The 56,091-nt window shown below is 45.6% G+C and overlaps 1 protein-coding gene across 1 annotated transcript; it reads left to right on the top strand.

The window, feature by feature from the left end:
- Positions 1-4,307: 4,307 nt before the first annotated feature.
- On the top strand, positions 4,308-44,570 carry LOC138358402 (uncharacterized). Its single transcript, XM_069316246.1, has 2 exons — positions 4,308-4,714; positions 42,622-44,570. Exon 2 carries the CDS (start codon positions 42,655-42,657, stop codon positions 43,570-43,572), a length of 918 nt encoding a protein of 305 aa, XP_069172347.1. The 5' UTR covers positions 4,308-4,714; positions 42,622-42,654; the 3' UTR covers positions 43,573-44,570.
- Positions 44,571-56,091: the final 11,521 nt, after the last annotated feature.

Here is a 56,091-nt window from a genome sequence, read left to right as displayed (position 1 = left end):
GTGACCCCATACCCCAACCCGTGACAGTAGTTGACCCCCATACCAAAACCCATGAGCTGTAGTTGACCCCATAACCCAACCCGTGAGCTGAAGTTGACCCCATACCCCAAGCCATGAGCTGTAGTGGACCACATACCCCAGCCTATAAGCTGTATCTGACCCCATACCCCAACCCGTGAGCTGTAGTTGACCCCATACCCCAACCCGTGAGCTAAAGTTCACCCTATACCCCAATCTGTGAGCTGTAGTTGACCCCATACCCCAACTTGTGAGCTGTACTTGACCCCATACCCCAACCCATGACCTGTAGTTGACCCCATACCCCAACCCGTGAGCTGTAGTGGAGCCCATACCCCAACCCGTTAGCTGTAATTGACCCCATACACCAACCCTTGACCTGTAGTTGACCCCATACCCCAACCCGTGAGCTATGGTTCACCCCATACCCCAAACCTTGAGCTGTAGTTGACCCCATACACCAACCCATGAGCTGCAGTTGACCCCATACCCCGATTCCAAAAGCTGTAGTTGACCCCATACCCAAACCCGTGAGCTAAGGTTTACCCCATACCCCAATCTGTGAGCTATAGTTGACACCATACCCCAACCCGTGAGCTGTAGTTGAGCAAAACCCCATCCCATGAGCTGTAGTTGACACCATACCCCAACCCGTGAGCTGTAGTTGACCCCATACCCCAACCCGTGAGCTATAGTTGACCCCATACCCCAACCCGTGAGCTGTAGTTGACCCCATACCCCAACCCGTGAGCTGTAGTTGACCCCATACCCCAACCCGTGAGCTATAGTTGACCCCATACCCCAACCCGTGAGCTGTAGTTGACCCCATACCCCAACCCGTGAGCTGTAGTTGACCCCATTCCCCAACCCGTGAGCTGTAGTGGACCCCATACCCCAACCCGTGAGCTGAAGTGGACCCCATACCTAAATATGTGACTGTAGTTGACCCCATACCCCAACCAATGAGCTTGATTTGACCCCATACCCCAACCCGTGAACTGCAGTGGACCCCATACCCCAACCAATGAGCTGTAGAGGACCCCATACCCCAACCAGTGAGCTGTACTTGACCCCATACCCCAACCCATGAGCTGTAGTTGACCCCATACCCCAACCCATGAGCAATAGTGGACCCATACCCCAACTCGTGAGCGGAAGTTGACCCCATATTCCAACCTGTTACAGTAGTTAACCCCATACCCCAACCCGTGAGCTGTAGAGGACCCCATACCCCAACCAGTGAGCTGTAGTTAATCCCATACATCAACCCTTTGCTGTACTTGACCCCATACCCCAACCCGTGAGCTGTAATTGACCCCATACTCCTACCCGTGAGCTGAAGTTGACCCCATATCCCAACCCATGAGCAGTAGTAGACCCCATACCCCAACTCGTGAGCTGTAGTTGACCCCATACCCCAACCCGTGAGCTGTAGTTGACCCCATACCCCAACTCATGAGCTGTAGTTGACCCCATACCCCAACCCATGAGCTGTAGTTGGCCCCATGCACCAACCCGTGAGCTGTAGTTGACCCAGTACCCATCCTGTGTGCAGTAGTTGACCCAGTACCCATCCTGTGTGCAGTAGTTGACCCAGTACCCATCCTGTGTGCAGTAGTTGACCCAGTACCCATCCTGTGTGCAGTAGTTGACCCAGTACCCATCCTGTGTGCAGTAGTTGACCCAGTACCCATTCTGTGGAGGGTAGAGGACGCCATACCCATCCTGTACTCACCTAATTGTGCTTTCATGTGTTGAGCTTTGGCTCTTTGGTCCCACCTAGAGCACCAGATCCCATAGGCACTACCGGATGGGTATGGGGCAGTACTTGATCCTGTAGGCAGTAGCGGACTCCATAACCATCTTCAGGTAGTAGTGGACACCTGGGGGTCCCATCCCGGGGCGGTAGAGGACCCATACCCATTCTGTGGGCAGAAGTGAACTATTCACCCATTTTCCGGGCGGTAGTGCTCCCCCCATACCTATCATGTGGGCAGTAGTATAACCCATACTTCTCCTGAGGGTCTTAGGGGACCCCATACTCATCCTGTGGGCGGTACTGGGCCACATACCCATCTGTTACGGACCCGGATCCAGCGTCCGAGCCTGGAGCAGTGACGACCACGCCATCTGTGGGTCAGCTCCCGAAACCCTCTCCAAATGGACGACGACACCTGGTGAGGACGACGTGTACTGGCCACACGGGCCAGTTTCCAGTCCTGTTCAGCTCACAACACAGCCGCTGCTGACCTCTGGTGAGGTGGTGCTCAGACGACAACGCCATCTATGGAGTGGATAGGTGGGCGTTTGTGTCTGAGCCTGTAAGTGAGGTGCTTTTGTGTGTCCCTGGTACTGATGACGTGTCTGATTACAGAGTCGACCTGGGACTGCTGTAATGGAAGTTGAGTCAGTCTACCCAAGGCAGCCGTCTCGACACCAAGTGTTTTGCTGCAGCAGTTGTGAGTCGCCTCCCGGATGAACACTGTGGTGTTACCCTGCCTGTGAAGCGGCAGTTGAAGGATTGTCGTACCCGGGACTGACTGGTGGAGACGATTAACCACTGGGGTATTGTGGACAGGAGAGTGATCTGTGGTATCACGCGAGGCTCCTGACTAGGGCGCTACCCTAGTATCGCTCGTGGAGTGGCCTGACCAGCGTTGCTGATCCGGAACCTGCCAGCCATCTGCTGGACTTGTGGTTGACGGCCTCCACGGCGGTGCCCCCAGTGGAACTGTGTTTTGGCTGGCCTGTGGCCGGGGTAGACTCAGCTTCTCGAAGGATTCGTCGTGAGGCCACGAGAGCACCGAGAACTTGGCATCGAGAGGATCCAGAGTCTTCAGAAGAAGACAACAGTGTAGTATAGTGTTTATACCCCCCCCCCCCCCCCGTGTAATCGTTTATATATATTTATTGGTGAAGGTGATCATTATATAATATTAAGTTTTTGCCTTTCTTTCCCTTCCCCTTTTATTTTACTTGCGTTACGGATCTCATCCCTTGAAAGCCACTACTGGCTTGGGGCCGGATACCCTTCCTCTAACAACATCAGAGTAAGAACCCAGTTACGACCCGAGAGGGCCGTAACACCATCATAAAGGAGGAAGTGGACCATACATTCATCCTCTGGGCGGTAGTGGACCCCATACCCATGCTTTGGGGTAGTGGACCTCATAACCATCCAGTGGATGGAAGTGAACCCCATAGTCTTCCTGTTGGCGGTAGTGGACTCCATGCTGTGGGCAGTAATTCACCCCATGCCAATCATGAGGCTGTAATGGACCATCCTATACCCATCCTATAGGTGGTAGTGGACCCCATACCCATCCAACAGGTGATAGTGGACCCCATACCTATCCTTTTAGGTGGTAGTGGACTCATCGTGAGATTTGTTGTGGACCATAGATCTATCCTGTTTTCAGTAGTGTACCCCATTTCAACTTAACTTCGGGTTGTTTTGTCCGAAACGCTATGTGTACTAGTGGCTTTAGGTATTGTATGTACTAGCTCTATCTATAAATCAATCAAAATGTTTGTAACTCTGCATGTATGTACTTTTCCTAAATAAAATATTAATATTATTATTATTATCATTTTCTGTTGACGTTCCTGCAATTCACTCTCTTTAGATTTCAAATCACACACAATTGTATATTAAATTCACTTAGAGCCCCATAATAATATGTAATAATTTTTAATGCTTATTATAATTTATTTAAAACTACCATGATTTCTCAAAACAAAACTACGAGCCTTCAATTGGATGTAGCTTATCCATGATACTCGAATAACATAGAAAATAGTACGTAAATTTCACATCAGAAGTTTTACTGGAAAAATACAAGCATCCATTAAAATTTGAGCAAACGGACCCTTATGCTCTTTACAGTAATGTGACGGGTACTAGGAGACTATGGTACTTGAGGAAGGGTTGGTGCCTGGTGATAGGAAATAGCTGGAAATCTACCACAGATAAACTATGAACATTAGCATATAAGCCTTTGGCCACATAGGTACTACGTTATAGCCAGAGCGGGTTGCAGTAACACAGAGGAAGCACAGAGTACACACAGACCGGTAGTGTGTGATAAATATCACCAGTAACATAGCAGATACCAGAGAGTTGTCTCATTAGTGTGGAAGATAATCTAGAAAGGAACCCATATTTTTCTCACTGGTGTCGCTTTTTGTCGCTCAACGTTCCGTCCACCTCGTTATAGATAAGCGTAGCGGTGACTTGTGTCTCTTATCTGGTGTTACTGTTGACGCCAGTGTAGTTGTGAGTAGTGTACTGTTAACAGTTCTCGTGTGTTACCGTTGATGGCAGTGTAGTTGTGAGTAGTGTACTGTTAACAGTTCTCGTGTGTGTGAAGTGTCTTGCTTTTGGTTTTACCAGGATGTATTGATATTATCTGTTGTGAACACTGTTCATGGTGTCCCGGAGGTCCTGACCATTGAGTGACCACAAGGCCTTGACCTGTGTGTGACACTTGGCCACATTCACAGTGTGTCCTGGTGTGATGTGATACGTGATTGAAGACAAACTTTCCTCAACAACTCTCCAGCCTACAGCTTTTGGTAAACCAGCGAGCGTTAAGCTTTTGTTAAAGCAAGCAGCAAAAAGCGCTCGGTTAAAGAGGGAGTTTAGAGCTGGTGGCACTTCAGACATCCTCAGGTTATCATCGTCTACCAAAAAGAGGTTTGTGGTAATCTTAATTTTTGTTATTTCATAAAAGTATTTGTTTTAAAGTTCAACAAAAGATTAATAGTATTTCATTAATCAAGAAATAATAGAATGTAAACAATCAATACCATATCAAGTAGGTGGGAGATCCGCTAGCGTCTAAAATGTTCATGTCTTGGGCCAATCGTTCACCCTTCTCAAACAAACTATTTTTTTTATTGAGGAAAAACATGTAAAGTTGATGGTGACAGGCACCGAAGTCCTCAAAGTTTAAGTCTCCCATCGAATGTTAAGATCGTTTTCTTTTGAAAAAGATGGAATCACTGACTGTGGGAATATTTCTTGAAGATCAGGAGATGCAGGAGAGGTTATGTTGTGAGCTCTTATGCTGCTTCTTGCTGGGCAGCTGAGTGTGATGCTGTTTAGAATTTACTTGTGGAAGTTTACAAATAATGTCTGTATTAAGTAATGAGTAAGTCTCATGGGACAAACGTGTCTCTACACTCATCTGAAGACGTCGGCCACAGATACATAGTCTCCACAGTAGTGTCAAGTGTGTTAAATATTGTACACACTAATGGTGCTCTCTGTGAGTGATGTTGAAGATCCACACTACAAACAATTATAACCACATGTCTACCTCTACCTTGGCGTTGTAAGAACTACATCCACTACGCTAGCGTTCACGACCACCAGGTTCACCACACTACCATACATGACCACAAGGTTCACCACACCATACATGACCACAAGGTTCACCACACCAGTATACATGACCACAAGGTTCACCACGCCATACATGACCACAAGGTTCACCACACCACCATTCATGACCACAAGGTTCACCACACCAGTATACATGACCACAAGGTTCACCACACCAGCATACATGACCACAAGGTTCAACACACCACCCATACATGACCACAAGGTTCACCACACCATACATGACCACAAGGTTCACCACACCACCATACATGACCACAAGGTTCACCACACCATACATGACAACAAGGTTCACCACACCAGCATACATGACCACAAGGTTCACCACACCACCATACATGACCACAAGGTTTACCACACCATCATACATGACCACAAGGTTCACCACACCACCATACATGACCACAAGGTTCACCACACCAGTATACATGACCACAAGGTTCACCACACCACCATACATGACCACAAGGTTTACCACACCACCATACATGACCACAAGGTTCACCACCCATACATGACCACAAGGTTCACCACGCCACCATACATGACCACAAGGTTTACCACACCACCATACATGACCACAAGGTTCACCACACCACCATACATGACCACAAGGTTCACCACACCAGTATACATGACCACAAGGTTCACCACACCACCATACATGACCACAAGGTTCACCACACCACCATACATGACCACAAGGTTTACCACACCATCATACATGACCACAAGGTTTTCCACACCAGCATACATGACCACAAGGTTTACCACACCACCATACATGACCACAAGGTTCACCACACCACCATACATGACCACAAGGTTCACCACACCACCATACATGACCACAAGGTTTACCACACCATCATACATGACCACAAGGTTCACCACACCAGCATACATGACCACAAGGTTTACCACACCACCATACATGACCACAAGGTTTACCAAACCACCATACATGACCACAAGGTTCACCACACCACCATACATGACTACAAGGTTTACCACACCACCATACATGACCACAAGGTTCACCACACCACCATACATGAACACAAGGTTTACCACACCACCATACATGACCACAAGGTTCACCACCCATACATGACCACAAGGTTCACCACGCCACCATACATGACCACAAGGTTTACCACCCATACATGACCACAAGGTTCACCACACCAGCATACATGACCACAAGGTTTACCACACCACCATACATGACCACAAGGTTTACCACCCATACATGACCACAAGGTTCACCACGCCACCATACATGACCACAAGGTTCACCACCCATACATGACCACAAGGTTCACCACACCACCATACATGACCACAAGGTTCACCACACCAGCATACATGACCACAAGGTTCACCACACCACCATACATGACCCCAAGGTTCACCACACCACCATACATGACCACAAGGTTCACCACACCACCATACATGACCACAAGGTTCACCACACCACAATACATGACCACAAGGTTCACCACCCATACATGACCACAAGGTTCACCACGCCACCATACATGACCACAAGGTTCACCACACCAGCAAACATGACCACAAGGTTCACCACACCATACATGACCACAAGGTTCAGCACACCATACATGACCACAAGGTTCACCACGCCACCATACATGACTACAAGGTTCACCACACCACCATACATGACCACAAGGTTCACCACACCAGCATACATGACCACAAGGTTCACCACACCAGCAAACATGACCACAAGGTTCACCACACCACCATACATGACCACAAAGTTCACCACACCACCGTACATGACCACAAGGTTCACCACACCAGCATACATGACCACAAGGTTCACCACACCACCATACATGACCACAAGGTTCACCACACCAGCATACATGACCACAAGGTTCACCACACCACCATACATGACCACAGGGTTCACCACACCAGCATACATGACCACAAGGTTCACCACACCACCATACATGACCACATGGTTCACCAAACCACCATACATGACCACAAGGTTCACCACACCAGCATACATGACCACAAGGTTCACCACACCACCATACATGACCACAAGGTTCACCACACCACCATACATGACCACAAGGTTCACCACACCACCATACATGACCACAAGGTTCACCACGCCACCATACATAACCACAAGGTTCACCACACCACCATACATGACCATAAGGTTCACCACACCAGCGTACATGACCACAAGGTTCACCACACCACCATACATGACCACAAGGTTCACCACACCACCATACATGACCATAAGGTTCACCACACCATACATGACCACAAGGTTCACCACACCATACATGACCATAAGGTTCACCACGCCACCATACATGACCACAAGGTTCACCACACCATACATGACAATAAGGTTCACCCCACCACCATATATGACCACAAGGTTCACCACACCATCATACATGACCACAAGGTTCACCACACCAGCATACATGACCACAAGGTTCACCACACCATATATGACCACAAGGTTCACCACGCCACCATACATGACCACAAGGTTCACCACACCATACATGACCACAAGGTTCACCACACCATACATGACCATAAGATTCACCACGCCACCATACATGACCACAAGGTTCACCACACCATACATGTCCACAAGGTTCACCACACCATACATGACCATAAGGTTCACCACGCCACCATACATGACCACAAGGTTCACCACACCATACATGACCACAAGGTTCACCACACCATACATGACCACTAGGTTCACCACGCCACCATACATGACCACAAGGTTCACCACACCACCATACATGACCACAAGGTTTACCACACCACCATACATGACCACAAGGTTCACCACACCACCATACATGATCACAAGGTTCACCACACCACCATACATGACCATAAGGTTCACCACGCCACCATACATGACCACAAGGTTCACCACACCACCATACATGACCACAAGGTTCACCACACCACCATACATGACCACAAGGTTCACCACACCACCATACATGACCACAAGGTTCACCAAACCATCATACATGACCACAAGGCTCACCACATCAGCATACATGACCACAAGGTTCACCACACCACCATACATGACCACAAGGTTCACCACACCACCATACATGACCACAAGGTTCACCACACCACCATACATGACCACAAGGTTCACCACGCCACCATACATGACCACAAGGTTCACCACACCACCATACATGACCACAAGGTTCACCACACCACCATACATGACCACAAGGTTCACCACACCAGCATACATGACCACAAGGTTCACCACATCAGCATACATGACCACAGGGTTCACCACACCAGCATACATGACCAAAAGGTTCACCACGCCACCATACATGACCACAGGGTTCACCACACCAGCATACATGACCACAAGGTTCACCACACCATACATGACCACAAGGTTCACCACATCACCATACATGACCATAAGGTTCACCACACCATACATGACCACAAGGTTCACCACACCAGCATACATGACCACAAGGTTCACCACACCACCATACATGACCACAAGGTTCACCACACCATACATGACCACAAGGTTCACCACACCAGCATACGTGACCAAAAGGTTCACCACACCATACATGACCACAAGGTTCACCACACCACCATACATGACCACAAGGTTCACCACACCACCATACATGACCACAAGGTTCACCACACCAGCATACATGACCACAAGGTTCACCACACCACCATACATGACCACAAGGTTCACCACACCACCATAAATGACCACAAGGTTCACCACACCAGCATACATGACCACAAGGTTCACCACACCACCATACATGACCACAAGGTTCACCACACCACCATACATGACCACAAGGTTCACCACATCAGCATACATGACCACAAGGTTCACCACTTCAGCATACATGACCACAAGGTTCACCACACCATACATGACCACAAGGTTCACCAAACCATCATACATGACCACAAGTCTCACCACTTCAGCATACATGACCACAAGGTTCACCACATCAGCATACATGACCACAAGGCTCACCACTTCAGCATACATGACCACAGGGTTCACCACACCAGCATACATGACCACAAGATTCACCACGCCACCATACATGACCACAAGGTTCATCACATCAGCATACATGACCACAATGTTCACCACATCAGCATACATGACCACAAGGCTCACCACGCCACCATACATGACCACAAGGTTCACAACACCACCATACATGACCCCATGGTTCACCACACCAGCATACATGACCACAAGGTTCACCACACCAGCATACATGACCACAAGGTTCACCACACCACCATACATGACCACAAGGTTCACCACACCACCATACATGACCACAAGTTTACCACACCACCATACATGACCACAAGGTTCACCACACCACCATACATGACCACAAGTTTACTACAACACCATACATGACCACAAGGTTCACCACACCATACATGACCACAAGGTTCACCACACCAGCATACACGACCACAAGGTTCACCACACCACCATACATGACCACAAGGTTCACCACACCAGCATACATGTCCACAAGGTTCACCACACCAGCATACATGACCACAAGGTTCATCACGCCACCATACATGACCACAAGGTTTACCACACCACCATACATGACCACAAGGTTCACCACACCACCATACATGACCACAAGGTTCACCACACCTTACATGACCACAAGGTTCACCACACCATACATGACCACAAGGTTCACCACACCAGCATACATGACCACAAGGTTCACCACACCATACATGACCCCAAGGTTCACCACACCACCATACATGACCACAAGGTTCACCACACCAGCATACATGACCACAAGGATCACCAGGCCAGCATACATGACCACAAGGTTCACCACACCACCATACATAACCACAAGGTTCACCACACCAGCATACATGACCATAAGGTTCACCACACCATACATGAGCACAAGGTTCACCACACCAGCATACATGACCATAAGGTTCACCACACCAGCATACATGATCACATGGTTCACCACACCAGCATACATGACCACAAGGTTCACCACACCACCATACATGACCACAGAGTTCACCACACCACCATACATGATCACAAGGTTCATAACACCAGCATACATGACCACAAGGTTCACCACACCAGCATAAATGACCACAATGTTCACCACACCAGCATACATGACCACAAGGTTCACCACACCATACATGACCACAAGGTTCACCACACCATACATGACCACAAGGTTCACCACACCACCATACATGACCACAAGGTTCACCACACCACCATACATGACCACAAGGTTCACCACACCAGCATACATGACCAAAAGGTTCACCACACCAGCATACATGACCACAAGGTTCACCACACCACCATACATGACCACAAGGTTCACCACACCAGCATACATGACCACAAGGTTCACCACACCAGCTTACATGACCACAATGTTCACCACACCAGCATACATGATCACAAGGTTCACCACACCATACATGACCACAAGGTTCACCACACCATACATGACCACAAGGTTCACCACACCACCATACATGACCACAAGGTTCACCACACCAGCATACGTGACCACAAGGTTCACCACATCAGCATACATGACCACAAGGTTCACCACACCACCATACATGACCACAAGGTTCACCACATCACCATTCATGACCACAAGGTTCACCACACCAGCATACATGACCACAACGTTCACCACACCCCCATACATGACCACAAGGTTCACCACACCAGCATACGTGACCACAATGTTCACCACACCATACATGACCACAAGGTTCACCACACCACCATTCATGACCACAAGGTTCACCACACCAGCATACATGACCACAAGGTTCACCACACCCCCATACATGACCACAAGGTTCACCACACCAGCATACATGACCACAAGGTTCACCACACCATACATGACCACAAGGTTCACCACACCACCATTAATGACCACAAGGTTCACCACACCAGCATACATGACCACAAGGTTCACCACACCCCCATACATGACCACAAGGTTCACCACACCAGCATACATGACCACAAGGTTCACCACACCAGCATACGTGACCACAAGGTTCACCACATCAGCATACATGACCACAAGGTTCACCACACCACCATACATGACCACAAGGTTCACCACACCACCATTCATGACCACAAGGTTCACCACACCCCCATACATGACCACAAGGTTCACCACACCAGCATACATGACCACAAGGTTCACCACACCATACATGACCACAAGGTTCACCACACCACCATTCATGACCACAAGGTTCACCACACCAACATACATGACCACAAGGTTCACCACACCCCCATACATGACCACAAGGTTCACCACACCAGCATACATGACCACAAGGTTCACCACACCAGCATACGTGACCACAAGGTTCACCACATCAGCATACATGACCACAAGGTTCACCACACCATACATGACCACAAGGTTCACCACACCACCATACATGACCACAAGGTTCACCACACAAGCATACATGACCACAAGGTTCACCACTCCATACATGACCACAAGGTTCACCACACCACCATACATGACCACAAGGTTCACCACACAAGCATACATGACCACAAGGTTCACCACACCACCATACATGACCACAAGGTTCACCACGCTAGCATACATGACCACAAGGTTCACCACATCAGCATACATGACCACAAGGTTCACCACACCAGCATACATGACCACAGGGTTCACCACACCAGCATACATGACCACAAGGTTCAGCACACCATACATGACCACAGGGTTCACCACACACACATACATGACCACAAGGTTTACCACACCATACATGACCACAAGGTTCACTACAACACCATACATGACCACAGGGTTCACCACACCACCATACATGACCATAAGGTTCACCACACCATATATGACCACAAGGTTCACCACTCCACCATACATGACCACAAGGTTCACCACACCACCATACATGACCACAAAGTTCACCACACCATCATACATGACCAAAGGGATCACCACACCACCATACATGACCACAAGGTTCACCACACCATCATACATAACCAAAGGGATCACCACACCACCATACATGACCACAAGGTTCACCACACCAGCATACATGACCACAAGGTTCACCACACCACCATACATGACCACAAGGTTCACCACACCAGCATACATGACCACAAGGTTCACCACACCCCCATACATGACCACAAGGTTCACCACACCAGCATACATGACCACAAGGTTCACCACACCACCATACATGACCACAAGGTTCACCACACCACCATACATGACCACAAGGTTCACCACACCACCATACATGACCACAGGTTTCACCATACCATCATACATGACCACAAGATACACCACACCATCATACATGACCACAAGGTTCACCACACCACCATACATGACCACAAGGTTCACCACACCATATATGACCACAAGGTTCACGAAACCACCATACATGACCACAAGGTTCACCACACCACCATACATGACCACAAGGTTCACCACACCAGCATACATGACCACAAGGTTCGCCACACCAGCATACATGACCACAACGTTCACCAGGCCACCATACATGACCACAAGTTTCACCACGCCACCATACATGACCACAAGGTTCACCACGCCACCATACATGACCACAAGGTTCACCACACCACCATACATGACCACAAGGTTCACCACCATACATGACCACAAGGTTCACTACGCCACCATACATGACTGTTACGGCCCTCTCGGGACGCAACCTGGTTCTTACTCTGATGTTGCTAGAGGAAGGGTATCCGGCCCCAAGCCAGTAGTGGCTTTCAAGGGATGAGATCCGTAACGCAAGTAAATTAAAGGGGAAGGGAAATAAAGTCAAAAACATAATAATATAATTAATACCATCACCATAAATACTATATAAACGATTACACGGGGGGGGGGGGTTATAAACACTAGAATGCACAACGTAGTCTTCTTCTGAAGACCCTGGACGTTCACGGTGCTCACGATGCTAAGTGCTAAGCTCTTGGTGCTCTTGTGGCCTTGTGACGAATCCTTTAATCCTGACGAGTCTACCCTGGCCACAGGCCAGCCAAATCAGAGTTCCACTGGGGGCACCGTCGTGGAGGCCATCAACCACAAGTCCAGCCAATAGCTGTCAGGTTCCGAACAGCGACGCTGGTTAGGCCACTCCACGATCTGGTTAGGCCACTCCACGATCGATACTAAGGTCACGAACCCTAGTCAGGAGCCTCGTGTGATCCCACAGACCACTCTCCTTGCCACAACACCCCAGTGGTTAAGCATCTCCACCAGTCAGTCCCGGGTACTACAATCCCTCAACTGCCACGTCACAGGCAGGGTAACACCACAGTGTTCATCCGGGGGGCGACTCACAGCTGCTACAGCAAACTCTTGGAGACAAGACGGCTGCCCTGGGTAGACTGATCCAACTTCCATTACAGCAGTCCCAGGTCGACTCTCTAATCAGACACGTCATCAGTAACGATTACACACTAGGGCACGTCACTTCCCGGGTCTGACCCAAACGCCCACCTATCCACTCCATAGATGGCGTTGCTGTCTGAGCGCCACCTCACCAGAGGTCAGCAGCGGCTGTGTTATGAGCTGATCAGGACGGGAAACTAGCCCTTGTGGCTGGTATTTCTCGTCCTCACTTGATGGCGCAGTCCATTTGGAGGGGGTTTCGGGAGCTGACCCACATATGGCGTGGTCGTCACTGCTCCGTGCTCGGACGTTGGGCTCTGGTCCGTAACACCTCCCCACCAAAAAGAATTTGGTTTGGGGTTCTAAAAAGAGAAACACAAACCAAATTAGTACGGGGACACATCTCCAAATGGACTCACGTACACTAAGAACTGGAATGGCGAGGCTGTCATGTCCACAGAACGGTCCTACTGGGGAACTCTCGCACAAAGGAAATTTGCAGATGTAAGGCAATGACCTGCCTGACGTACTTTTCCACACCTCCACCGAGATGTTAATCCGGAGCATAATCTCACCTCTCTCGAGTAAGGATTGGTGTAGACACGATCTGGGGCGACTCGACACTTCCCTGCGTCGTGGCACCGATGATGGCTGGTTACAGACGGCATTTCTGGTGTCGGTCCGGTAGTCCTTCAGGGAGACGGGAACCTGGAATACAGGGGTCTGATAATTCAGAGTGATAGCGACAGTGGGTAAGTCAATACTTACTGCATACTCGCCTACTAGGCCCACACCTAGTTCCAACAGAGCTGCTTGTACATCGAAGATGGCATTCGCTCTGCCACCGTCAGGTCGACCAACGTTCCGTATAACGCTGCATCTAGGCTCAGCAATCACGCGGGGGGTGTCAACCTGTCGGAAACAGTCACTCATATTATCTTATCTCGTACCTCCTGTATCTACCATCACCTTCCAGGTCCCTTCTTCGACTGCACCACTCACTGTGCGCGTCTCCTATCCCTGGGACCTCTTCACGATGTTCATGGGAGCCATCATCTGTCGGGTCGTCCACTGGTCCTTACTGAGAACACACACAAGAACAAAAAATACTGCTAAGAAACATTCGGTTAATTTAGGGACAAGTTTCCTGATCCTGTTATGTCCATAGCCGGCAATATCCACTAGCCTGGTTTGGACCAAAGAGGGCACTAGACCTTTCGAACATACCTCACATACCTCTGACGTCTGGGGAATCTCTGGCCGGTTCAATGAACGTTGTAACTTGCCATTCCGCAAGTACACATCCGCCTTCGCTCCAGACTCTTTGGTATTCGTGGGTGCTTGTACACGAGGCCTCTCTTCTCGCTCAGTCGCTTCTGTCATTGTAATCGTATGTTCCTCGTCGGGAGAAGAATCAGGAGACTCTGCTATAATGCTGTCGATCTGCGGGTGAGAGGACAAATTAAACATGTTACCCGATTCCGGGTCTGACTGTACCTGGATATTACCACTGCCTGCTGTTACCTCAGACCTTGCTGTTCCAGCCGACTCGTCCACAATCTTGGGATGATTGGTGCTCCAATCTGTCACCAAGTCGTTGGCTAGTATCGCGTCAATCCCAGCTATAGGGAGGGTATCGACTACTGCCAATGCACATGTGCCGCTGAAGTAAGGCGAGTCGAGATATACCGGTACTAAGGGGGCGATGTACTGCGTCTTTGGAAACCCAATCAGGACAACCTTTGGTCTCCCATCCACACTTACTCCCTCGGGTAACGAGCTTCTCACGATCAGGGACTGGGCTGCTCCACTATCTCTGAGCACTACAACTGACCTACCAGTATGATCACTCGATACATACCCGCCTGAAGTGTGAGGGGCGAACAAACTTGGTTCTTCCTGTGTAGTCATAGACCGGCTTCCTACTGGTGTTGTCACACAGCTCACTAACATCACCTCCCTACGTGGGTCGCTTCCTCTTCTGCCTCGGCACATAGCAGCTACATGCCCTTTCTGCCCACAAGTCCAGCACACCATATTCCTCCTCGGACTCCGGTGTTTCGGACTGTTAGGACTAGTCCTTCGAGGGCTACTTGGGGGCGTCTTCTCAGCGCTTCGTGGGACGGGTCTCTCCTCTTCCTGATGAGGTTTATCAAACTGGCGGGGGTAATTCCTCGGGACGTACTTAGCAGAAGGCCTGTGCGTCAGGATGTATTCCTCAGCCATGGTGGCTGCCGCACTCAAGGTCTCTACCTGCTGTTCCTCTAAGTACGTCTTCAGATCTCCCGACAGACAGTCCTTGAAGTCCTCTAACAGTATGAGCTGCTCGAGGTCTTCTTTGGTCTCCACCTTCCGAGAGGTACACCATTCCTGGAAAAGTCGCTCCTTGATTGTGGCGAATTCGATGAAAGTGTGCTCTGAGGTCTTTTTCAGGTTCCTGAACTTCTGCCTGTAAGCCTCGGGTACCAATTGGTACGCCATTAGCACTACCTTCTTCACCTTGTCATAATCGCCGGAGTCGTCAAGGGACAACGTGGAGTAGGCGATTTGGGCCTTCCCAGTCAAGACTGACTGTATCATGATGGCCCAATTCTCCCTTGGCCACTCCAAAGAGGCAGCGACTTTCTCGAAGGCCGCGAAGAACTTCGACACTTCCTTCTCGTTGAACTTCGGGACCATTTTGATGTTCCTCACCGGATCGAAAATACTTGTTCCAGTTGTTTGTCTCTGACCACCGCCTAATCGCAATACTTCTAGCTCATGTTGTCTCTCTTTTTCCTTTTCTTCTCTCTCTCGCGCTTCTCTTTCTCGTTTCTCTTCTCTTTCTCTTTCTCGCTCTTCTTTCCTTTCTTCTAATTCTAAACGCCTCATTTCTAATTCTTTATCTTTCAATTCTCGTTCTATTTCTAATTTCTTCCATTCAATTTCACGATTTATTTCCAAGGCACGCATTTTGACTGTAAGTAAACTTATGTTCAGCTCACCTGCATCACTGTCAATGTCACTGCCTTTATCTTCCTTTTCAGTGGAAGCTACTTCTTCACTTTCTTTTGTTCCTTGTGCCTCACTTTCTTGTTTCTCATCGGCCTTCAAATGCCGGTGAACCTTGGACAAGATCTCCACACGGGAATCACTGGCACGGATCTTGATCTCCAGGTAGGCACTCACCAGTACAAGTTCCTGTTTTCCCAGATATTTCAATCTGGCAAGACAGTCCTCCCTGTTCAGAAAGGCCTGAACATCGTCCAGATCGTCGATGGTAGCTTTTTCTGCCATTGTCACAGATGGAACACTTAGCACTTAACACACCGCTCCACTTTAGCACTTAACGCACCGAGCACTGCTCTACGTCAATATTGCACTCTATCACACCAAACACTGCACTTGCCAATATTGCACGTAATTACACCGGGCACCGCGCTACACAATATTGCACTTAATCACAGCGAGCACATCGCTCTACAATATTGCACTTAATCACAGCGAGCACCTCGCTCTACAATATTGCACTGAATCACACCGAGCACCGCACTACACAATATTGCACTTAATCCCAGTGAGCACCGCACTGGATAATATTGCACTTAGTCACTCTGAGCACCGCACAGGACGTATAACGTCCTAATAGTCACACACAGGGGGAATTATTTACAGGGATTGCGCCACTTCACCACCCCTGTCAAACATACTTGACAAGGGATCGGATCCCGCTGGGGATGCCAATTACGTTACGGCCCTCTCGGGTCGCAACCGGGTTCTTACTCTGATGTTGCTAGAGGAAGGGTATCCGGCCCCAAGCCAGTAGTGGCTTTCAAGGGATGAGATCCGTAACACAAGTAAATTAAAGAGAAAGGGAAATAAAGTCAAAAACTTAATAATATAATTAATACCATCACCATAAATACTATATAAACGATTACACGGGGGGGGGGGGGGTATAAACACTAGAATGCACAACGTAGTCTTCTTCTGAAGACTCTGGACGTTCACGGTGCTCACGATGCTAAGCTCTTGGTGCTCTTGTGGCCTTATGATGAATCCTTCAATCCTGACGATTCTACCCTGGCCACAGGCCAGCCAAATCAGAGTTCCACTGGGGGCACCGTCGTGGAGGCCATCAACCACAAGTCCAGCCGATAGCTGTCAGGTTCCGAACAGCGACGCTGGTTAGGCCACTCCATGATCGATACTAAGGTCGCGAACCCTAGTCAGGAGCCTCGTGTGATCCCACAGACCACTCTCCTTGCCACAACACCCCAGTGGTTAAGCATCTCCACCAGTCAGTTCCGGGTACTACAATCCCTCAACTGCCACGTCACAGGCAGGGTAACACCACAGTGTTCATCCAGGGGGCGACTCACAGCTGCTACAGCAAACTCTTGGAGACAAGACGGCTGCCCTGGGTAGACTGATCCAACTTCCATTATAGCAGTCCCAGGTCGACTCTGTAATCAGACACGTCATCAGTAACGATTACACACTAGGGCACGTCACTTATCGGCTCAGACCCAAACGCCCACCTATCCACTCCATAGATGGCGTTGCTGTCTGAGCGCCACCTCACCAGAGGTCAGCAGCGGCTGTGTTATGAGCTGATCAGGACGGGAAACTAGCCCTTGTGGCTGGTATTTCTCGTCCTCACTTGATGGGGCCGTCCATTTGGAGGGGGTTTCGGGAGCTGACCCACAGATGGCGTGGTCGTCACTGCTCCGTGCTCGGACGTTGGGCTCGGGTCCGTAACAATGACCACAAGGTTCGAATAGTGATTATACTTGATAATGATACTCTAATTATCGCATTATTACACTTGATAATGGTACTCTCATTATCGATCCCGCGATCGATAATGACTCCTGAGAATTACGTTACTCGACTGAGCGGTCGGCTGTCACTCCCGACAGCCTTTTCGCTCACCACAAAAATCTATGAAAAATTATATTAACACGTCAGTCACGAACCTACATATATATTAACACGTCAGTCACGAACCTACATATATATACAACCACACTTGTCACAATCTTGGGGAACACAACATGAAAATAACCACACTCTCTTATCACTCCACAATAATCAAATGCCAGGAATCCCTGGTGCTACACACAGACACTATTACCTGTGCACTTATGATGACCAGTACTGGATTTCCACACCTGCAAGAGATTACATCACATGGAACACAATAAACATCGCGAATGAATTACTATAATTCTACCAGAGTGGAATATAAATATTACTTGGACATCCCTCACAGTCCTTGGCTAATCTATGTAAACTTTGTTCCCGTGTGTACTCACTAACACACACACATACAGGGACACCTGTCTACACCAGTCTAAATCCGTCTGGACTGACATGAATGTCAATAAGGGTGAAAATCTCACACGTTCCCACTTCACCTCACCCCACCGGGTACTTGGAGACAATGGTGTGGGATATCTGGGGCTTGACTCAATTATTTAATTATTTAATTTAATAACGAAGGACCACCCACTTTTGAGTAAAGAGAGACACTAATAAAAAGTGATCATTCGAAAACACAAGGAAGAACCAGTGTCTATGGATAGGTATTAGAAAGAATAATCACTTAAATAAATAATGGACTGTATGATTAATTAACTAAAGTCAGAGCCACAAACTCCTACATTGGGGGGGGGGGGGGGTATTGCTAGAACTTCATATACGTCTAGGAACTAGTGTGGTTCGTCACTAGTTCATTGTTAAGTAAATAATATTATGACCTAAAATATTATAGAATCAATAGGTAAATTCAAATAGAGAATATTAATGATTATTAAAATTAAAGAGCAATCATCTAAGTAAACACATCAATTTCCAATAATCATATGGTAAAATATTCGATATGATAATCTTGTGAATTTGTATAATAAAATGGAATAATTAAATGTGTACAAAAAGTCTTAGCTTTAAGACGATTTCTATGACATCGTTCGTGCTTCGTCCTCGTGATCTCAGGATCTCCACATAGAAGCCATTAGAGGTGAATAACACGAATACAGTTAACGACTCGTTGACTCCTCACATACGAGCTGTAATTTAAAGGATATTACGTAGCATTGAACTAGACTACTTAGATCTCAATATTTATGAAAACAGAAAAATAAATATTAATGCAGTACTAACGTTTGATTTGGTGTCGTCCCACTATATAACGACAGACTACCCACGAAATATACAATCTCTAATGATGCATCAAGAAAGAAAATATACTTAGCATGAGCGCAGTAACTGCTGAAGTCTGCCGATATCATGTCTATTAGTCTCAGACTTCCATGGTGTTGTACACGGGATTGAGAGTTTTGGCTTGATTCTCGACGTGTTATTGATTGGCCGAGCACTATGGAGCACGTGGAAGAATAATTATTCGTTATTAGTTAGGTATCAGTGTAATTCTTGCTGATAACTCCCCAATGCCAGGTGTCTCAGACTCTGACGCCAAGATCTTTCCCTGTCCAAGCACGCACGCTGCACAAACTGGCTCCACAATGGCGTCTCCTCCCTCTTCCAACCCGCGTCCCGCATTCACCACCGAAATTATTTATCACGAATAATACTATTTCGCGCAATCGTGGTTGAAATACTTTAATAAGGACTGGGTTTGGATTCTAGGGATTTAAATATTATTGCTTTCTCGTCTTATGGAGGTAAACGAGAAATGGAGAAGATTTTAGTTTCCTCCATGGCATTCACGCGTGACAGAAAAAGTATTACTTGATAACAATTGTAACTAAAAACTCTCGATTTAGAATTATTTGGGAGTTATGTTATTCGTAAATAATTATCACACGGAATACTGATGATTTTAAAGAACCACATTCAATTCTCTAGCACATTGGTAATAAATGTGTTTAACTAGACATAATCTGACGCAATATTGGTGCTTTATTTCGTAAGAATTCTAGCATTAATATGCTGATATAATGGTTAGTTTATGTTGACACTACTGTTAGTAAATTTGGTTACTACTGCAGTTAGCATATAATAATAATGATTTATTATAATACAATAGTAGTGTATTAGTGTTGGAAATTTCCAACAAATGGGACGGAACACCTGACCTCGAATTCAGGCTTAAAGATAAAATCACCAAAAACACACACAAGGTATTTATTCTCATTTACACAGCCGGCTCACATCCATGCACCCCAGTGTCCCACCCCCTGCTTTGTAGATGGTTGGTCAGCAATACCAGGGATAGGCTAAGCTGGTATTGCCTCGTGTGTTGACGGTCGTACACGGATAGCTCAACGCATTTTTCGTAACCTCTCACACAACACACGGCTCGGATCGTACACCCCCGACCCACCGGTGAAGCGGTGCGTTCGTACACAAATGGCCCGTTCACGTCTAGCTTCAATTTTCACGAATTTCTATGGGAAAACCTGCCTCTGAATACGATATTTCCCCGTTCACGACTGCTATAAGGCACTAGCAGGATTTAAAACGTTTGTATGATCACTGGAGTGGGGACCCACTGTAACACTGTAAAGGTGTTTTGTATTTAAAATATACATAGTACAGGAGTCACAGACAAGATTTCGAGAGGCACCAGGTTGGCGGCCCCTAGTAATTAATAAACTCTCACCTCTACGTGTTAATGACCACCAAGTGACCAAGGTCAGGTCACGGGAAGTTGACCTGCTCTCTGCTAATCTCATAATTGCAGGCGGCTAGCCAGGGGGGGGGGGTGACCTTCAAACATGTCACCAATTTAAGGTGTGGCTTGGTAGAGTGCCTGGGGCTATCTACTTGTGAGCGGAGTTAGCTAGTTGGTCTCCAATAAATACCCCAGGTACTGTACACTCGAGAGATAGACCGATAGGAAGAGACAGACAGAAGACAGGAGAACAGCCAGCAGAGCAGAACCGAGAGGCTGTCAGCCGCACGGGGTCGGACAGTCTCTGTCAACTACAGTCCCCCCCATCCCTCTCTATCAAGCTATAGGCAGACACTTGGTGAGTTGAACATGAAAGGTGGCATAGTCGTGTTTACTAGTGTTGTGTGACTATCAGGGGGAAGACGGCTGTAATGGTCTCGAATTCTGGTGTAGTGACTCACTTTTTACATTAATAATGAACCTTCAGTTCGATTGCTTGAATTCCAATATTTATCATTCTAAATAAATAATTGATTCACTTACTTTTAATTTGATTTTAATTGTGTTCCCGATTAATGGATTAATGGTATGGAATTACTGATATATGCAAACTGAAGGGTAGAGTACTCTAGAGTTAGTGAGAAGAGAGAATCTTGCCTGGAACACGATTCAAGTTAAATCATGCTAATCTATTCCTTATCTTGTATATAATGGTTTTGAATGTATGGTGGCAGTCTACCTTCTACTTGTACTATCTACTTTTCTACTTCTACCTATCTACCATTCTACCTCCACCACCACATCCTATTCATCTCCGTACCCTCTCTCCCTTTTACCTGACCACACTCCTCCCTCCTCCCGCCTAGTCCTCCCTCCTTCCTCACCCCAAACCCTCACTAATTACTTCATTATTCATCTCTTTCCTTTCCTTTCTCTTATTCGTTCGTGGCTGTGAATTGCTCTAGAGTTCTCTTGAGTCGCGGGTAGCTGATCAGGTTACAATGCCTTGTGTTCGTGATACCTAGGTAATCAAATACCTAGGTCACAAGGTGCTGAATTAGAGAGGCTTCAATAGGGACTCTGGGGGGAGCTTTAGAATAGCTAACTGGGGAGTGGGATAATGGACAAGAAAGAGCTATTTCCCCCACTCCCCCGTTAGAATAGTTAACTAGGGGTGGGATAATGGACTAAAGAGAGCTGTTCCCCCCACCCCGCGTTACACCACGAGCACATTGACCGCCTGTATGTAAAATTACCCACGTTCCAGATCTCTACTCAATACACTCCCTATCTTTCTCCCCCTTCGAACGGCGACGGCCGTATTGTATTCTGCTGCAGACGACGTCATAGTTGAGGTGGAGAGTGGAGCTTGTGGAGTAGTCAGCCGCCACGACGTCTACTTTACTCAATTTGATCGAATTGAGCAAAGAAGCATCTTCTAGAGAGTCGCCAGCCAGCAGCCACCGAGAGCAGACGTGCTCCCAGGAGCTCCCGCCACCTACAGGAACATCTGAGCGTTGGCTCCGCCCACCTCACTCAGGATTGGTGCGCCAGCCAGCCAATCACAGCCGGCCGGCCGCATAGCAGCCAGCCTCACACACTGCCAGTCAGCTACAAGCTCTCTCGGCGTGAAGACACGCCGTGGCAACTGTACTGTGTACCAACCCAGCTCTACAGACGCTTACAGCAGTATGATGTCCTAATAAAATAACTACCCATCCTCATCCTTCATCCCACACCCCCTCCCCCCCATTCCCCACCCCTCCTCCCCCATTCTCTCCCTGCCTGTACCACAACACACCACACACACACTCACACAATACACAATGCATAACCTACTAATCATAGAATTAAGGTGTGAATAAGGCTGTCTTTATAAACTGTTTCTACCTCTTGTATTTCGCCATTCCAAACGATCATTCCCGAGCGGTAGCCAAAACCGGGTTCTTGAAATTCTCGCGGAGGTTTGATCGGGCAACTAACAGCCTTGTAGCAGGCTTAGGCTATCGATAGGTTCAATTACCACCTTGTCTAGTAGCTCTAGTTGCCTAGCAACTAGAAGTTAGAGGCCTCGGCCTAACTAACATCCACCATCCACTTAGTCTACCTGGACACTTCACAACCACCCACCATAGTATAGATTAGACTAGGCTGCCTGGCCCCACAATGCTATGGCGACCATAGTCAGATTCACAGACGAATCTGGCCGGGTTCGTACTCCAGCCCAACTACTTGAGGTGGTTCATGAGACCACCCAGATTACCTACAAAAATGTGTACAAAATAACGAATGGAGCCATCTTTTTGGTACCCAATGCAAACCTCCCAGGCCTCCTTTCGACCGACAACCTGAACAAACTAAAGGAGAAGAAGATCACTGTCTACCCTCCTGCCTAATTCCAAGCCCAACGCACCATCTTTGTACATAGGATCCATGACATCATCATGGCTCACTCAGTTGAAGAAATAATTGAAGAAAAAGAGAGAAAAAACAGGGATGTTAAAATACTTCAAGCCCACAGATTCACAACCCAACGCAACAACCAAGTACTGAAACTTACTCTGGCTTCACCGGAGCAAGCAACACAAGTCTGCACCGAAGGCTTTTCTGCATATGGCATCAAGGCTGAACCTGACAAAATCAACCCACAGAGGTTTTACAAGCTCAAGCAATGCTTCAAATGCTTTTAGTATGACCACTATTCCAGTTCATGCAACAATGGAACCCCCAAGTGCAGCAGGTGCACAGGGGAACACAGCTACAGGGAATGCAGAAGCCCAACACCCAAATGTGCTCTATGCAATGGTGCACACATTGCAATCTCGCATCTATGTCCTCGTAGGCAGGATGCAATCAAGCAATTGCAAGAAACGGCGACAGCAGCCCGTCAACAAGCAACTATTACCATTCCTGCCCCTCCTCCACCAGTAAATGCCTGGGGTACCCCTAACCAACAACAGGCCCAGTCGGTGGCCCAAGGGGGTCACCAAAGCATCCAACATCCCCATAACCCACGGTTATACCAGAGCAAACCCAGAACCATACACAACAGGCCTCAACACATAACTCTCTTGCACCAAACCCCGATCCTAAGTCCAGCTTAGGGGCCGAACTCCTAACATTTGCACAAATCCAATTTCCAGACAACCCAGTGAAGCTCCTAGGTTTCTGGAACTCTCTTAGGAAGGACAATGGCCTGCCCCCTGTCCATATGTCTGAGGACTCGCTTGCCTACTTGACTCCTAACATCACATCAACTGCCGGTCAGGCCCAAGCACAACCCAACAACCCCAACCCTAGTACTCCCTGCCTCCAGACCTCAACCAACGCCCAGGAGACACCAAACTCCCAGAACTACACCGGTCCCTCCACCCCGACCAACTGTCAAACACCTAGGTCCACCCTTTCTACAACAATCCCAAACGGGACTTTACTCAAAGCTCTCACAGCCTCCCTTGCCATCCGGAACCCCATCCGGGGCTCTAGGAAATGGCGCTTCTCAAACCGCAGTCCCACAACAATAAATTCCACACAACGCTGTTCCAAAAGGCCTAGGACCAACACTCACAGCCGAAGCCCATCCCCTGAGGACAGAGAAAGGGCAAGCAGCCCCCCTAATTCTCCACCAGAGAGCGACTCTAGCACCACGGATGTGGACATCATGAACAGCAGTGACACTGAGGACCCCTCAATGGCACAGCAACGTATGGGAAACCCCAACCCCAACCAATCCCTTGCCGGAACCAGGAACAAGATCCCTGGCTCAATAGATTTACCCTCCACCTCCACAAATTGCAGCAGATAAACCGAATATAATAACACTGGTGCTAGAGCCAAATAAACACATACGTCTCATAGCCAATAATGGGGATCACAATCCTTCAGGTGAACATCAGACATTACTTCAACAACATATACCTCCTCACTCTGAAGGTAGCCAGACTTAACCCAGATATTATCTTACTCAATGAAACAGCGGTTAGACAGGACCAGCACATCTCCATTTGGGGATATTCCACCAGGGAAGTCAACAGGGGGATGTACAGTGTGGGTGGCAATACTAATAAGAAGAGGGCTCTCGTACCGCCCCATCCTCATAGAAGATGACCACTTTCTTGCAATAGAACTCACCACGTCACACGGCCCCCTCATCGTCTGCACCGCATATCTACCACCTAGACTGGCCTACCTCCCCTCCATCCCTCTGAACAGGCTGCTCGATAGGAACCTCCCTACTATCATCACAGGAGACATGAATGCACACCATCAGGCCTTATTCAACGCTACTGCCAGGCCAGACCTCAAGGGCAGGCAGCTCTTCAACTTAATGCAAAACCGGGACCTCTCCTTCCAAGGCCCCCACTTTAAGACGTTCTTTGCGGGCAACCAGAGGGGCACCCCTGACATAGTGCTGACCAACAGAGATTGTGACCTGTTCCACTGCAGAGTAACCCAGGCAAGAACGTGGGGTCGGATCACATCCCTGTGGTCACATCCCTCCAAGCAACCTCCTTCAGGTATGTGGCACCTCCCAGGCCCAGACTGGAAACCATACGTGCCCGGGAATATGACACCTTTCTTGCTGACGACCCCATCATTGAGTTCGAAAACCTCCCAACCCAAACGATCGACCAAGCAGTAGACACCATCCACAGCCGCATCCAGCTTGCAACCGAGGCCACTTGTGAAATATCCACCACAAGGACTTACCACCAATATAAACCGACCCGAGAAATCAGAGGCAAAATGAATGAGTACCAGCGAGCTTGCCAAAGCCACTACCAAACTGGCTAGCCACCAGCGTTGACCCTACAAACACTCAGAAGGGAAACCATAGACCTAACGCTGACTCACAAGAACTACATTTGGGGAACCCTTGTGAGGCAGGGCAACCAGTGCAAAAGGGAGCCGGGAACTTTCTGGCGCGAGATCAGACAGCTCCTGGGATCGGTTAACCCCAGCCTCACCCACCTTGTACACACATTCCTTGACGAAGATGAAGAGGAGCAACAAGAAAAAATAGAAGACCCGCAGGATCAGGCTGACCTCATGGGCGCAGTATGGAAAAAGACACTCACAGCTTCAAACAGCAGAGCCTTCAACAACAATCACTTTGAACGTGTCAACCAATGGACAACAGAAAATGGCGCCTCCCTTAACAGCACCCCTCTGATTGACCTGACAACCCTAGAAGACGACCACCCTCTAACAAGACCCATAACTATGTTAGAGATGAGAGGAGTCATCAAAAGCACCAGAGATAAGGCCCCAGGACCATCAGGGATCAAAGCGCTGCAGATCAAACTTCTACCAGGCAATCTTCTGCAATCCATACTCAACCTATTCAACGCTATGTTGGCATCGGGTCACATTCCTGTAGCATTCAAGTCAGCCAAGATGATATTCATTCCCAAACCCAAGAAAGACCCCCACCAACCTGGCAACTACCGTCCAATCTCCCTCTTAGACACAATAGGCAAGTGCTTTGAAAAAATCATGTCAAACCGTCTTAACTACTACATGGAGTACAACAACCTCTTCACAGAAAAGCAGTTTGGCTTCCGAGCACATAGATCAACCCAGCACGCAATTAACATCATCTACGACGCCGTAAGCTCAATTCGCAAGCAAAAACAGGTAGCTTTGATTGCGACGAGGGACGTACACAAGGCCTTCGACAGCCTGTGGCACGATGGTCTTGTGTACAAATTAACAGACTTACCAGCGCAAAACTGGACCCTCCTCAGGCTGATCAGAAATTTCCTTAAGAATAGGCAAGTTACCCCCAGCTTCAAGGTAAAAGAGGCCGCAGCCTTCACCCCAACAGCTGGAGTCCCCCAAGGATCATGCTTGAGCCCGGTTCTCTTCAATATATCGTTTATAAAGATATACAATATCTTTGTAAACGACCTGCCCCAACCAGAGTATAGGGACACCATTATCGTGCAATTTGCGGACGACGTAACACACGTAATAACATCTAACCCAAGCGGCCAAGCACGCAACTGTAACCCGTAAAGCAAACGTAGAACTAGCAAGGACTGCTAACTGGGAAAGGAAATGGAGGATCACCACTAACCCAGAAAAGATCCAATTAAGCACTGTCGGCTGTATGGCCTTCTCAATCGAAAATGAGGGGGGAATAAGAATTAGGGGTGAACCCATAGCCATCTCAAACTCCAACACAGTGCTCGGGTACAACTTCAACAGGCTACTCAACTCCTCCCAGTACGTATCCCAGAAGACAGCGATGGCCCGGGGCTCACTGGCGAGGCTCTTCCGTTTCAAGCAAGCTCCATCCCACATCAAGCTCCATCTGTACAGAATGATCATAAGGCCTAGCTTGGAATACCCTTACGTTCCCCTGAACCTCACCAACAAATCCAACATGCTGAAGATTCAACGAGTACAAAACAAAGCACTTCGCTTTGCGGAGGGTCTGACTCTGATGGACAGGGTAAGAACTGACCAAATCCATGAGACGCTCAACATGAAGCCAATGAACATCAGGTTCAGCTACCTGGCCAGACGACAGCTGTACCGCATGAAGAACATGTATGTCCCAGACCCCGAAGATCCCTACGTAGCAGAAAACACCACCAGCGACTACGAGATCCCCGAACCACCACACAGAACCAGAAGAATCACTCTCCAACAAAAAGCGATCATACACATCCATGATGAGGCCTTCCCAAGACCTCAAATACTAAGTGGCTTGCCAGACGACCCAGATGAGTGGCCCATCCCGGACCCGATCTACACCAAATGAAGAATAAAGAAAAAAATAAATAAATAAATAAACAAATAAATAAAAAAAAATAAAAAAAATAAATAAAAAAAATAATAAATAAATAAATAAAACTCCTACAAAAAAAATATAAAACCAAAAAAACATTTGTCGTGGCATCAGAAGTGTAACTACCCTGATATTGCTAAGATTAGCCTCCTTCAGCTAACTCCATCGGCTCTAGTGCTTTAGGACACCAACAAGGTCACAAACACTAGCCCCTCCCAGCCAATGTACTGACAACCCAACATAACACATACGCAAACAAACAACACATTCACAAATGTCAACCCATGGTGGACAGGCCACCGAACTTTCAAACCTCCTCTCTCTCTCTACACCCGCATCCTCTTCCTGAATTTCATCTCCCCATCCCTCTACCTCCCCCATCCTTTCCATTCCCTATGGACATCAAAGCTAAAAGCATCTTCCTGGGTTCTCCTCAAAAGAATCAGAGGGAGGCACACAGCGGCCTACCCCTCTCAACCAATCAGAGACGAGCTACTAGGTCTGCATTGCTGATGACTGGGGCTCTCACATGAGCCCAAACACAAGATGATTCGGGTTCTGGTTACAAACTTAGGTCCGTGCACTTGCCAGTGCACTTGCAAAGTGCACCGTCCGCCACAGGCATATAAAACCAGTGGAAGTTTAGTCTGGTGAAACCATCCCCTCTCACTCACTATACCAGACTCACCACCAGCATCATGGTCCTCACCATACCAGGTCCACACCACCAGCATCATGGTCCTCACCATACCAGGTCCACACCACCAGCATCACGGTCCTCACCATACCAGGTCCACACCACCAGCATCATGGTCCTCACCATACCAGGTCCACACTATAAGCATCATGGTCCTCACCATACCAGGTCCACACCACCACCATCATCACGGTCCTCACTATACCAGGTCCACACCACCAGCATCAAGGTCCTTACCATACCAGGTCCACACCACCACCAGCATCACGGTCCTTACCATACCAGGTCCACACCACCAGCATCACGGTCCTCACCATACCAGGTCCACACCACCAGCATCACAGTCCTCACCATAACAGGTCCACACCACCAGCATCACGGTCCTCACCATACCAGGTCCACACCACCAGCATCATGGTCCTCACCATACCAGGTTCACACCACCAGCACCATGGTCCTCACCATAACAGGTCCACAACACCACCAGCATTACGGTCCTCACCATAACAGGTCCACACCACCACCAGCACCATGGTCCTCACCATAACAGGTCCACACCACCACCAGCATCATGGTCCTCACCATACCAGGTCCACACCACCAGCATCATCATGGTCCTCACCATACCAGGTCCACACCACCAGCATCATGGTCCTCACCATACCAGGTCCACACCACCAGCATCATGGTCCTCACCATACCAGGTCCATACCACCACCAGCATCATGGTCCTCACCATACCAGGTCCACACCACCAGCATCATGGTCCTCACCATACCAGGTCCACACCACCAGCATCATGGTCCTCACCATACCAGGTCCACACCACCACCAGCATCATGGTCCTCACCATACCAGGTCTACACCACCAGCATCACGGTCCTCACCATACCAGGTCCACACCACCAGCATCATGGTCCTCACCATACCAGGTTCACACCACCAGCACCATGGTCCTCACCATAACAGGTCCACACCACCACCAGCATTACGGTCCTCACCATAACAGGTCCACACCACCACCAGCATCATGGTCCTCACCACACCAGGTCCACACCACCAGCATCATGGTCCTCACCATACCAGGTCTACACCACCAGCATCACGGTCCTCACCATACCAGGTCCACACCACCAGCATCATGGTCCTCACCATACCAGGTCCACACCACCACCAGCATCACGGTCCTCACCATACCAGGTCCACACCACCACCTGCATCATGGTCCTCACCATGCCAGGTCCACACCACCAGCATCACGGTCCTCACCATACCAGGTCCACACCACCACCAGCATCATGGTCCTCACCATACCAGGTCCACACCACCACCAGCATCATGGTCCTCACCATACCAGGTCCACACCACCACCTGCATCATGGTCCTCACCATACCAGGTCCACATCACCACCAGCATCACGGTCCTCACCATACCAGGTCCACACCACCAGCATCACGGTCCTCACCATACCAGGTCCACACCACCAGCATCATGGTCCTCACCATACCAGGTCCACACCACCAGCACCATGGTCCTCACCATAACAGGTCCACACCACCACCAGCATCACGGTCCTCACCATAACAGGTCCACACCACCAGCATCACGGTCCTCACCATACCAGGTCCACACCACCAGCATCATGGTCCTCACCATACCAGGTCCACACCACCAGCACCATGGTCCTCACCATAACAGGTCCACACCACCACCAGCATCATGGTCCTCACCATACCAGGTCCACACCACCACCAGCATCATAGTCCTCACCATACCAGGTCCACACCACCAGCATCATGGTCCTCACCATACCAGGTCCATACCACCAGCATCACAGTCCTCACCATAACAGGTCCTCACCACCAGCATCACGGTCCTCACCATACCAGGTCCACACCACCAGCATCATGGTCCTCACCATAACAGGTCCACACCACCAGCATCACGGTCCTCACCATACCAGGTCCACACCACCAGCATCATGGTCATCACCATACCAGGTCCACACCACCTGTATCATGGTCCTCACCATACCAGGTCCACACCACCACCATCATGGTCATCACCATACCAGGTCCACACCACCTGTATCATGGTCCTCGCCATAACAGGTTCACACACAACAAACACAAAACGTTGCTGCAGCCTCCACTAATGTTACCGAGGGGGTGTGGGAAAGAAACGTTTCAAGTATGGGTCAACAGGCATATGAGCAACCTTTAATCCAAGATTGTCAAAAGGATTTCTTTATATAATTTGGCAAATGCTATCTTTTCTAATATTAGTTTCTCCTTTATATGTTACAAAAATCATTTTTTTCATGTTTAAACGTCAAATTCAAGTACGTTACAAATATACATTTTGAATGTTGTTTCATAGTTGTAGGAAACAATCCTAAAAAAATTTGTTACACGAAGATATATTAGATTATTATTTCTTTTGATGTAGATTATATTGACTTATATATCACGATTTGTTCCCTTTATATATTAAAAAAATCATATACATATATTAATTTTTATATCATTTTGCAACATACAATAATATTAATTATAAATGTTGTGTCTGAGTTGAGTGAAAGGTGTTAAAAATATTTACTTTGGTGTACAAAACATTTATAAATAAAAATAATAACACTATTTGCTAACTTATATATTTAATAATACGGTTTTTTATGTTAAGCACCAATTGGTGAATACAACTACATGACTGCAACTGGGAGAGTGCAAGTAGGTGAGTAGAACTAGGTTAATAAAATTATATGAGTGTAACTAAGGGAGTACAGCTAGGTGAATACAACTACATGACTACAACTAGTCGGAGTACATGTAGGTTAGTACAACTTGGGCACTACTAGGTGAATACATGTGGGTGAATATAATTACACAAGCTATGGAGGAGTAATTGCAAGTAGGTGAGAACCACTAGAGAAGTAAAAGTAGGTGAAAACATCTAGCGAATTAAAAGTAGGTGAAAACAACTAGGTGAATACTTCAAGTGAAGTGAAGTAGAGTAGTATTGGTAGGTGAGTACAGTTAGGTGAGTATACAGTTAGGTGAGTACAGTTAAATGAGTATATAGTTAGGTGAGTACAGTTAGGTGAGTAGAGCTAGGTGAATACAGCTAATTAAGTTGGTACAATTTGGTGAGTACAATTAGATGAGTGCATCTAGGTGAGTACAACCAGGTGAGCATATCTGAGTACATCTAGGTGTGTATGTGTACTCATCTATTTGTACTCACTTGTTTGTGCTTGTTGGAGTTAAGGTCTGGCTCTGTGGTCCTGCCTCTCAACTGGTGTACAGGTTCCTGTGCCTACTGGGCTCTATCATATCTACACTTGAAACTGTGTATGGAGTCAGCCTCCACCACATCACTGCCTAATGCATTCCATTTGTCATCCACTCTGACACGAAAAAAATTCTTTCTAACGTCTCTATGGCTCATTTGGGCACTCAGTTTCCACCTGTGTCCCCTAGTGCGTGTACCCCTTGTGTTAAATAACCTGTCTTTATTTACCCTGTCAATTCCTCTGAGAATCTTGAATGTGGTGATCATATCCCCCCTAACTTTTCTGTCTTCTAGCAATGTGAGGTTTAATTCTCGTAGTCTCTCCTCGTAGCTCATACCTCTCAGTCGGGGTACTAGTCTGGCGGCAAACCTTTGAACTTTTTCCAGTTTAGTCTTATGCTTGACTAAATACCGACTCCATGCTGGGGCTGCATACTCCAGGATTGGTCTGACATAGGTGGTATACAAAATTCTGAATGATTCCTTGCACAAGTGTCTAAATGCCGTTCTTATGTTAGCCAACCTGACATTTGCTGCTGATGTTATCCTCTTGATATGGGCTTCAGGGGACAGGTCTGGCGTGATATCAACCCCCAGGTCTTTCTCTCTCTCTGACTTTTCAAGAATTACATCTCGCAAATGATACCTTGTAACTGGCCTCCAGCTCCCTACACCTATCTTCATTACATTACATTTGCTTGGGTTAACCTCTAACAACCATTTGTTCGACCATTTTTTTAGTTTGTCTAGGTCTTCTTGAAGCCTCAAGCAGACCTCTTCTGTCTTAATCCTTCTCATAATTTTGGCGTCGTCAGCAAACATTGAGAGGAATGAGTCTCTACCCTCTGGGAGATCCTTTACGTATATCAGAAACAGGATAGGACCGAGTACAGAGCCCTATTGGACTATACTGGTGACGTCACGCCAATCGGAGGTCTCACCCCTCACTGTAATTCTTTGCTTCCTATTGCTTAGGTATTCCCTTATCCACTGGAGCACTTTACCAGTTACTCCTGCCTATCTCTTCAGCTTATGTACCAGCCTCTTATGGGGGACTGTGTCAAAGGCTTTCCGACAGTCCAAAAAAATGCAGTCCGCCCAGTCTTCTCTTTCTTGTTTAATCTTTGTTACCTGATTGTATAATTCTATTAAGCCAGAAAGGTAAGATTTACCCTCCCTGAACCCACGTTTGCAATTTGTCACGAAGTCCCTTCTCTTCACATATGTTACTAGATTTTTTCTCACGATCCACTCCATCACTTTGCATGGTATCCAAGTTAAGGACACTGGCCTTTAGTTCAGTGCCTCTTGTCTGTCACCCTTTTTTGTATATTGGGACCACATTAGCCGCCTTCCATATTTCTGGTAGGTCTCCCGTCTCCAGTGGCCTACTATTCACTATTGAGAGTGGCAAACAGAGTGCCTCTGCACTCTCTTTCAATACCCATGGTGAGATCCCGTCTGGACCAACAGCCTTTCTCACATCCAGATCCAACAGGTGTCTCTTGACCTCATCTCTCGTAAATTCGAACCCTTCATAGGCCGCCTGGTTTACTGCCCCCTCTCCTAGCGCAGTGACCTCACCAAGTTCTATTGTGAAGACCTCCTGGAACCCTCTTGTTGAGTTCTTCACACACCTCTTTGTCATTCTCTGTATACCTGCCCTCGCCTGTTCTAAGTTTCATTACCTGTTCTTTCACTGTTGTTTTCCTCCTGTTGTTACTGTGGAGTAGCTTTGGATCGGTCTTGGCTTTGCTTGCTATATCATTTTCATAATTTTTCTCTGCTTCCCTTCTCACCCTGACATACTCATTCCAGGTTCTCTGGTATCTCTCTCAGCTTTCTGGTGTTCTGTTATTTCGGAAGTTCCTAAACGCCCTTTTGTTCAGTTCCTTTGCTTCCATACATGCCCTGTTAAACCAAGGATTCTTCTTTTGCTTTTCGGATTTTTCCCTTTGGGCCAGGATAAACCTGTTTACTGCCTCCGGCACTTTTGGGTGACATAGTCCATCATGTCATGTACAGACATAGCTCTGAGGTCTGTGTCCCATGGTATATCCCTTTGGAAACTTCTCATCCCTGCATAATTCTCCTTTCGGTACGCCAGCCTTTTGTTTTCTAGTTCTTTTTGGGGGGAGATAAGTCCTAGTTCTACCAAGTGCTCAAAGATCAATACACTGTGATCACTCATTCCCAAGGGGGCTTCCATATGAACTTCCTTTATATCCCACTTATTGAGGGTAAATATCATAACAAGCATAGCAGGTTCTTCCTCTTCTGTCATTCTTGTCGGCCCCTTGATGTGTTGACTTAGAAAGTTTCTTGTTGCTACGTCCAGCAGCTTAGCTCTCCATGTATCTGGTCCTCCATGCTGATCTCTGTTCTCCCAATCTATCTTCATGTGGTTGAAGTCTCCCATGATTAGTAGTCCAGATCCATTCGTACTAGTGAGAGATATGCTACGGGAGAGGAACTATTTGTTCCGGATAGCGAATCTTTAACAACAACATAGTGAGACACACTGTTGTTTCTACTATGTTAATGGTGGCCATGTTGTTTCTGTCATATTCCTGTCTGGGACTTCTGTCATTTGGTAGTGGGTTATATATGACTGCGACTATAAGGTTTTGTCCTGCAGTTGCAAAGGAACCTGTTATGTAGTCACTGAAACCTTCACAGCCCTGAATAACCATCTCCTCAAAATCCCAGCCTTTTCTTACCAGCAGAGCTACACCACCACCTCCTCTTCCTTCTCCCTCTTTCCTCACAACACAGTAGTCCTGTAGAAACTTTGCATTTGTTATGGTTATCGTTAGCTTTGTTTCTGTGAGTTCTATTATGTCTTGGTTTTCTTCATGTACCCATTCTTCAAGTTCATTTGTTTTATTTGTAATCCCATCTATATTAGTGTACGTTGCCTTGAGACTAACTTTCTTCTGTCCCTTCTCATGTTCCCTTCTTGATGAGCGTTCTGCTGATGGGGGAAGCTGTTCCATGGGCGTGAAAATTTATGGGGTGGGTAACAGGGTCTCAGAGGATACTGGAGTGAGGGGTGGGGGGTCAAGTGAAGGGGGGGACAGGGAGGGTATGGGATGAAGGGGGAGGGAGGACAGTGGGGGAAAGGGGGACTTGGTGGGAGTAGAAGAGGGGCAGCAAAGGTGGAGTGGGTGAGGGGGTGGGGCAGGGAAAGGAGGCTGAACATTTGAGTGGGGGCAGGGAGGGCTCGGGGTAGGGGAGGTTTCTATGCAGAGGAGGGTGGTGGAGTTGCCCTCCCCTCTGGTGTTACTGGGTTGCTGGTTGTGGGATCGCCCTCACCCCTGGGGATGTTGTGTTGGGAGCTGTGTTTTCCTGGTTTTCTCCTCTCGCCCTGCGCTTCTTCTTTGCTTCTCCAGCCATGGCTCTCTCCTCCCTTGTCATGTCTCTCTGGAGGAATACTTTTTTTTAATTCTTCCACATATTGCAGGTGGCTCTTCCTTGTTAGAATCTTCTCCTTTGTGGCCTCGTTTGCAAACACTATCTTTAACACACGGTCTCTGTCCTTGTTGAACCAACCCATCCTGAAAACCTTTTCAATTTTATGTTCAGTCCCTTCCATCTCTAGCCTTCTTAGTATTTCATTCGCTGCTTATCTGTCCTTATCATTCCATTCTGTTCTATTGGAGCCTTCCTGCTCTTTAATACCCACAGCTACCACTGATCTTTTTCTTTCCAGCAGCTGACTAGAGGGCTTTGCTGCTTCCTGTGAGGTGGCTGCTTCCATGGCGACCTCCCTCCCTGTGGACATTACTTCCTTGTTCTATTTTAGCATTTCTGCAAGTGTTGCTTGTACTATGGCAGTCCCTTCCAATGTACTATTTTCATCTTCTCTTTGAATGATTATCTGAGCCTCCATCTCAGTATTGTTCTCTTTAAGGGTTTTAATCTCCTCCTTTGCTGCTGTCAACTCGCTTTGCAGGTTGCTTATTGTATTATTCATTTCCTGCATCTCTCTTCTGATATCCTCCAAAACCTTGAAAAAACTTCCTTCATTTGGTCACATTGAATTTTTCCTGTTCCTTGGAAGTCCTCGCTGCCATGTTTTGTTTGTCCCTGTTCTTTCTATGTCTTGATAGGGTTTGCCAGAAGGGGGGAGAGAGAGAGAGAGAGAGAGAGAGAGAGAGAGAGAGAGAGAGAGAGAGAGAGAGAGAGAGAGAGAGAGAGAGAGAGAGAGAGAGAGAGAGAGAGAGAGAGAGAGCGAGAGAGGAGAGAGAGGAAGAGAGAGGGAGAGAGAGAGGGAGAGAGAGAGAGAGAGAGAGAGAGAGAGAGAGAGAGAGAGAGAGAGAGAGAGAGAGGAGAGAGAGAGAGAGAGAGAGAGAGAGAGAGGAGAGAGAGAGGGAGAGAGAGGGAGAGAGAGAGGGAGAGAGAGAGGGAGAGAGAGAGAGAGAGAGAGAGAGAGAGAGAGAGAGAGAGAGAGAGAGAGAGAGAGAGAGAGAGAGAGAGAGAGAGAGAGAGAGAGGAGAGAGAGAGAGAGAGAGAGAGAGAGAGAGAGAGAGAGAGAGAGAGAGAGAGAGAGAGAGAGAGAGAGAGAGAGAGAGAGAGAGAGAGAGAGAGAGAGAGAGAGAGAGAGAGAGAGAGGAGAGAGAGAGAGAGAGAGAGAGAGAGAGAGGAGAGAGAGAGAGAGAGAGAGAGAGAGAGAGAGAGAGAGAGAGAGAGAGAGAGAGAGAGAGAGAGAGAGAGAGAGAGAGGAGAGAGAGAGAGAGAGAGAGAGAGAGAGAGAGAGAGAGAGGAGAGAGAGAGAGAGAGAGAGAGAGAGAGAGAGAGAGAGAGAGAGAGAGAGAGAGAGAGAGAGAGAGAGAGAGAGAGAGAGAGAGAGAGAGAGAGAGAGAGAGAGAGAGAGAGAGAGAGAGAGAGAGAGAGAGAGAGAGAGAGGAGAGAGAGAGAGAGAGAGAGAGAGAGAGAGAGAGAGAGAGAGAGAGAGAGGGAGAGAGAGAGAGAGAGAGAGAGAGAGGAGAGAGAGAGAGAGAGAGAGAGAGAGAGAGAGAGAGAGAGAGAGAGAGAGAGAGAGAGAGGAGAGAGAGAGAGAGGAGAGAGAGAGAGAGAGAGAGAGAGAGAGAGAGAGAGAGAGAGGAGAGAGAGAGAGAGAGAGAGAGAGAGAGAGAGAGAGAGGAGAGAGAGAGAGAGAGAGAGAGAGAGAGAGAGAGAGAGAGAGAGAGAGAGAGAGAGAGAGAGGAGAGAGAGGAGAGAGAGAGAGAGAGAGAGAGAGAGAGAGAGAGAGAGAGAGAGAGAGAGAGAGAGAGAGAGAGAGAGAGAGAGAGAGAGAGAGAGAGAGAGAGAGAGAGAGAGAGGAGAGAGAGAGAGAGAGGAGAGAGAGAGAGAGAGGAGAGAGAGAGAGAGAGAGAGAGAGAGAGAGAGAGAGAGAGAGAGAGAGAGAGAGAGAGAGAGAGAGAGAGAGAGAGAGAGAGAGAGAGAGAGAGAGAGAGAGAGAGAGAGAGAGAGAGAGAGAGAGAGAGAGAGAGAGAGAGAGAGAGAGAGAGAGAGAGAGAGAGAGAGGAGAGAGAGAGAGAGAGAGAGAGAGAGAGAGAGAGAGAGAGAGAGAGAGAGAGAGAGAGAGAGAGAGAGAGAGAGAAGAGAGAGAGAGAGAGAGAGAGAGAGAGAGAGAGAGAGAGAGAGAGAGAGAGAGAGAGAGAGAGAGAGAGAGAGAGAGAGAGAGAGAGAGAGAGAGAGAGAGAGAGAGAGAGAGAGAGAGGAGAGAGAGAGAGAGAGAGAGAGAGAGAGAGAGAGAGAGAGAGAGAGAGAGAGAGAGAGAGAGGGAGAGAGAGAGAGAGAGAGAGAGAGAGAGGAGAGAGAGAGAGAGAGAGAGAGAGAGAGAGAGAGAGAGAGAGAGAGAGGAGAGAGAGAGAGAGAGAGAGAGAGAGAGGAGAGAGAGAGAGAGAGAGAGAGAGGAGAGATGAGAGAGAGAGAGAGAGAGAGAGAGAGAAGAGAAGAGAGAGAGAGAGAGAGAGAGAGAGAGAGTCCCTCCAGCGTTGAATAGTTCATCCCTGTCCACCCGGTCGATTCCCCTGAGGATTTTGTAGGTTGTGATCATGTCCCCCCTTACTCTTCTGTCTTCCAGTGTCGTAAGGTGCATTTCCCGCAGCCTTTCCTCGTAACTCATGCCTTTTAATTCTGGGACTAGTTTAGTGGCATAGCTTTGAACCTTTTCCAGCTTCGTCTTGTGCTTGACAAGGTACGGGCTCCATGCTGGAGCCGCATACTCCAGGTTTGGTCTTACATATGTGGTATACAAGATTCTGAATGATTCCTTACACAGGTTCCTGAAGGCTGTTATGATGTTAGCCAGCCTCGCATTTGCCGCATACGTAATTCTTTTTATGTGGGCTTCAGGAGACAGGTTTGGTGTGATATCAACTCCTAGATCTTTCTCTCTATCCCTTTCATTAACTACTTCATCTCCTATTCTGTATCCTGTGTCTGGCCTCCTGTTTCCACCACCTAGTTTCATTACTTTGCATTTACTCGGGTTGAACTTTAACAGCCATTTGTTGGATTATTCGTTCAGTCTGTCTAGCACATCTTGGAGAGGTACTCGTCAGTGCTTACCAGTATAATAAGAAGAGCAAAGCGTTCCTATTATGAGAATAGATTCAAAGAAGCAAAAGGAAACATGAAAAGCACATAAAGAGCCATCTCTAACATTCCAGGAGCTAAACAAAATCCACATAACAAGATAAAAATCTTGAAGGATATTATACATATGCAACAGACCCTGAAATAACAAATTAATTTAATAGCTTTTTTTCATCGATTGGTGCTAACCTTGCCCAAAAAATCCCACAGACCCAGACACATGTTACCACAAATCTTTCAGGTAGCTATCCAAACTCTCTTCTCTTCTCACCGATCAGTCCTACAGATGTTGTGTCCATTATTCACTCACTAAAAACAAAGCTGGGAACATTAGTGAAATACCATCGGTGGTATACAAGAGTGCCTCTCATGCCCTTGCACCACCCATAACTTAGCTGTTCAATATATCTCTAGAGTATCATACCTTCCCTGACATCCTTAAAAAAACAAGAGTAACGCCAGTTCATAAAGGAGGTAACACGGTAGACATAAAAAATTACAGACCCATATCAAATGTACCTTTATTATCCAAAATATTTGAAAAAAATATTTACAAACAGCTCTACTCCTATCTCGTAAAATTCAATACACCAAGTCCCTGTCAGTTTGGCTTCCGCTCCCAATAGAGTACCAATGATGCAATTGTTAATCTGCTTGACTTGATCTACTCAGCCTTTGACAGAAGTGAGTTTCCGATTGGACTCTTCATTGACCTGAGAAAGGCTATTGATACTGTTTACCATAACTACCTCATACTTAAACTCCACCATTATGGAATCCGTGGCCTTGCCCTGAACTATATCCGATCCTATCTTAGTGATAGACACCAATGTGTAGCCATCAATGATATAACCTCTCCTACTCTACCACTAACCGTAGGGGTGCCACAAGGCAGCATCCAAGGACCCTTCCTGTTTCTTATATACATCAATGATCTGCCTAATGTCTCTAACATGCTTAAACCTGTTTTGTTTGCTGATGATACTACTCTCATTTACTCTGACCCTGAACCCACTCTTATTAAATAATGTTGTAAACAATGAATTAAAAAAAAAATCCACTTACGTATGTCAACCAAGAAACTCACACTAAACATAGAAAAGACCTACTACATCTTATTTGGAAGCAAATCAACAAATGCAATTCGGGTTCAGATACATAATGTAAACATTAGCAATAAAAATGATGGAAAGTTCCTTGGCCTATACCTAGACAAGAGACTCATCTTCAGCACCCACATACAACACATAACTAAATAGGTTTCTAAAACTGTTGGTATATTCTCTAAGATTAGATATTATGTACCCTACTCTGCTCTCCTCTCACTCTATTATGCACTTATCTATCCCTATCTTACGTATGGTATCTGTGCTTGGGGATCAACCTCTGCAAACTATCTCAAGCCCATCACCACCCAGCAGAAATCTGCTCTCAGGATAATAACAAATCTGCTTTCAGACAACACACAGTTCCCCTGTTTAAATACCTAAACATGCTAAACATAAATTCACTCCATACATTCTCTTGTGTCAATTACATTTATAAAACCCTTTTTTTAAGTGCAAACCCTGTTCTGAAACTCTTCCTGGACAGATGTAATAGAACACATAATCACCACACCAGACATAAATATATCTTTGATATCCCCAGAGTCAAACTAAATCTGTGTAAACACTCTATGCAAATATAGGGACCTAGACTATGGAACTCACTCCCTAATGAATTGAAAAGCTGTCCAACTTTTGCCTTATTTAAAAATAAAACCAAAAAGTACCTAATTTCATCTTCATAGTCTTCTACCTAGAGCTTTATCGTCGCTCTGTTTCTAGTGCTACCCAATCCCCCATTCTTTGTACCTAAGACATATTTTTTACCATTGTGATCTTAGATCATCTGATATCAGGGTTGTTGTATTGAGTACATATTCTACTGCATTATTTCTTGTAATGATCCTCATATTGTGCTTCAGTGAACCAATGTATAACCCTGAGATGTTTTCCTATTTGTACCTAATAATCCTTGTTCATTATTGTGTATTGTTATTATTGTGTATTATTCTAATCTGCTTTGTGTCAAAAATTCTTGCAATGTACCTGTAACTTTCTTTCTCTCAATTTTACTGTTATTATTCTACTTAAAATCATCTGTACTTGTAAAGTAAAGCTGTAAAGTACCTTTAAACATTATTTGTCAATTTTACTGTTAGTTCTCTAAAAATTATCTGTTAGTTTAAGGATCTATTGCTCTAAGGTTAGTTTAAGGACTTGCCCGAAACGCTATGCATGCTAGTGACTTTACAAGAATGTAATTTCAACTTAAACTCTATGTTCTCTGTTAACCCGCAATGTACTTTCTTGTATATATATAAATAAATAAATAAATACATAAATAAATAAATAAAAGATTCAGGAACTGAACCCCATAGTTCGTTAACTAAACAAGTGGCAATTTGTTGAAGCTAGTTAAACAATTGTTAATGTTTTATACACATGTGCATACATATACAGACATTTACATAAATACATATACGTATCGATACTCTGTTTTATGTCACAAATGATTCAACAAGAGGCTCACAACGGTCACTATACAAGGCACTCTACATCTGTGGTGAGTAACACAGTTACTAGTCTTGCTCCACACCCACCCAACTGGGCGGCAGTTTTACAGTCATGGGCATGCTTTCCCTACAGTAAACAAATTTTGGATATTTCGCTAAGATTCCCGGCAGTACATCATTATGAATGAAGTACTTAGACATTTCTTGGACTCCGTTGAAGGTGTTATCTCTGAACTCCGCGATTTTTTCACATTCCATTATATAATGACGAAAAGTATTGCGAGTAGTTCCGCTGACAGAGTTTACATTTAGTTAAATCTACATCTGTAGATGTTTCAAACTCCCAGAGGTACTTGTAGCCGAGCTAAGCCTATCAGTGGTAACATCGAGAAGTCTTCTTACCTTATTGGATGACCCATAGACGTGCGGTTCTTCCTGCATAATAGAATAATGATAGATGGAGCAACTGATGTGAATTTCACTTTGCCTCAAGTCTAAAAGATTTTTTTTATGTTCCCGGAATATTACTGCCCTCAGGCTGCTCAAAGGCAGTCCAAGATGGTAATCAATTCCTTCTTTATGAGCAAACGCTTTGGCTAGCTCATCAGTTTTATCATGCATTCGGAGACCAATATGGAAGAGAGACTAACTAATTAAAAAAAAAATCTGGATACAACATAGTCGCCAGGCAGGTTTGGATGGCCATGATCCAAGGTGTACTCGCTAGGCAGGTTTGGATCGTCATGATCCAAGGATGTACTCTCTAGGCAGGTTTGGATGGCCACGATGCAAGGATGTACTCGCCAGGCAGGTTTGGATGGTCACGGCACAAAGATGTACTCGCCAGACAGGCTGGGATGATCATGATGCAAAACTGTACTATTTATGGATGGTCATGGTACAAAGAGGAACTTGATTCAAAGAAATGTTCAAATTATCCCAGAAATAAAGACTTTAATAAAATGCATAACTTATTGCATTTTAATGCGTTATGCATTTTCAATTGATATACAAATTTGATTTTAATTGCAATATTTTATCTCTTTTTCTTTTACAGTGAAAACATTGTTAAGAGCAACAGCAGTATCTGATGAGTACAGCAGCTGTAGCAAGACCAAGCGACAGAGCAGTGCCTGAGAACAGCAGCAGCATCACAGGAAGAAGCTGCACATCTATAAGTACTCTACAGCAGCAGCAGCAGTTGTGGCCAGAGCCAAAGATGAGTCAACACCACCACAATGGCCACAGGAAACAACACAACAAGAAAGTCAGGATTAACAGGGCGAGGAAGAGGCAGAGTTTGGTGACGACTTCTGCTGTGTTGCGGCTGTTTATTGTGATGGCTGCTACGGTGTCTCATGTCCACACCCTGGCTCTCCCGGCCCCTGCTGACTCTCTGGCTCTCCAGGCCCCTGCTGACACCCTGCCTCTCCAGGCCTCTGCTGACACCCTGCCTCTCCCGGCCCCTGCTGACACCCTGCCTCTCCCGGCCCATGCTGACACCCTGCCTCTCCCGGTCCCTGCTGACACTCTGGCTCTCCAGGCCCCTGCTGACACCGAGCTTGTTAATATGGTGCCTGATGGCACAGTACCTGATGGCATGGTGACTGTTGACATGGTTCCTACTAACACTCTGCCTGTTGGCACGGTGCTTGCTGATATCCTGCCGGTTGAAAAGTTATCTACTGACACTCTGCCTGCTAACATGACACCTGCTGATACAGCATCAACTACTTCAGTACGAGTTGACCAAATACGAGTTGACCAAATACTAATAGATTCAGCATCTGATGACTCATCACCTGCTGATCCATCATCTGCTGACCTATCACCTGCTGACCCATCATCTGCTGATCCATCATCTGCTGACCCATCACCTGCTGATCCATCACCTGCTGACCGGACAACTGCCTACCTGTTTCCATCTACTCTGTCCTCAACTTATCCAACTCGTCAAGGTATGTGTTATCATGTTATGAACAAGGCTGTTCTTCATAATTTAAAATAACAAAGGCTCATTAACGTAGGTGAAATTACACACCAGATGAGAACAAAAGCACATGTGGCATGTTAAATATGCAAATGAAAGTTTATGATTAAGTAAACAGTCAGCATATGCAAATTGACCTGCAGGCATGTAATGTGTTAAGTTTACATGGGGAATTGAATGTATTAGTTAATTCTTATTTGTGATGGCAGCATTATGAAATGTTAGTACCTAATTTGGAATAACATACAAATCCTGTTATATGTCTATGTAATAACGTATCAAGAAACTAGGCTAATGTCTTGATATGCTTCATGCATTAGGTTGTAGTTTTTCTTGTGATTCACAGAGATTAGTGTAATAGATCATAAGCAGTTTGTAAGCATAGTTACCATACCTTAAGAGTTATAAAGTAATTAAACAGAGGTGCCCTATGTCCATATAGCTTAAATTTAATGATCGACAGAGAGTTGTCATGAAATTTCATACACCAGCTGAAGGTGCAATTCTGCTATATTTCCAGCTGTGGTTTAAAGGGACGGATGTATACCACTGATTTCAGAAATATTATACTTTGTAACGGGTTTTTCGTGGCTGGTAATATACTACATACCTGGAGATGTTTCATTGTTATTAGGTATATATAATGCATGCTATGTTACCTGTTATTTTAGCTACACGTGTCTGTTAAAGTATACTTGGCTACACGGAGTGAGAAAGCTAGCAACTTTACTGCCTCCCAGAGTTAAAAGTCAGTTTGTCTATTGATGTAGTAGATGTAGAACATGTACTACTGGGCAACTACTCCAACAATTATTTACCCTTTTTACCTTTAAGTTAAATAATTGTTTTAAGGTCAAGTATTCAATAAGTGGGTTACAATTTAAGATAAAAATATTTCCACTGTTGTATATAAAGTAACAAAAAATTTATTGTCAATAAAAATTTGAGAAACTGCATAAGTGACAAAAATCTTGTAAACTCTTTCTATAAGTTTCTAATGAGGGAAAGATTTTTCCACATGGTAGGGAGAAATAACAGGTAGAGTAAGCTTTACCATTAAATAATATCAACACAATACAATATCTTGAATTTGGATATTTTAACACCCGAATGATAGCCTAATTAATAAAATAAAGTGAACAATTGAATCACGACAAACACGATTTGTATTATTTAAAATTTAAAACAGTTTAATCTTTTCACATTTGACACAATTCAATGCTGCACAATAATCACAATTATGAGCACATTAAATTTATCATCAAACTATAAAGAATTATGTTATCAAGATAATTATTAATAAGTATGACCACTGGTAAATGTGTAAACATAGAAAATGTTAAGGAATGGGTTGCTTGCTGCTCCAAAATTATATCGGAATTTGTCATAGAGTTACTTACGCCAAAAACTGAAGCACTATAAATCGTAGCGGCTCGCAAAATGTTCGTACTCTGTTTTCTGTTAGTGGGTCCTCGTGTAGGGTAATTTCAGGTAATTTAGTTCATCAGTTTAGTACGTTAGAAACGTATGGGAGAATGGGCTGGAGCAGCGAGCAGCCCTTCGTCTGCATCATATGGATACTTAAATCCCTGTTATTGGGTCGGTATAAGAGGGATTGACTGAACACTTTACTTCTCTCCCTAATATTAACTTGATATACTTATGCAACTACAATGCCCTTCACCTGACAATTTATAATCATTACTGACTATGTCTTGAAGTTTGAGTTAAAGAGGCAGAAAGGGACCGCAGGAATCCTCAAGTTGTGCCTTCGGCCTGTAATCTGACGTTACAGTGATTGTCAGGTGAGAATAACTTCTCTATCTCTATGCACATATTATCTGGATCCATTTATTCATGTATAATTATATATTCAGATGATGAGTCATAATAACGTGGCTGAAAAAATGTTGACCAAACCACTCACTAGAAATTTAAGCGACGACGACATTTCGGTCCGTCCTGGACCATTATCAAGTCGATTGGGATGAGACGTGGGAGGCAAGGGCATTAAGTAGGCAAGAGAGAAATGAGGAGATGGAAATCTTAGAGGAAGATAAGAGCAAGGCAAAAGGTACGGAAGGTAAGGTGTAATAAAGGGTGTAATAATAGGAATAAGAAAGGGATCGTAAGAGAAAGAAAAACAAAGATAAAAGGAAGGGTAGGATTATGTTAGGTCACGTTTTGTTAGAAAATGTAGACCATTTGAGTACATACTGTGAAAGGGAAGAGTCAACAGCAACAAAGCCAGGACTAGGTTGTGTATCAGAGCCGGTTCGACAAGACGGCGTCTGTGTAGAGGTAGGAAAGATTATTTTAGAGGAAGACCAATAAATAGGATGATTAGGATCTCTAACATGACAGAAGAGAGCATTGTTTGTGTCTGCGGACTTAACTCTTCTTTTGTGTTCCTTTTGTCTGTCATTTAGTGTTCGGCCAGTTTCACTAAAGTATTGGAGAGGACAAAACAAACAGCGAATAGAGTAGACACCAGCAGCATTAGAAGCAGGAGGAGCAGTGTGAACTAGATTGCTACGAAGAGTGTTATTTTGTCGAAAGACGAGCTTTATGTCAAGAGGACGAAAGGTATTAGTAGGAGTTTTGAGTTCAGAAATGAAGGGAAGGCAGAGCAGTGCTAATTGTGTCGGAAGTAGGTTTAGGATGAAAGAAATTTCGTTTAGCTTGGGAATAGACACAGTTGATAAAATAAACGGGTAACCAGAGCGAGAGAATGATTTGTAGATAAAGGAAATTTCAGAATCAAGAACCTGAGGGTCGCTGATGCGTAGAGCGCGGAGGAAGAGAAACAAGAATATTTTTCTGAAGAGGATGATGGTAGGAAAGGAAGTGAATGTACTTGAAAATGGTCCAGGCCGGACCGAAACGTCGTCGTCCCTTCAATTTCTAGTGTGTGATTTGGTCAACATAATTATATATTCTTACTCAAATGCTGGCTACATAGTATAACATCAACCAAACACTGGTAGTGATCTGTTCACACTTGTATGTCTACATAACTTTATTGTGCAATTAGGGCAGACCTTAATAATCTAAAATTCAGATCCCATTGTGCTGACGGAAATTCCCTGATGAAATGATAATTAACGTTAAGCAATAAACTCACTTGTAGGTCTCCGATTCTCGTACATTATATATGAGAATGTATAGTCTTCAACACATAATGCCTGTAACCTCTTCACTTTCAAACTATGTATTATAGTATTGGATTAACCACCCTGAAAAAACTCATTAACTTTGATATTTGGGATTACGGAGCATTTTGGTTTCAAATTTCCATTTACATGATACACATGAGCAATGTAAAATTTTTCCATTTGTCCCATTTTACATTCCATGCGTTTGTGATCCATGAGTCTTTCAATTTTTACCGAGTCCTCAGTACTTCAGTTCACACATGAACTTCGTATCGACTGTGCATTCCCTCTCCTCGACGTATACGTCAAGACCAGAGACGCCACCTTTACTAATGACGTGTACACGACACCAACAATCAGGTGTGTGTGTGTGTGTGATGGCGTCAGTGAGTGACGCTACTGATACAAGACAAGTGTGATGAACTCATACACACGTAAACCTCTGTTATGATCTCAGCCTGCAGGAGAAACGCGTCTCCCTCCTTGAGAGTTATTCATCAAGCCTGACCTGATTAGAAGGTCTAGCAAATATTGAGGTGATAACACATATGTAAAATAGTTGCTTGGATATATATAACAATTTGAGATTATGGGCAATGAAGAAGAAAACAGATAAATGACTGGCTAGGAGATGCGGATATTTTGCTGGAGGCGTGAGGCTCGCTTCTGGAGGGCTTTGACCTCACTTGAGTGCCAGACATCGCAGGGGAAAGCCGCACTCCGTTCGAGCTCCCGTCAGAAGGGAACCCCTAGTGATATAACTCGAAGAGAAGAGAAGTGTGCAGATGTACCAGGTGTGGAATCGAGCTGGAACGTTGTGGTCTCAAGTCCTGGTCGACGAGGAGAGTATTAAACCGCCCAGAGGCATTATTGTGGGCCGTGGAAGTGCCCTGACCAAGCTTCATCAGAGGGAGGAGCGCCCTCGACCAGATAATCTGTGGTAAGCACGATATACGCCAGTTCATAGTGATTGCTTGTAGTTGGTCGTGTGCCCAGCGACAGTAGCAATGTTTATTGATAAGTTAGACATGTTTAATAAGGCAGAAGGCCCTGAAATAAGAGAGTGGAGAGGGAGGAACACGGAGTGACATCCGCCTCCTCTGAGTAATGGCAGGCAACTGAGGGAGCCCGGCTCCTGACGGCGAAGGACCCTCCCAGTGTGACTCACCCGCCAAGCGAGGTGGAGTATGGACCCGCCCAAACGGGGGAGTCCACTCTCACTGTATGTAGAGGACAGATAGAGGTTTGAGGCAAACATATTGTGTGATTATTTTTGTTTATGTGTTAAAGGGGAAAACATTTTTATTGGAGTGTCGATGGGTTGCAGGTTTGTCTTTGTGGGAGAAGTTTGTTGAGAAACTTCGAAGCCAGCCCAGATGAAGTTATTGATGAGACTCCAAGGTAGGGAAGCAGAGGACCTCGAGCTGTGAGGAGAAGCAGTGAAGAGGAGTGTCGCGTGCTTCTGTAGAGGTGGTGAAGCACCATAATTGCTCGAGGAAACTTCATGGTGTAGCAGCCAGGAGAGCTGTGGAGGACCCTAGCAGAAGGGTGAAGCACCGTAGTTGCTCAAAGAAACTTCATGGTAGCAGCCTGGAGGAGCTGCAGAGGATCCTGGTAGTGAAGCCCGGAAGAACCTAAAGATATCAGGGTAGTGAACTTCCAGAGGTGGAAGGGAAGTTCTGGTGGATCACTTGTAGGGCGTTGATAGTGTTTGGTTGTCATTAGTGTGCTAGACGCAGTGAGAGGTGAGTGGTTGTCTGCATTCTCACATCAAGGAGTGTTTTATACTGAAGTTTAGAGTTACAGATGCAGGCTGGATTACCTACAGATGTATGCGTTCTAGGACTGACAGAGTGATCGATTGATCATTGTTGTGTACTCAATGAACATTTATACTGATATATGTTATTGCATTCAAATGCTGATTTTCTTTGTACACATTTATAGATACATATATATATTCTCTTGCTGATGGTACAAAAGTGTATGTAGACTTGATCAACTTGAGAAGGTTGATAGTATCAGGTGGTGAACCAGGAGATAGGATACCACTTGATAAGCTGATGATAGAGTTCTGATGGTGTTGGAGTGCAACCTGATTGTAATATTATAGAGTATAGGATTCATTATTATTATATGTGTGTATGTATCGTGTATGTGCTTTGTCCAGTAAATGTATCCCGATTTGCTGGTGTTTGCCCTTGTCCTAGTGAGGCTTCCCATGAAATAGTACAGAAGAAGAGAGAGAGAGAGAAAGAACCAAGAACCACTGCTGTGGACAGGGTAGAAGGTAATACTAATAAGTTAAAAGGGGATTGAGGAGATCATATCACCTAAGGAGAGAGTGGGGAGTCACAGCAGCTCGAGTGGGTGTGTGCACGTGACAACGAGGCTAAGTGTTGGAGCCGCATCCCCTAAACGTGTGACGTTAAACCCCTCTCCAAGAGCCAGAAGCGCCAAGGGTGATCTCCTAGTGAGATATAAGCACTCTACCGAGTTGTGGGTTGGGTTGTCCGTAGAGAAGGATCAACGACACCACCACCAACCCACAAGATTATAATAAATTGGGGGCCTGTCTGGGAGAGTGAACTGACACACCCACACCCTGTCCAAGAGTGGATTTGTACACCCCTTCTTGAAATAGATAAACTGTGTGATCACAGGTGTATATTCTCTCTCTTGGGAAGACTCACAGGACAAAGATGGATAAGGTGCAAGCGTTTGTGGAGTCAGGCAAGCCTGAGGACTTGGAAGGTTGCACGAGGGATCAATTGAAACAAATAGCAGAAAAATGTGGCATTAGGTTGAAAGCATCTAAAGTAGCTGGGATGAAGGATGAGATCCTGAGGCAGTTAAGAGCCAAAAATGAAGCGGCAGAACAAGGAGCCCAGAAAGGAGCTGAAAGTGGAAAGGAGGATGATGGGCAGGATGAAGTGACATCCCAGGGATCGAGTAGGAGCAGCAAGAGTAGCCGCAGTAGCAAGAGTAGCCGAATTAAGAGCTTGGAGAGATTCAGTTAGAGCTCCAGGTGCAGCGTGAGGAGAGACAGTTCCAACTGGAAAAGATGAAATTAGAACTCCAGATGAAAAATGAAGCCGAGAAAGAAATAGAGAAAACCAGACTGGAAATAGAAAAAGAAAAAGCCCAGGTCGAAAAAGAAAAAGAGAGAACAAAACAAATGCAGATAGAAGCGAATAGAACCTTGGCTGAGCAAAGGATCGAACATGGGTTGCCAGAGAGCACCACCCAGGTATCACACTCACCAGATGTTAGGGTTAGGGAGAAGGACATTCCCTTGTTTGTGCCCGAAGAGGCAGAGAGCTTCTTCGAGCATTTTGAAAAAGTAGCCAGCATCAAGGAGTGGCCACAGGAGGAATGGGCCCAGCTGGTCCAGTTAAGATTGACCGGTGCAGCCAGGGAGGCATACACCCAATTGTCACTGGAAGAGTGCCAGGATTACGCCACAGTAAAGAGCAGCATATTGCGCTCGTTTCAGTTAACCCCAGAAGCTTATAGGAAGCGCTTCAGAGAGATGATCAAAGTTGCAGCGTGTACGTTTGCTGAGACAGCAAGGGATCTGGAAAGACGATTCCAGAAGTGGATTGAGGCTGCTGGAGTTGGATCTTACGCTGACCTTAAGCAACTGATGGTCATGGAGAAGTTCTTGGAGATGATGCATCCCGAAACAAAGCTCAAGATCCAAGAAGCAGGGATAAAGGAGGTGAAAGATGCCGCAGATAGGGCGGATATGATTACTGAAGCATATAAGAGCTTGAGGGAGAACAGAGTGAGTACGAGGCGAGATGCAGCAATAACAGACCCAGTAGAGTCTGGGGAGGAAGAAATTATGAAAGACCCAGAGGAGTCTGGGATGAGAAGAATTTTGATAAATGGGCAGATAAAAGTAAGTACCCTAAAACTCAGAAGAGTAGGTCGCGCACTTCGTCTGAAAGTGAAGATGGAGGAGCTGAACGAGAAACTATTCGTTATCCAGGAAATCAAGAGTCCAGTAAAGCCCCACAGAGTGCAGGTAGTGTGCCTGGCTCGAGGAACTTTCATGCGAGTGGACAAAGTCTGAGCCACTCTGGTTCGTATAGGAGAGATTTCTCCCAGGTGAGGTGTTACAATTGTAACGGATTGGGTCATCCCTAAACGTGTGACGTTAAAACCCCTCTCCAAGAGCCAGAAGCGCCAAGGGTGATCTCCTAAGTGAGGTATTACTGAGTTGTGGGTTGGTTGTCTGTAGAGAAGGATCAACGACACCACCACCAACTCACAAAACTATAATACCTCTCACCCACTGCAGAAACTGCACCCAGCGCACAAAGAATTGGAGAATATGGTGCAAGCCCCAGTAAACTATGGATAAACAAAGAAGTGAACACCTGTATTACGAAGTATCTAAATAAATTGTTCAACTCCACCCACACCAGCAGTCGCCGTCACGCAAGTTAGTCAGTAAACTAGCCCGACATTCAAGAAATAGGCAAGCAGGCAGTCAGGCTGGCAGGAAGGCAAGATAATAGGCCGGGAGACAGAAAGGCAGACAGAGGTGTGGGATATCTGGGGCTTGACTCAATTACTTAATTAATCAAATTAATAACGAAGGACCACCCACTTTTGAGAAAAGAGGGAAACTAATAAAAAGTGATCATTAGAAACACAAGGAATAACCAGTGTCTATGGATAAATACTAGAAAGAATAATCACTTAAATAAATAATGGACTGTATGGTTAATTAACTAAAGTCAGAGCCTCAAACATCTACATTGGGGGGGTATTGCTAGAACTTCATATACGTCTAGGAACTAGTGTGGCTCGTGCACCAGTTCATTGTTGAATAAAGAATATTGTGACCAAAATAATATAGAATCAATAGGTAAATACAAATAGAAAATATTAATGATTATTAGAATTAGAGAGCAATCATCTAAATAAACACATTTTATCTCCAGTTCACATGACAAGCATTAATATGATAATATCATGGACATGTAGAATAAATTGGAGTAATTAAATGTGTACAAAAAGTGTTAGCTTTAAGACGATTTCTATGACATCGTTCGTGCCTGGTCCTCGTGATCTCAGGATCTCCACATAGTAGCCCGTAGAGGTGAATAACACGAATGTAGTTAACGGCTTGTTGACTCCTCACATACGAGCTGTAATTTAAAAGATATTACGTAGCATTGAACTAGGCTACTTAAATCTCAATATTTATGAAATAGAAAATAAAAATTAGTGCGGTACTAACATTGGATTTTTTAGTCGTCTTTCGATGTAACGACAGACTGCCCACGAAATATACAATCTCTAATGATGCATCAAGAAAGAAATATATACTTATCGACGGGTGTCAGAGTATGCTGAAGTCTGCCGGTATCGCGTCTCAGTCTCAACTTCCACAATGTTGTACACGTTGTTGAGAGTTTGGCTTGAATATTGGCGCGTTATTATTTGACCGAGCACTGTAGATCACGTAGAAGAATAATTATTCGTTCTAAGTTGAGTATCAGTGTAATTCTTGCTGATAATCCCAACGTCACGTGTCTCAGACTCTGACGCCACGACTTTCCTGTCCAAGTACGTATGCTCTCGTTGCTCCACTCCGCAACACGAGCTCGCCACCCACACACAATGGCGTCTCCTTCTCTTTCAACCCGCGTCCCGCATTCACCACAGAAATTATTTATCACGAATAATACTATTTCGCGCAATTGTGGCTGAAATACTTTAATAAGGACTGGGTTGTGATTCTAGGGATTTAAATATTATTGCTTTCTCGTCTTATGGTGGTAAACGAGAAATGGAGAAGATTTTAGTTTTCTCCATGGCATTCACGCGTGACAGAAAAACTATTATTTGATAACAATTGTAACTAAAAACTCTCGATTTAGAATTATTTGGGAGTTATGTTATCCGTAAACAATTATCACACGGAATACTGATGATTTTAGAGAACCACATTCAATTATCTAGCACATTGGTAATAAATGTGTTTAACTAGACATTATCTGACGCAATATTGGTGCTTTATTTCGTAAGAATTCTAGCATTAATACGCAGATATATGTGGATATGATGTTCCACAACCTAATACAGTAAATTCTACAATACTAAACTACGTATTAGTAGTGTTAGTCAATTATTACTCTTAATACAGGAAATACATCCTGTTGTATTAAGGATTATTAAATGAATAATAGATGTGTATAAAGCCTAATACAGGAAATACATCCTGATGTATTAGGGATGAGAATAACTGTTGGAAATTTCCAACATCATCCCTAATACAATAGGACGTAATTCCTGTATTCACACACTTCACACTCATTTACTAATCCTAAGTACAATGGGATGTATTTCCTGTACTAAACGTAATAATTAATTAACACTACCAATCCGTAGTTTAGTATCACAGAATTCATTACATTAGGATGTGGAACATCATGTAATTTCTCCTAGAATTGTGGCAGTGTTGCATCAGCCACCCACGGAGAATAAATTTCCACATATCTATAGATGTAATAGAAGTCCAACCATTTACTTACCTTTATCAAGGATAATTATTTAGTAATAGGTTTACTTTATTTAGTATACAACAGTTTACTGGAATTCCTTTACCAAGCTTGATAGCTGTGCCAGTAAATAATATTATAATCTAAAATTATTTCCACCTCCAAAGGATTGTCGTTTTATTTGTGCAGTCTACATTAACAGAGTAGCACTACGAGAAAATATATTACCACATAATGCATTTATATATGACGTAAATTTTCGTCATAAACACTTCCTTCCCTATTAAACTTCATATAATTAAATATAACTTATTCTCGGGGCCCCCACTGGGAGCTATCGTGCATGCGCGTCCCGAGAGGGAAGGGAACTTGCCATTTTTATCAACTGGCAGTACGGTGTTCCGAAGCGGTCCTTACAAACCCCACAATCTAGCAAGCATCCGTACATCATCGGCTTCAGATTGAGGACGCAGCTTACCAGAATCATGGACACCAGTTCGGCAGACATTTTTACCTTTTGTATTATTATTTTAAGCTCTAATAATAATTAATATGGATGCAATGTCGTGACGCTGCAGGCGATAAAATAAACCCATGTAAGTGCTGCTTCTACCCCTCCAAATATTTAGATATTGCATATATGTCTGTGAATACTAATTTGGAGGGAAATTATGGAATTTAATTATTGCAGCCTGGGGCAAAACTACTGAGAAACCGTGTGACTGTCATGTACTCACGTGTTCCAAGGATCACTATCTCAAGCTGTTTCCAGACTGTTGTAGAGATTGGACTCCACCTACGTCCCTCTGTCACAGCTGAGATTTAATCAGTTTTCATTGTAGATAGTACCTTTTAATTATTGAGAGTCAATACATACTATATTGCATTGATTACTTATTAATCTTTATCGTACAGTAGTATTTTTGCATTACAAGTTATATCATTATCTATCTGTGTACATATTGTCATTATTATTATCATAATATATGTTGCAAGGAGATTATACTCATAGAATACCCCCCAAGATGTGTCATTGAAAGCTGGTTCTAGATTGTATAGAATTTAGTCACTGCAGAATAGAATATTAGAATTTATTACATATAATCATAGAGATCAATAAGTCACTGGTTCTCTCATTTATCAACGCATTCTGTCCTTCGAGCTATCTTAGAATTATTATTATTTGCATTTATAGAATTATACACTTGATCAGTATTAAACTAAAGCCAGATTTCCCCTCAGGCAGGCTGACATAAGGTCAGGGAAGCTGGCAGAATGGTAAGATGGCAGGCAGGACGGCAGACAAGTTAGCAGGCTGGCAGGCTGAATGGCAGCCAGGATGGCAGGACGGAAATTAGGCTAACCTGCTTAATGTCTGTCCCAATATCAGGCTATTTAGCAGGATGGCAGACAGGCTGGCAGGACGACAGGCAGGATGGGAGAACGGCAAACAGGATGGCAGGCAGGCATGTAGGTAGGCTGCCAGAACGGCAGACAGGCAGGATGGGAGGATGGTAGGCAGAACAGTAGGTAAGCTGGCAGACAGGCTGGTAGGTAGGCCGACAGGATGGCAGGCTAGCTGACAGGCAGGTTGGGAAAGTTGGGAGGTGGGCAGATGGGAGGCAGCCTTGAGTTAAGATGGTCAGTAACCACAAGTGGTTAATCTGGTTGTGTCTGAGCCTTAAATATGTGATGGAGGAATTGCTAAACAGAGCAGTATGTATGGAGTAGTTTGGAACCCTAAAGACATGTTGTATTTTTATAAGATTAATAATTGCAACTAACTCTAGCAAGCTAGAGTATCAGAACCTTTAGTCAGACCCACCTCTTCCCATGGACACCTTTAGTCAGACCCACCTCTTCCCATGGCACCTTTAGTCAGACCCACCTCTTCCCATGGACACCTTTAGTCAGACCCACCTCTTCCTATGGACACCTTTAGTCAGACCCACCTCTTCCCATGGGCACGTTTAGTCAGACCCACCTCTTCCTATGGACACCTTTAGTCAGACCCACCTCTTCCCATGGGCACCTTTAGTCAGACCCACCTCTTCCCATGGGCACCTTTAGTCAGACCCACCTCTTCCCGTGGACACCTTTAGTCAGACCCACCTCTTCCATGGACACCTTTAGTCAGACCCACCTCTTCCTATGGACACCTTTAGTCAGACCCACCTCTTCCTATGGACACCTTTAGTCAGACCCACCTCTTCCCATGGGCACCTTTAGTCAGACCCACCTCTTCCCATGACACCTATAGTCAGACCCACCTCTTCCCGTGGACACCTTTAGTCAGCCACCTCTTCCCATGGGCACCTTTAGTCAGACCCACATCTTCCCGTGGACACCAAGAAGGACTGTGGGAATTTACTTATGAGAGCAATATTTATTTAATTTTATATGAATAATTATTTTAAATTTTGTTAATTATATATTTAATTACATTATAAGTTTATTTTATTAAAAGTAGTGTACTTAATCAGTCTGCATGTCGGAAAATCCGACACCATTTAATAATACATGCAGGCAAATAATATTGAATTAAAATAGAGTAAATGTGACCCTTCTATCACTTACTGTCATCTGGACAATGTAGGCCAGTAGCGTCAGTGTGGAGGGAGTGGTCAGCCATTGTTATTGTACTTAGACCAGAGGCACGGGAGCAAATTCGGCTCCTGTTAATTTTTCTTGGACGAAGTGTTATGGAAACCAAAGGTATACCATCATCAACACGCTGTCAACAAATACAAGTTAAGTGTTCTGGCGAAACCCATTTATCTATCATTTAAGGCCATTAATGTCAGTAGATAGGGGCGAGCCGGTTAGAATACGAACTGCCTCTTAATAAAAGGTAATAAAGCCTA

Source organism: Procambarus clarkii, chromosome 7 (assembly GCF_040958095.1).
Source record: "Procambarus clarkii isolate CNS0578487 chromosome 7, FALCON_Pclarkii_2.0, whole genome shotgun sequence".
NCBI classification, from domain to species: domain Eukaryota; kingdom Metazoa; phylum Arthropoda; class Malacostraca; order Decapoda; family Cambaridae; genus Procambarus; species Procambarus clarkii.
The sequence above is the reverse complement of the archived record's forward strand: the minus strand, read 5'-3'. Positions and strand labels throughout refer to the sequence as shown.

Bases quoted from the DNA above. Each gene is read 5' to 3' on its own strand.
- LOC138358402 (XM_069316246.1), top strand. From the start codon at position 42,655: ATGAGTACAGCAGCTGTAGCAAGACCAAGCGACAGAGCAGTGCCTGAG.